This window comes from Amblyomma mixtum, chromosome 6, assembly GCF_055824585.1.
Source record: "Amblyomma mixtum isolate Tamu chromosome 6, ASM5582458v1, whole genome shotgun sequence".
NCBI lineage: Eukaryota > Metazoa > Arthropoda > Arachnida > Ixodida > Ixodidae > Amblyomma > Amblyomma mixtum.
Genome location: NC_143017.1, coordinates 150305370 through 150377458, shown reverse-complemented (window position 1 = coordinate 150377458; position 72089 = coordinate 150305370). Strand labels below are relative to the sequence as shown.

General features: G+C 47.3%; 2 protein-coding genes across 3 annotated transcripts in view; one reads left to right on the top strand and one right to left on the bottom strand.

Moving 5' to 3' along the window:
• Positions 1-2951, top strand: part of TBC1D23 (TBC1 domain family member 23) — a 39732-nt gene extending 36781 nt beyond the window's left edge. For both annotated transcript variants that reach the window (XM_089549608.1, XM_089549609.1), the window contains exon 17: positions 1-2951. This exon is cut by the window's left edge and continues 2780 nt beyond it. The gene's annotated coding sequence lies outside the window, so the exon portion shown is untranslated.
• A 14093-nt stretch (positions 2952-17044) lies between these two features.
• On the bottom strand, positions 17045-53257 carry LOC149340757 (uncharacterized). Its single transcript, XM_089549606.1, has 5 exons — positions 53038-53257; positions 50093-51167; positions 25515-25677; positions 24665-24818; positions 17045-21531 (listed from the first exon to the last, which is right to left on the bottom strand). The coding sequence occupies exons 1-5, from the start codon at positions 53122-53124 to the stop codon at positions 21307-21309; spliced, it is 1704 nt and encodes a 567-aa protein (XP_089405732.1). The 5' UTR covers positions 53125-53257; the 3' UTR covers positions 17045-21306.
• Between the last annotated feature and the right edge of the window lie 18832 nt (positions 53258-72089).

Genomic DNA, 72089 nt, shown 5'->3' with positions numbered 1-72089 from the left:
GCCTAGCAGTGTCCTAATGCAATCGATCCATACGATGAACTCCGGAGATGAAAGTAAAGAAGACGCATTCGTATTGTTTTCGTGGCACTTTGAACTCGATCGTCGATAACTTACCTAGGAATTGTGGTTTTTCTGCGGTCAAATTCATAAGAGTCGGTGCTGAATACAATCGCTGGCGAACATTAGAAAATTTTTTAATGTCTGGAAATTCTCTAATATCAATTTATCAGATGCGAATATGAACCCAATATCAAACTTAGTCGATTCGTATTCGACGTTTCAAATATTCGCACATCCCTTCATATTTGTCTTGATAAAAAATAGGGTGTTTACATGGGGTGCAAATTTTGACAGTATTTGTGGTCATTTATTAAAGGAACTAATCATGGGAAGAATTCTGTTCAAGCAGATTTGTAGCTCATTCACCTGGCTTTACATAGTTTGTGAGAGAAATGCATTTGATCACTAATGCCATTTTTTTTTAACCGTGCGAAAAGGACATTAAACTGGCCACTACGAATCCACAATGTATAACATGACTTAAATTATAACTACAGCTATGGTGCTCAGCCTTGCGCTGTGAAGGTGGGTGCAAATTTTAAATAGTAAGTGGCAAGTTGTGGACAAAACTATGCCGGGGAATCTTTCTCATCTCATTTGATTCTAAATTTATTAAAATGCTCGCTCTATATGTAGTAGCAAACAGGACTTCAGAGTCCTTGGAGCAGTTCTTCAAATAATAAAACAGGCTGGTACAATCTTATGGAGTAGCCAATATGTAGCACTGCCCAACCATCTCCATGTGCTCCCTGGTAATTCCCACTGGTTGCATATAGTATATGTATACCTGGATGTGTTCAATCATTAGTCGTGTTCAGCTTGGAAGTGCTCAGTCTGGACTTTTAATGCACTAGTTCTATTGCTATCTTCCCAGCAGGCACTGTTTTCTTGTAAATTAAGACATTGTACAAACTGCAGATATTAAACTTGATTTCACAGTACTGCTGTGCATGGATTGCAGTTAACAAGTGTAAATGTTGGGGAAAAAAATCCTTCAGTGTGTCCCACATACAGTTTAAAGCTGGATTTCTTTTGCAAAGCAAGCCCAATTTAATGGCCTAAAATCGTATCATCTTTTCTTGGCATTGATTGCAGAGTTTTATTTGCATACTGGAATTCTCCTAGCTTTTTCCATCAAATATGGTGCCATCTTTCGCAACGTCAAACAAGGAGAATTAATTTCCTAGCTAGTAGTGGTGGTGCTGTCTTGTGCTAGGAAGACAAAGTGTTTGCCTGACACCTTTAGCTGCGTTTTGATGAAAACTGTACTTTCTGGTGACAAAGACACTGCCAACAAGCTGCGAAGTTTTGCACTTGGAACAATTGTCGATTTTATTTATTCTAGACAAAATTTACAAGACAAGTGACCGCGGTGATAAAGACAAAAGAAACAGCAAATTCCACTTATGTGTGAAGTAGGAGTACAAATTCACCGGCAGTTCAGACGAAAGAACTGTTTATACTGGTCTTTGAAACTGTTGCAGTAACCAGCTTAATGTCTGCGTGGTCTGCCTTTAATTCCTCAGGAGGTGCAGCATTTGAAGGAAAGGTAGTGCAAGTTGTTTTGGCAGTGCAAGACCAGTGCTGATGCAGACATGTACCAGTGGATTGAATGGTAACTATATGGATTGAGCCATGCTAAGCCTCTTCCACTGTTCAGCAAGCTTTTAGTCTTGGATATTATTCAGATAGGTCACTTCTTGGTTTTGACTTTGTGGCATGTAAAGTCACTGAAGCACTAAACAGAGGCTTAAAATGAAAATGAGATTCTGTGTGTGTGTGTGTGTAACATTCGTTGCTGTCGTTGTAGTAAAATGTATATGTGCTAAACCCACACCCTTGGTAGCCTTGCTCCTTTACTGTTTTGTACAATGTGTTCTGTCATCTTTTGTGTGAAATGGATGTAATTATTTTTATTTGCATAGTTTGTTTGCAAGAGATAGGTGATTCAAGCATTTGTGGATGCAGTTCTGTCGATGCTCACCTGAAATGACCAATGAACACATTCCTGTGGTGTTAACTTGCTCGTTAATATATTATCTTTGTTTTCATATAGCTGCAAGAAAACTGACTGTTTCTACAAGTCTTGGTGATGACTTGAGGTGTTCTATCTTGTTTTTTATAAATGACTCTACAAAGATATGTTTACACATTCTGGTGCTTCTTGTGAGTGTGGTGCAATTTCCAGAATGCCGCGGTGTGGCATGTGCAGTGTGCGTGGATGGCCAGTTCTTAGAAGTTCGTAAGCGGTTTTGCGCCATGCCTAAACTATGGTAATTTATCATCTGCAAGTGTGCATGACTTTCCTTTGCTCTCGTTTAGGGGGAATTGGCGAAATGCTGTTTCACATCTTCCGTCCTTTTGACAGCCTTGAAATTCTTTTCAGGCAGTTTTGGCACTTTGTGCATAGACTTATGAGGGTGATTGCGATGTGCTTGTAGATTGACCAAAGTACCATAACTGAACGTTTGTAGATGGCATGTGCAGGTGTGGATAGAAGTGAACAGAGTATGCTTCCTTGTTCTAAGTGCATTCACTCCTGGCCTAGGGGAAAACAAGAAACACTGAGTGTCAACGTGCACCCAGAGCATCCATAATAGTGATGATACCTATCCACAGCTGCATACCATACCTTCCAGTTTCCACTAAACAATGTGAAAGTGCTGTTAGGGGGATGCAGTATGCCCTGTTTACTTCTGCCCGCACCCATGCATAATTGTTGGTAAATTAACAAGCCTCTCTGGTGCCAGATTTCACTTTTGCTTTAGATGTTTTGTTGGTAAGATGTAAATAGTATTTTATATATGTTAATATAGTGTTAGATGGGCTATGTGTTCTGCTGTACAATCTATGGCCTTCTTGTACATTCAATAAAATGTCCATGAAAATTGCTTTGTAGTTGCCTCCATTCAAATAGATAAACATCTGACATCTACTGTTACTGGGTTGCAAGCCATCGAACAGCTGCTTTTCCGCTGCTCGCAGCTGCTGTGTTGGGGCGCTGAGCAAACGGGATCCTAAAGGGTGCCTGGATGCCAGCAGCAGTGCGCTACATCAAGGCACCCTAGGGTCCTAGGATGCCTAGCGTCACTAAGGTTGCCTTGATGCCATCGTCGGCATGAAGGATGGTGACACTTAGGGTGCCCCAATGCTCCTGCTCTCTCTACGCTCTGTGGAGGGTGGTGCCATTCTTTGAAGAGGTCATTGCCGCTTCCGTGGGTGCAGCTAAATATTTGTGCCCACTCTGTGCCTAGTCTGCGGCAGCTGCACATGCGAGGTGAAGCGTCCACTCCGGCCGCAGGACTGTTAAGATTCCGAAGTGTCGCATGCCACTGTGCACGAACACACCAACACCGGAGCCGTGGGAGGCTGCGCTGTCCAGCTTGAAGCCTGAAGAGCAGCTCAAGCTGATCGACAGGGCTCGCAAGACTGCAAAGGCCGCTGGGGCTCTGGACTGAGGGCTCCACCTACGCTGAGAGAACCCTTGTAACAATAAAGTTTTTCATTCATTCATTCATTCATTCATTCATTCATTCATTCATTCATTCATTCATTCATTCATTCATTCATTCATTCCAGAAATGGCTGGAGAACGATCGCTTTACCAAATGGTGTAAAACAATACTCATCTTGACTGAAGGCAAACCGTTACAGCTGCAGAATACTTGGTGCAAATGCAGTGTTAGTAATGCTGTCTTTAATGGCATTTATCGCAATTTCTGTGTAGTTATGCCTGCCTACCACTGCAGACTAATACTCAATGTTTGTGCAAGAAGTTGCATTAGTGTCTGGTTTATGGGGACCCGGGCTAAGAGGGATGCTGCAATGAAGGGGTCTGGAAATTTCGACCACCTGGGGTCCTGAAAGAGTTAATTAACCTGCACTGACATCACACAGTGCTAGGGGCTCTAGAATTTCGCCTCCATTGAAATTCAACTGCTGCAGTCGGGATCGAACCTGTGTCTTTTGGGTCCGCAGCCGAGCACCATAACCACTGAGCCACCACAGTGGCTTGCATTAGTGTGTCTATAGACATTTCACTCATGCTGCTACATATAACCTTCCATGAATCATATTAGTCAGGGTCGTGTGTGGTTTTATAGATGGTGATTGAAGGATGATTTTGTATAACAGGCAGGTGTGGACGTATATCATATTTTGTCTAGAGACTGGTGCAAGACACCTTGATCTGAACTGGGTAAGAAATGAAATATAAGAATGTGTTGGCTGCAGCGCCCGGGCGTTTAAGTGCTAGGGCACTGCTGTTTGTATTTGGTTTGTCTAGTGTTGAAAGTGTCGTTATTAATCATTAAAATGGACATGAAAGGAAGCTCGTCAGTGCCACTGCGCATTGTTTTGGGAGTCAGTTTTGTCTAAAACAATTTTTATGTGGGCGAAACTGTGTGACGATTAAGTAAGTAGTTGTACTTTCTTTTAACTTCTGTTGATGTGAGCTTAGGTATAGTGGATATAGTAGACTTTGCACTTGTGGAATATATTGTTTATGTCCTGATTCAGTTTGGCATTTCTGGTGTTAGTGCTCTAGATTTTCACGGTCCGTTATATTAGCAGCCAGTCATGATCGTTTGTCTTTCAGTTGGTTATTTTCTCCTTGCAACAATTCTCGATCTTTTTTCATCATGTCATCCCAGGACTGGAATGGTCTACCACAATACAACATACATCATATCAATGCCATCCATTTCAAGAACACTATCAAGACCACTGTTGTTTAACTGCTCCGCCCATCCCTCATGTAATGCCCTATATCAGTGGCCTCTGAGGTATGAACAGAAAAAAAAAATTCTTAGTAATTTCGACTCTCTGAGCTGACAAAATGGAGCCAAGGTGCGCAGCTTCTCAGAATCTCGAGGAAGCGCGAGCTGATGTACATGAATGTAATATGAGAGGGGCTGCTCTGATTCCCTTTTCTTTTCACACTGAGAGCCTACAGTTTATTTTTTGAACATGTAGGCCAATAGTTGAGGATTCGACGGAAACCCGTCCGGCGAGGGAAATTCAGCATATAGAAGAAAACGGCACTCGCTGAGGTCACAGAGGAAAAGAATAACATACAAAACATAAACACATTGATGTTTCGGCACCGCTATGGTTGCCTTGTTCACAATGGAAATGAAACGAGATCGGCTGTTGCTTATGAAGTTAAGGTGTTGCGTACAAAGTGCATGTACTTGTCAACTTGTCAAACTTTGTCAAAAGTTTGGAGCCCAGGGGGTTTGCTTCTGAAGCACACTGTCTGGTTCGTAATGCATCTCCAGCCCTCCAAATTTGCTGAAGGTAAGAAGATTTCTGGTCCTGCCTCCTATAATGGGTAGGATCACCACGAATGTTACAGGAGTCCCACTGCGAGGCTTAGAAACTAACCCCCTGGGTTCTAAACTTTTGACAAAGACTGTACATCTCGACTAGATTTCCTGTGTCCTGTTTATCGCTTCGCTTGTCATTCGGATGTGTAATGATTCCTTCAGTAGGCGGGTAGATAAGTTTTTCCCTTTCCAGTATCCGTGTGGAATCCCAGTCAGTCAGGTGGCCCATGTCTTGACTGTGCTCTGCTAGAGCGTTAGAAGTGACTTTTTTGTTCTTTACGTCACGTTGGTGTTCCTTCAGTCGTCTTCTGAAATCGCCAGTTTCGCCTATGTAGGAAGCGCTGCAATCTTTGCAAGGAATTTTGTAGACGACGCCAGGGTAGCTTGTTTTCTCTAAAGGGTCTTTCACCCGTACCAGATGATTTCGGACCTTGCTGGATGGTATATGGGACACTTGGACGTTGTAGGCAGCGAATATCCTGCATAAGGTTTCGCTGACACCCTGGGCGTAAAGAATGACAGCACGCTTTTTCTTTTCTCTTTCTCCGGTTGGAGGGGCTGCAGCGTGTAGTTCTTGCGAACGGAGGACTTGGGATGGGTATCCATTTTCTTTAATTCTTGAGCTTGAGCAAATCCTGAAGGCCCAATTAAAAAGCGCCGAGGCAACCGATCGTTTGTCCCCTATTGGGTGCGCTGAATGAAAATTCAGATATTTACCCGTGTCGGTAGGCTTCCTGTATACACTCGTTGCAAAACTGTTTCTTGTTCTTTCAATAAGGACGTCAAGGAAGGGGAGGCGCCCGTTGACTTTGGAAGCTTTCCTGAAGTGAGTTAAGGTGTTGCAGGAATCTTTCGGCGTCCTCTTGACGGATGAGGCAGAAACAATCATCTACGTACTGAAGAAACAGCCTTGCTGGAAGGTCGAATGACGTGAGCGCACGGTTTTCAATCGTTTCTACGGCCAGGTTGGCACAAACCACGGAGATGGAAGCACCCATTGCTGTCCCGAAGTCCTGCCTGTAGAATGTCTTATTGAGCGTAAAGTACGTGTTGGACAGGCGAAATTTGAGAAGCTGGCATAGATCGTCTGTTTCAATGGGTGTACGTTCTAGTAGAGACAAGTCGTTGTTCATCGCTGCTCTGTAACATTCGACAGCGAAGTCCACCGGCACACATGCAAACATGGACCTCACGTCGAAAGACACCATGGCGTAGTCGTCGTGAAACGTTATTGTCTTTAGTTTTTCCACAAGCTGTGCTGAGTCTTTCACGTGCCTGCTGGTTCTTCCGGCCAAAGGAGCAAGTACCCGGTGTAGGTAGCCCGACAACTTGTACAACTTGTGACATGACAACTTGAGATGTAAAGAAAAAAAACGTTACTTCTAACGCTCGAGCAGAGCACAGTCAAGACACGGGCCACCTGATTGACCAGCTGGGATTCCGCATGGATACTGGAAAGGGAAAAACTGTTATCTACCCACCTACTGAACGAATCATTGCACATCCAAATGACAAGCGAAGCGATAAACAGGACACGGGGAAATCTGCCCGAGATGTACATGCACTTTGTACGCAACACCTTAACTTCATAAGCACCCCTTAGCGGTGCCGAAACGTCATTGTGTTTATGTTTTGTATGTTTTTTTTTCCTTTGTGACCTCGGCGAGTGCTGTTTTTTTTTTTTTTCAATATAATGTAGGTCATTGTCAAAGACAGCTGCTACGAGAACAACAACGCGGATGGGAGGCCGCTGCTGATGGAAAACGGGCGATACACCAGAGTTGAACTTGAAGGAAAAGAAGATGACCATGTTAGCAATTAAAACTCTAGACCCCACTGTATGTGCATGCCATCACATAGCGGCAATTAACAACAACAGAACGTGCTGGGGTCAGCTTGCGGTGAAGTGAAGACTTTGAAACACCCGCACTTATATTGCCATAGTTTGTCTAGGTTATGCTGTTTTTTTTTTTCTCAGTTGTTCCCGTATTTCTCTATAATTGGCTACTTTTAGAGGCGTCTGGCGGCAAAAATTTGAGGTTGGCGACTTGGTTACTTTTCGGCGACTTTTTCCACTAATAATTCGTATACTGCTGAGTTTTACCGACATGTTACAACTTTAAAGATAGAATTGGTTATGTACAGGTGCGGCCAGAATAATACGGAGCACAGGAAGGGTCGCGGAGCAGCGGAAACGTGCTTATGCGCGCTGCCTAGCAGTGACGACAGGAGCTATCTTAAAAGAAGAGTATCTCTGATACTCTTCTGATCGACTGATACTCTGCTGACAGCGCCATACGCTTCGTTGCCCCGTTTCTCGCATCGAGGAGCGGCGCGCGCTGTAAACGGGCGCAAGACGGCCGTTTTGGCAATACGTGTTATCTCGGCCCTTCAGTACGCGCGGCCACCGCTTTGCAGTTTAGTCGACACCGAGGCTGAAGGGAGCACGCCTGGATGAAGGCAGCACCTGACGGTGTTGCCCGAACCAGCTCAGCATCTTTCGAACAGTGATAACGGTACGGTTGCAGCAAAAAGTGGGGCTCGGCGGCAGGCACTCTCGCTGCGCGCTGACAGCCGGGGGTGTATTTGTTGTGCTGATAGGTGGCGCTTAGATGCAGTTTCTGTTAGAGTTCCTGTATATGCTCCCGCAGGGAGCATATACATAACTCTAGTAGCATAACTCTGGTAGCATATACAGTAACTCTAGTTTCTGTTAGATGATAGCCTGTTCGTGCTTACCCAATGCATAGAAATAGCTAAGGCGGAAAATAGACCTCTGTTTATAGCCTTTCTAGACATAAGCGGTGCATACGATAACGTGAACAGGGAACTCCTGTGGAGCATATTGAAAGATTTAGGTATTGGTGATGAGGTAATTGATTTTCTACAGGAAATCTACCGAGATAATGAAGTTGAAATTACATGGGAAGGAAAAAAAAAGTACCACAACGGTGGGGGTGCACAAAGGATTAAGGCAAGGTTGCCCTCTATCACCGCTGCTGTTCATGCTTTACGTGATAAATATGGAAAGAAGGCTAGAAGAAAGTAATCTGGGTTATAATCTATCGTACAGATTAGGCGGAAATGTAGTTGGGCAGCGACTCCCGGGTTTAATGTATGCGGACCATATTGTACTGTTAGCAGATAGCCAGGAAGATTTACAAACTTTGGTTAATTGCTGTGGAGACGAAGGAGACGCTCTAGGATTCAGTTTTAGCGCAACTAAATCAGGGGTGATGATTTTTAACGATACAACTGATCAGGTGCTTACAATACAAGGCCACGAAATACCCAAAGTGGCCGAATACAAATACCTCGGGATATGGCTAAACGAAGGGCAGATATACACGGAAAAGCATGAACAGGCCCTTAGGGCAAAAGGACGAAGAGACGCCGGGATAATGAAACATAGGGCATTATGGGGGTACAACAAATATGAAGTACTAAGAGGTATTTGGAAAGGAATAATGGTGCCGGGACTTACTTTCGGCAATGCGGTTCTGTGCTTAAGGGCAGAAGTTCAGTCGAGATTAGACGTAAATCAGAGAGCTGTTGGAAGATTAGCACTAGGTGCCCACGGCAAAACCACAAACGAGGCAGTACAAGGGGATATGGGCTGGGCATCGTTCGAGGCACGGGAAGCTAAGAGTAAAATACTATATGAAGAACGCCTGAGGAAATTGGACGATAACAGATGGGCAGCTAAGGTATTTAAATATTTATACAGAAAGAACGTTGACTCACAGTGGCGGAAAAGAACTAGAAAACTAACCAGTAAGTATGCCGGTCATGAGGACGGAGAAAGAAAGAGCATTAAACGACAGGTTAAAAACGCGGAAGTTAAAAATTGGATGAATTCAATGGAAAAGAAACATAGTGTAGAACTATATCGATTCTGGAAAAGGCAGATCAGGAAAGAATTTTTCTATGATAACTCAAGAGGCAGTGCCCTACTTTTTGAAGCTAGATCAGGGTGTCTTAGAACGCGCAGCTACAAAAAGAAATTTAACGAAGAAGATGACACATGTGCAGTGTGTGGTAGATCTGTGGAAACAATTGAACACCTCGTACTAAAATGTGATGGTATCCATCCGGATGTCGATGCAGGCACAGTCACTCTTTCTGAGGCCCTAGGGTTTAAAGATAACAATGGTCATGTAAATAAATCTGCAGTGGAAGTCAGCAAAAAGCGATTGGAGGATTGGTGGCTGAAAAGCAGAGATGTGGCATAAGGTTAGAATAGTAGGAAACCGTAGGCAAAGGTGATGGAGAATCTTAATGAGAATTGCCAACACAGTAAACAAAAAAAAATAATAAATAAAGAAAAGCTGAGCATGGTGGCAATTGCCACCACCCCGTTCCAAAGGGGGCGCTCCTATCCATCCATCCATCCATGCTAGAGTTCCTGTAACCTTTGGTAGCATCTCTATGGGTAGCATATACAGTAACTCTAGTTTCTGCTAGAGTTACTGCATATGCAGTAACTCTAGCAGAAACTAGAGTTACTGTATGCAGTAACTCTAGTCATAGCCTGTGCTCTAGCATATGCAGTAACTCTAGTTTCTGCTAGCTTGGCCGCCTTTCGCGGAGTTCTGGCCGCACCTGTACTACATGACACACGCGATTTTTGGCGGGAGCACCGAGGAAGAAAAATCCGGAGGCAAGTGACTGTGGTCCAGCGGGTGCGAAAGAACGGTGCGCTGAGGTTTCGCTATGGGGAAATTTACACGCAAGTGCCCGCCGGGTATTCCGGAAACAGTGGATGGACGACCCGAAGCTGAAAGGTAAGGATGTCTTCCAAATGATTAATGATTACCACCAGAGCACTGCACGGGCCTGAATCTGAGGCCCGAGACCTGAAGCCCGGGCCCGGCCCAGGCCCGCTAAATTATCGCTCTAGCGAGCCCGGCCCGGCCCGTGAATCCCGGAGTGAAGCCCAGCCCGGGCCCGGTCCGTTTCACAGTATCGCTTGAGGTATACTGCTCACTCGGAGCAAGTAGACTGCTACTAGACCGATAAGAAACTGGCTGACAAAGGTTCTGAAACCACAGTTTGGCTTGCAGAAGGTTGGTTCTTTTTAACCCAGAAGGAAGTGATTAAAAGTAGTGCTCGCCAGGCCCATCTTTTAGACAGTGATCTCGTGTAGGTGCGCAAAGATAAACTCGGAAGTTCCGAGAGCCAAATAAAAAGGGCTGCATACGCGCGTAATAGACTACTTTGCATTCCCCCATCATTTTAATCAGTTATATTTTGCCGCCCGCGAAGTATAAACATTAAAGCTGCCTATCAAGCAGTGGGATGATATTTTTTTAGTGAACGCGATCTCACAGGTTGAACTCATAGCCGAACTGGTCGCCTTTCAGCAGAAACGAGAAACTAAAAGGCTTGAGTATTTCACGGTGTGTGTTTGAAGACATGCTCTTCCCGAATGCATTTCTAATAGTGTATTAGTATGTTTTGGGATGACGAACGATCAATGGCCAATTAAGACCGGTTGAATTTTACTCTCTGGTGGAGCAGAAGATAACGCGCGAACCACGTGATAACCTACAGGGCGACACTTGACATGACAACCAGGCTGAAGAACCGAGGAGGGATAGAACTGGTTATGAGATGAGACTTGCAAATTTTCTCGAGCTTTTGTGGCTATTTCATTTACGAGACGTTCCGGTCAGCCGATCAAAAAGAAAACCCAACGCGCTTTAGTTCGGGAATTTTTCCACATCAGAAAAATATAGCTATAAAATGAAAGCTATTTTTTTGGGGCTTAATGGCCCAAGGGGAGTCAGGCTGTGAGAGACACCGAAGCAGAGGGCTCCGGATTATTTCGAACATCGGGGTTTCTTCAACGAGCAATGATACTGCAAAGTACATTGCTGTCATTCTTACCGCCTAAATAATAATGCGACCGCCGAGGCTAGGAGCAAACCTTGGTTCCCCGGCTCAGTAATCAAGCGCCTTGACCACTAAGCCACCGCGGCATGGAAACAAGGAAATATATAAGTCAATGAATAAAGCTTAGTTTTTTTCTCAGCGCGTACTATAGCCCATAGCTCATCCGTGTCGCTGCTCCAATGCCGCAGTTGTGTACTTCACTTTGCAATAGTGAATGAATAGTCGGACACCAGCCGTTTCTGTACACACCCAAGCCCGGCTTGGGTACGCAGCTTTTAAGCCCGAGCCCGGCCCGGGCCCGCAACTTCAGGCCCGGCCCAGGCCCGGCAAAACAGGTCATGTCCCGGCCCGGCGGCTTTCGGGCCGGCCCGAGCCCGTGCAGTGCACTAATTACCACACTTCCTATAGTTTTCAAATGGTGACATGTTGCGCGCGCTAGTCTCACATATGCGTCTCTCTTAATGTGTTTCAGATAGGATCGCGCCTGTTCAGGGCAACGACACATCTGCAAGGTGCAAGCTTTGCAACTGTGAAATGAGAGCCCACTACGCCGATCTCGCAAAACGTGCTGAGACAGGTTGGCGAAAATCTTTCCCAACCCAAATGGTTTATGGAACAATTTCCAGTTGGTTCCAGTTGGAACCATTTGGGTTCCAGTTGGTTCCAACTGGAACCAACTGAAAATTGTTCCATAAACCAGTTGGGCTGGGAAAGATTTTCGCCCGTATGGCACCAAGTTACCAGCAAATGCTGCAGGATGCGATCGCGCCGGCTGTGACGGCTGATGCAGACGAAAAATGGTGCGCTCTCAAGATTGCTATCATCCGCTTGCCATATACCCATCAATTGTGTGGATGAGCTTACCAAACTTCTCAGGGGTGAGCTGCGATGTAACCTCGTAACGCAAAGAACGAAGTGCACAGCGCTGATAACAAAGGTTATCGCGCCATATTTTTCTGGAATACTGAAGGACGACATTGCAGGGAAGCCTTACTCCCTTTTGGTGGACGAGTCAACCGACGTTTCAGGGAAAAAAGTTGTGTGCGTTTCAGTTCGCTTTTGCAGCGATATTGCGAGCAGAATCACTACCACTTTTTTTTATTTGAAGGAAGCAAAGGACAGAAAAGCGGATACCATATATGATGCAGTGCAAGCAATCCTTCGCGAGAATTCACTCAAGCTAAGCGACTGCGTTGGTTTAGCTACTGACGGGGCAAACGTGATGTGCGGCCGCAACAATTCTTTGCGGCCGCAAGAATTCTTTGCGGAGGAGACTGAAGGACGAAAACCCATCGATTACACTTGTAAAGTGTGCTTGCCATTCTCTGGACCTTGTCGCGTCAAAGGCGATGGAGGCAATGCCAGCAAGCCTTGAATTCATGGTTAAAGAGACTCACAACTACTTTGCTCACAGCAGCACGAGGCAAAGCGCCTACAGGAGTCTCTGCTGTGAGAGCAGGGCAGACCAAGAGAGGGTTGAGCCCCTAAAGATCATTTCCCCTTCAGGCACAAGATGGTTGGCGATAGCAGACTGCATTGAACGCATTCTGTCGCAATATGGCCCTGTCAAGACACACTTCCTAGGTGTTTCATGAAAAACCTACACTGTCCGCTTTCTTAAGGAAATGTATGTTGATGAGAGGAACTATATGCATACTTTCTGTTTCTGGAACCGATCCTTGCTGATTTGAGAAGAGTTAACCAGCTCTTTCAAGGGGAAGACGTTGATCCACTGGGAATCTTCGAAGAGCTGCATAGACTTTTCAAGCGGCTTCTGTCCAGGATCCTGAAGCCGTGTGGGCTGCGAGAGCATGACGACTGCAGCCTTTGCTATCTGGATCTAACAAACCTGGAATCCATTTACCTGGGCCTGAACGACGCCGATTTAGGCAGCAGTTTTCTTGACTACGTCCCTGCAATGAACCTCAGCACCGAGGAACAACAGTCCTTGAAACGGCGATGCTTTGCTTTTATTAAAGCTTGCTCGTCCGACTTGCAGAAGCGCCTCCCGAACTCTTCGTCGCTGCTGCGCAAACTGAGAGTTATCTCTTCTCAGTCAGTTCTGAGCCCGCATGCTATGCAGGGACTTAAAACATTGCCACGCGATCTATTCTTTTGCCCGGAGCACCGGATTGAGGTGCAAGTCAGGTACCTGGTTGAGAGTGTCAATGCAGATATGCCTGCCATCGAGTTCTGGAGTACGATTCATAAGTATTGGGACCCATCGGGTCAGAATCCCATGAAAGACATCGCAGAAGGGGTTATGAAGCTGCTCGTCCTACCCTTGTCTAACGCAGAGGCAGAACGGGTGTTTTCTGCTGTGACACTGACCAAGAGTGACTTACGAAACAGAATGTCCAACGAACTTCTTGTTGCTATCCTGAAGATAGTTTGGATTGCGCCTAAAGGGCGCCACCACCTCTACGTTTGAAGTGCCACGCGAAATGGTGGAAAAAGTTAACAACAGCAGATCTACACCCGAGTTTTGACAATGCTGACTTGGTGTTTGCATTGGCTTTAGTTAATTTGTGTGTTTTACAATGTGCCTCGCAATGTTGTATCTGGTCAAGTCTTTTTTGCTCGTCATTTTACATCCGTTAGCAGGATAAACTAGTCATTTTAAGCAATATTTACACAAGAATATGTGACAACATTTTTTTTATTTGTGGTTTATCTGCCTTGTTCCTTTTTTTTAGATAAAAATTACCTGTCTTATCGACTTCCCGTGTGGCGAAGAAGTGACAGGGAAAGTTGTACTTTGCTACGAGCGCCTTCCTCCGCATCCCTTCGCGCTGTCTAAGCACATACTCGATGATTTTCATATCACCGGAACAGCTGTTTTGACGGCGCGTGAAGGTAGGAGTTTTGAAAAAGCCAGCCAGTCTCAAATCCTGAATCGTCTTCACCGTAGTGGATAATACAATAAAGCACCTACTTCGTGAGCATCCGGAATGGAGGCATTTTTTCTTTCGGTCACCCATAATGAGCGTCTTTCTTCCTTACAGCCACCCGGAATGCGGGGGGTTTTCACTTATTGTTGACCTAAACAGCGGTAATTTCGGTTAACACATGTAAAATATCTTTTTGTCTGGAGAAATTCTTTAGCACATGTATCGATGTAAAAAAATAATAATTCTCGTTTTCTCCTATCTTGGCGACTTTTTTGGCTACTAAATGAAATGTTTGTCCCAGTTGGCGACTTTTATGGCTACTTTTCGGAAACTTTTGGCGCTTTTCTTCCCCGAGGACCTGGCAACCCTGCCTGTGATAGCGCTCTTTTACTTTTACGCTCTTTTACAATTCCCAACATTACGCTTTGCAGTACTTGAAAACTGACAGGTCGATGCGACACGCGCACTTTGCTAAAGCATGCTTTGTCGGTGGTTCATCACTGTCAGCCTTACTACGCCTATAGCAGGACAAAGGCGTCTCCCATATCTTTCAAATTAACCGTGCCCTGCGCCAGCTACGGCTACATATATCCCCGCAAACTTCTTTGTCTCGTCCGTCAGCCTAACTTTCTGCGGCACCCCCGCTATGCTTGCCTTCTTTTGGAATCCAACACGTTACCCTTAACAACCATCTGTTACCTTGCTTTCGCATTATATGGCCTGTCCAATAGATAATATTGGAATTTTCGCGAGCCTAAAAGGTGCATTCATTTTACTTTCGTAAAAACATAATACTGTGTTCGTCAGCAGCTGCGTGTTCCTCTTTATTTTTGCTCTCCACGAGCAAAACACTATATCTGCGAGGCAGCACGTTCAGCTCTAAAGCTCTAACGCGCCTGGACGAAGCGCGTTGAGAGGAGGGGTCACAAACATGGCGGGCGCCGTATCGCCGCCTTCTCCGCAGTCTCCATCTTGAGGCAAGTCGCTTTCGTGCCATGGTGCGGAGCGTGCGAAACTTGTGTTGTGCGCCGGATGATGGGCTACTGAACTGTGATATCGCGAAAATTAGTACGCCAGGCTGTTGTATTCCATTGCGTGCCGGATCGGCGCCCGATGTTTTCGTTTTCCACGGGATGAGACACGGACAAAAGGGTGGGAGGCGAAGGGGAAACGTGGAAACTGGAAGGTGAATGCGGAGACCTGCAAAGTAATTAAGCCACAATACCTGTTCTGCTTTTTATGCATGTCAAACGCAATTAAGTGCTTGCGGTAGCAATAACATTATTCCAATGCATGCGCTTCACCCATTCCCTTGCAAACACTTTGTGTGGTTTGAATATTTCTTTTTAGCTTGTTTACCAACCTCGCACTGTGCACAACAGATATTTTGACGTCCCTTCTTCAACGTTGAAGCAGGTCGAAGCATCACTACAAACGTGAATATCAAACGCGTTGCATTGAATTCTTTGGCATCGGGAATAGCGGTGTAACATCGAGGTGTAACATTTTGTGGTGTAACATTTTAATTCACAGGTGTGCGAAGGCTTATAAGCTAATATATGGACAATACCCTTGGCGCTGTGGCTGGACAAAATATGGCTTTTTTGACTAGTTACATGGACTGAAAAGGCTGCTTTGCCTGCATGCTTTTCGAAAGCGCATATGTATTTTGGCACGATGTAGCCAGATTTTGTCGAGCCACAGCGCCGAGGATAATCGCGTTTTCGAAATTGTAAAAACTGATATGGCTATTACTAACGACTGGCTACAAATCTCTAATTGCAACTAGGCGCCTAACTCTATTAGTTATAAAGTTAATTCTTAAAAATTAGTTAACCAGCTTACATTTTGAGATGATTCACCGGTTTTATGGCGTCCGCCAACACTAGTAATGCTATGCTGAAAATGCATATTTCTATTTCAAAAAGCCCACTTTTGAAAGTTTTTGAAAGTCTTTCCTGAAACGCCTTGGAGCTATCCGATACGGATTATTCGTAGCAGGGACATGAATCAGAGGTGTAATGCCTGAAAGGAAATGCTTGCACAAAAAGATGTTCAGAATTAACGACTCATTGCTTAACCAGCTTTGTAATACTTTTAGAACGGATATCTTTGTTCTTTTGAACACCCTCATCTTAAAAACGCTGCACGAATGCTGCCTGTAAAATACAGTTTTGCGGCAATAGCGGCCGTGATAGTGCTAGTTTGAACCACGGGATCTGAAAAGCTGTTTTGCCCAATTAGTGCGTCCTGTTTTTGCAAGGTCGGCCCGCTTTCAGACTGGCCGCAGTATTTGGTGGCAGAGTAACTGCTGGCTATCTAAAGACATTCCTAGAATGGATGCCACCACGATTAGCAAAAAAACTGCAGAGTGTGCATCGGAGCAGAGCTGTCGCTTTCGCTCCAGAGACTGGCTATTAAGTTTATGACTCACGACCCGCAGTGTTAATTTAGCCCGCAAAAAAAAAAAAAAATAGTAGAGCTAAGCTTAGCGGCTTAGAGCACTAATCAGCCAGAGCTGTTGACTAACGCACTTAAGAATGCAATTATGAGCGGCCGTGTCACATAGTCACCGAACGGTGACTAGAAATGTAAGTGGAGTTGAGGTCACGCGACTTCGTTCTCATTCAGGGCCCCAGGGCTGACTGGTGTAAGAGCTCTAAAGAATTAGGACGAAAATTGTACAGCTGCTTTCAAATGCTGTTTTGACAAAGCCGTGTCTGACCCCCGCAAGGATAAAGAAGTTCGAAAAAAAAAATGGTTTGAAATCCTGCAGTACTGCGAGGAGAAACGTTTGAGTTGGTTCAAGGTACAGATCCAGCGCGCCTTGGCATCGTGGTCTGTGCTTGAGTAACATCATAGTCTGTTACACACGAGGATTAAACATACTTTATTTGTCAAAGACGACAACGGTAATTTCGCGACAATGTCAACAATTTTTAATAATCAGGCACGACTTGGTAAGGCACCGGTGGTGTCACAAAAATGCTCAGCGGCAAAACAAGGCAGTTTCGTCATTTTTTTTTTTTGCTCGAGCCTCTGGCTGGTTCTGTATTACGACAACGACAATATCAATATAAAAGAAAGCAAACATAACCACCTCGCGAAGTAATGTCTTATCACGTCGCTCCGCCCAGTCTAGGTCCTGCATAGTTAGGCTCAGTCATTCCTCCATATTTATTTTGCGTCAGAGAAATACAATAGAAGCTAACATTGCTGTTTTTGTCGCTATTTATTGACAATAAAAAAAGTGGCATCATTCTGTTGCAAGCTTCGGCCAATATGGCTGCTAAAGAGATATAAATATCTTCAATTCCCTTGTTATCCCGCGTTAGACACAGAGGCAAACAGCCAGGTGTTGTAAAGACACCATGTTTGCCGCACAGATACTTAACGAGATCCCCGATTTAAAACTACAAGAGGAGCTTTCGGTGCATATATGCTAATGAGGACACGTACTACATACTCTCCCGGCCATTATTGCCGTTATCCTGCCTGCCTAAGTTGCACTAAACTGTAAATCTGGCTTCACCTTGTGCTCAGAAGTCCCAGGAGAAGCCTCCCTCGAGTTACCGAGTAGCAGTATTAGTGGTTTTAATGCATGAAGTATTATACGACGCGTGGCGCGAAGTCATGGTGTGCAACAGATGCGTGGAAAGGAGAAAACGGCAAGAACGACATGAAGAGTGAAAACGAAAAGCGGAAAAGGGGAAGGAGAGCAAAGGCGCGCGCGCTCTGGAAGCGGCCAATGGCAAGGCGAGCACGCTCTCCGGAAGCAGCCAATGAGAGGGCGTGCGTCGAAGAACCGAAGAGCGGGGAAAGAAGAGCTACGAGAGGTACGCGGCGACCTTGGCCACTTGGACGCAGCTCTTCGGAAGCTGCGTCCGATTGCATCGACCAAAAAGGAAGACTAGTCCGAAAAGTGTATGCGAACGCATTCCGCCGCGTCAATTACGTTGATCGCCTATCATGTGAAAAGACAAAAAAATGAAGGAAAAGGATAGATTCCGACCGCGGAAACTGCCACTTCCTCTTCGAGCACCTGATGTGCAGCTGGGGGAAATAAAAGGGTTAGTATAGAAGATAGGCAGAGGAAACAAAGATAGTAGGAATAGCCGTTGATCATGATGGTAGAAGCTTTCTCGTTCCGACTGTGAACTTTGTACGACAACGAACAGAAAATGGGTTCTAACACGGTCGTTCACGGCTGGTACAGGGAAAGGTTATGGTACAAATGGAAAAAAAAAAAATCTGCCAAAATTGTTGCGCTGCTGCTGCTCCTACACTCAAAGAGAAAGAAGCAATATTTAATGATCTTCTCTGCCCTTCTTATCAGAGTGGGAGGAGAATGTTGCTTAGTCACGCCGTAACGGCGAAAGGCTTCAGAGTTCGCCCATGAGTGCTATCGAACCTAAGAATCGAATTAAGGAGCGTAACGAAGTGCCACCATCCATTGTTTTCAGGAAGCTGAAGTTTTCAAGCGCGAAATGTCACAGATCACTGCCAATCAAACAAACAGCATTAGTAAGACGCAAAACAGGGATAACGAGACTCAAAAAAACAAACAAACTCGGAAGGCAATTATATGCGAAAGATTACAGAAAATTAAGGGCAAGGTTCAGGTCAGAGCACAGACACAAGCCCACAGAACCCACAGAAAACCTCCTCCCTTAAATGCAGATATGCAAAGCGCTGCAGTACAGCATAATAGCGTTTGAATAACTCAGCCGTATGTAGCATCCTCCTTGTTTCAGGTGCTCCGTGACGTTGTACATATTGCATACATTCATAAATGAACAAATAAATTAGTTACACAGATTAAATATCTAGCAGCCTTTCTTTGCCCTTCATCTATAGCAAGCAGGCAAATCTGAAGAAACGTCGCTTTTCAAATTGAAATTGTAAGCAGGCTTCTCCAAGTCGCACGTGCTGACAACTTTTGTTAAAGTGCACTTATGAATTCGTCACAAAAAATATTAATGTTTGTGCATAGCACAGGCAGGAACCATTAAGGTCAAAGAGAGTCTGGGTGCAAATGGCATTCCAGATAGTCGTTATCATATGATCAGCGCTACACTTGAGGCTGCTCCTAAACGTCGTGTCACCATGATGTAGGAAAACACTGCAGCATGAAGTCGCATGCGAACTTAAAAAAATATATAACAGCACAATGGTCTCTTAAACCGGCAGCAGCACCCATCAAAATGTTCTGTCGCCGCTGAAGAAGACTAAAAGTTTTGCCTAGTTGTCCTTGCTTATCCTACGAAGACTGTATGGGGAATTCTCAAAACCATCAGGACACAAACTCCTCTTCGCAACAAAAACGCGTGAATCTGTTCCCCATTTACAGCAATAACGCACGTTATCTGTTTTCGATACTCTTCATAGGTTGTTGTCAATGACTGCAAGCGACCCTATACGAACGTCGCGTAGCGTGGTCTGACTAGCGTATTTCTTTGAGTTGGACAACATATTAATATTATGTGCTGTCCCAATAGAGTTCGGAAGCTTACCTTATTAAGAACGGCGAATATTTAAGCGCATGGAATTCTGTACGTGTGGACTAGACTATTCTTACTTCCTTCCATGGAGTAAGAGAGAAGCGCCGTTTCTGTCAGATGACAACGATTTTACTGTTTCCTTGAAGCTGCAGCAAAGCTGTGATGCCACCGCGTTCCCAGCACACCCGCGTGCCTTCTGCGTTCATTTATTTCCCTTTCCACTTCGGGCTGTCACTTGTGATTTCTCTCTCCTTCACTTATACTAGCTGCTGGCACTAAAATAACGAAAAAAAAAAATAAGGCACTGGCATATGGTCCTTTCTCCGCTATTGTTCGCCGCAGTGGGAACCACAGAATGCCGAGCAGAGGCTGTTTTCCTCATTTCTGGTTTCTTTGGTTTGCACGCAGACGGTGGCGACACCTAGCCCGCTCCATTATACCCATCAGTGAGAGGCGGCTGGGGGGAAAAGGGGCAGAGGTTGGTGCGAGGAGAGACGGAAATGCAAAGGCAGCATTCTCTAAAGGATGTCGCTGCTTTTCATTTTTTTTAATTGGCTTTAACTGGCACTTTATCTGTCCTGAGAGACCTTTGCTGGAGCTAATTTGTGGCGCCCTCGCTCATCTTACTTGCCATCCTACTAAGCGATATGGATGACAACGAGCTTATGCTAAGTCGGCGCTCCTCTCTACCTTAGTTCTGCTTTCGCCCCTAGATGAAGAAACAAAGCTTATTTTCAAGCCTTGCGCGAGAGAGCAATTCATATAAACTTCTGCGTCTCATTTTTCTCTGTACTCACTCTTAATTCCTAAGACTCTTCTGAATTTGTTGACATGCAAATACATTTTTTGCAGTGCACGCCATTGGATTGCACTAGTTCTGTAATTAAATGAAACGATGTTATATAGTTCAATGTGAAATATATTTTTCAACTTTAAGGGCACTTTAACATCACTTACGTTACATAATACTGCGAACGCCATAAGACGTTCACACAATAGCATAGTGGGCTAATTGGTATTGCATCTTGAAAGAACGAAACGGTGCAACTAAAACGAAGTGCTTGTGCGTGTCTTCTCTTTCCCTGGTTCTTCGTTTTAGTTTATCTGTCTCGTTCGTTCAAAATGTTCGCACATTTAAAAAGCAATCACTTTTAAAAGCAGCGGTTATTTCCGTCCCACCGCATGTAAATTACAGAAACCGGTAGGCAGAGCCGGACTGGCGCAACGTCTGAGATAATAATAAAATATATAATAAATGACTTTCATCGCACGGCTGCGAATATGACACACGTCGTACTCTTTGACCAGAGTTAACGTCTGGGCTCTTGACCGAGAGGGGTACAGAAACAGGTGTTTGACGCCTCTGGTTCTGTCAAGGCAGGTCGGTTTGAATGAAACACTCGGTGATTGTCAACGAAAATATTCCGATTATCACGAGGTGGTGGGCAGTTTGAGTGGCAAGGAGAAAAAAAAAATCAAGCCAGAAAAGAAAAAGAAAGTCCAATAAGCAAGCCTGCTGCCCTCTCGTCAAGGGGCAAAGGCTGACTAGAAAGGTAATATACAGGTTTGTACATGTGGTCCGAGGCAGGGAAGGTGGGCGAAAAGGCAGTCGAGGGGGTCGTCCGCATCTTTCTACTGGTAGACGAATTGGGCCGCCTGCGCGCCCTCCCCGTGCCAGTAGCCACCGCCGGCCGCCGGGGCCTCTTCCTTGACCTTGTCGCAGTTGGCGAAGTACTTGGGACTGGGTGGGGAAAAGGCACTCGGATTGGCGCTGGCAGCGTCCATGCCCATGCCGTTGGTGGCCTGGCCTGTGCCGGCGGCGCCGGCTCCGCCGCTCGGTCCGCCATTCTCCACGTCCTGCAGTAGGTCGTGGAGAGAGAGAGAGAAAAGGAAAGGCGCGTAGGTTGGTCAGAAGAGGATTCCTGTTGGTTTCTCGGCACTGGAGAAATGGCTACTGCAGTGTAAAAGCAACCAGTGAATGAACGTATCTCAATGCCCCGAAAGGCATACAGCCGTCGCCCGTCGATATGGGAGAGTATGGTTGTTCATTCATTCGAAGGGTCCTTCAGTTTACTCTAGGAGAGTCAAAGAGAGAGAGAGAGAGGTAGAGAAGAAAGAAAATGGGGTAACCTGAAAAGAATTTCTGTTGATTACCCAACACTGGGAAAGGGCTATAGAATGCCAAGAGCATACGAGTGAATTAAAATATTTCACTCTTCCAGAAGTATACAGACCCCGATGTGATAGAGTGAAATGTGTTCATTCACTCGGAGAATTCTTTGCTTTATTATAGCAATAGGAGAGAGAGAGAGAGAGAGAGAGAAAGGAAAGAAAAACTCGGGAGGTTAACTAGGAGAGGATTTCGGTAGGTTATTCTGTACTCGTGGAAGCTCATTTGGAATTTAAATAACCTACGAGTGGGTGCACATATTTCGCCTCGCACGGTACACAGACTCGGCACACAGACTTCGATGTGGTAAAGAGATGTGGCTATTCACTCGTAGGTTTGTTTTACTATAGCCGTGGGAGAGAAAGAAGTGGGGGAGGTAACGAAAAGAGGATGGCGGTTGGCTATTGTGCACTGCGGGAAAGGATATTGCAATCTAAACAACCTGCGAGTAAAGTAATGCTTTCCTCTCCCACAAAGCATATGGGCTTCGACGTTGGCGAGTCTGATACCTTCATTCACTCGCGTCTTTGCCCAAGGCATTCATTCGCTGATTGTTCGATGCTGCAATCTTTCCGGTGGTCTGAATGTTAACTCAAAAATGTGTACTCTGCAAGACAGCACGATAACTACTGCTGCAAGCACTGCGGCAGTTAGTTGCCCTGTATGGTTGCCCTCAAAGCGCCTGGAACTGCTCACACTTCCGAACAGCCCGTATTCAGTCCTTATCTCACATCCCACACAAAAACCCACCCACTTTTGTCAAAACTAGCTCATACCACCACTTCTGCCCCTGCGCACATACAGAAAAGCCTTGACATTAATCAAGTCATATCAACACTGGGCCTACCATCTCTCTCTCGGTTAACTAGTTAGTTGCGTCTGAGGCCCTAAAGGTCATTCTAGGGCCCCCAAATCATTAAAAATAAAAAAGGCTTGTGGCTAAATGTGGTGCTGTATGGAAATCAAGTGTGATGTTTCGCATTGGACACCAGTGAAGATGTAGTGCTTGGTTATTTCTTTTCCCTTACCGATTTTTTTTAGCAGCCTCACTGGAGCACTTACTTTCATGCGTACTGTCTTCGTTAGTTCAATAGAGCATGCTGCCGGGCTCCTTGGTGCTGCGTGATGTGAAGAAGTCAGCGCAAAAACTAGAAGAGTGAGAGCTTACGAATGTCTTCTCTGTGTCTTTTTTCTTCCGTCCGTCGTCTAGTTTCTGTGCTGAATTCTTCACGCCATGCCCTCTTTAGGTTCCATAACCTCAACACCAGCGATAATTGAGGCTTCACCAAGAGTATCGTCCATTAGGCTACGTGCAGTTCTCAAACGCCATCGCTGTCTTGATGTCTCACTTCCAAGTCACGTGTCACGTAGGTCAAGAATTTCTGCTGGTAGAGATGTATTTTGTACTTTTTGGTTGACCTTGATGTGTAAGCTTATAGCTTATAAAGCTATAAGCGTGTTAGATGGTGATAATTAGAAGTCGTCTCTTATGTTCAACAGAACTTGCAGACTGGCAAGATGGTTCATAGTTCCAGGAAGTCGTTTAGACACTCGCAAGGCAAACACAAACGAGACGAAGGAAATATATTTGCTGACATGGACCGCAAATAAAGTCAGAAGAAAGTTAAAGCTTGCCTGTGTCCTTCTCTTCATTTGTGTCTGTCTTGCATAAGCGCGATACTACGTACTTCCTGAAACTATGTCATATATCAGCTGTATCATTGCACGAGCTTTTTTTTTTGCATGTATTGCCGCGTGCCAGAAGACATAAGTATCGCACATAACTTGTGACACGACGCATACTCACTCTCTCATTGTTCTTATCTATAGTTACGTTTCATGGACAGCCAGCTGCGCACCAATCTTCGTGGTATGTGCACACGTTGTCCATATAATACATGTTGTGCATATTTTTGTACAAAGTTAATTTGTTGCATGGAAGTGTGCTGCTCTGCACTCGCTCTTTCCAACTTTTTCTTTAGTATCCCTACTAAACCTACTTTTCTTTACCTACTTTTTCTTTAGTATCAGCCTGCCCAGCACACACTCAACCTGAAGCTCACATTACAGTACCTCATTTCCACTTTAAAACGCGCAAAATAAACTTGAACGATTGGTTTTATCACCAACTTCACGTTTTCAACAGAATCACCAGTTTTACGAAAGAGAGAACACAAAATTTCACTGCTGTTATAATTACTCCGAGAATGACTTTTCTTTTTCGTCAAGGTGGCACTCTAGTTGCTCAGCACTCTAACAGTGCATTAACGCTATGACGATAAACCCGTTACCGATGCACTGTAGATTATGGGCACACACTTTGTATGTGCGATGTGTATGAGCCATGTCCTGACGCACAGTATAGCTATCCAACCCCCCGCGTTGGACCACTGATCCGGGCGTCTTGCTAGCGACCTTGTGGTGGCCGGTTCGAATCCACCCAACGGCGCTGCTTGCGGATGGCGACGAATTCTAAGAACGCCCGCATTCGCACGTATCTATACAATCTGTTGCAACCACACCCCTTGCCACAAGGTTTCATCTGACCCGTGCATGGACACCGAACCGACTACTGGCCGAAGCTCGTTCTGCTCTGCCTCGCGGAAAGACGGGTACGGCGAAAGTATCGGTAGGGCGCACATCGGGACGGTAGGGAGTCAGGTCGGTGGATAAAGTGATTACGCTTGCAGGAATAAGGTGGGGGCAGCTTGCAGAGGACAAAGTTAATTTGAGATCAGTGAGAGAGACCTTTGTCATACACTGGGCGCAGTCTGGACGGATGCAGGTGATGATGGCGATGATGATGATGATGCACCTCACCTGTCGTATCCAGCTGTAGTAGTTTGGCGCCGATGCCCACACCGAAGAGGAGAAGAAGGAGGGGTCGTAGTGCTGCCCGCTGGCCGCACCTGTCGCCGGCGACGACTGGGAGGACAACACCGACTCCAGCTGCGCGATGTACTTGATGGCCATCCTGCGCCACAAAGATCCTGTCACGCGCTGCGCTTTTGTTGCGCGCATCGGAGTCCACAGTACGGAGGCCGCGGCCTCGTTTCTCTTTCCTTTCTTTTTGTTTGTGTGTTTGCTGCTCCTTCATACTTAGCGTGCCGTGTTGCCCAATGCGCCACCGCGTCTTCCTTCTCTGAGGACTTTAGGCGCCAGTCATGAAGAATGGTGAGTGGCTGCGCACCGCAGGCTCTTGACGCCGAAGCAATAGTTTATATCCCTTATAAAAAGGGTCTATTGACTTTCTATAGCTTTCTTGCAGACTCTTTTGTCTTTATATAGATGCTTTCTTTTGCCTATTCATAGTCTATGACAGTCTACAGACAAGTCTACTGAAAGTGCATGGCCATAAATCTATATGTTGTCTATAGACCTTATAGACAAAAATATATGGACAGTCTAGACTATGTAAAGAAATTTTTTTAAAGATATATATGGGTTGCATGTTTCCCTACACGTCCGCTGCGACTAGGCAACAGAGCAGCGTCTGCTTCGTGGCGTCTCAGAGGTCGCGGAACAGTGACCACAGTCCAACGGCGGCGTTATGGGACAGCAAATATCCTTAGCTTAGACGAACTCGGTCAACGCAAAACGTAGGATATGAGCGGGGTACGAGTACAGACACACACGCGTAAAAGAACAGATCCATGCGCGGTGTACTTGCCTGAGCGATTCGATCTTGGAGAACTTTTTGCCTGGAGGCTTGCAGAAGGGCAGCTTCTCCCTGAGCAGGTCGAAGGCACGGTTCATGTCACGCATACGGCTCCGCTCGCGGTCGCAAGCGTTGCGCTTCTGCTCCTCGCGGCTCAGGGTGCTCGAACTGCGAGCTGCATTCATCAGGGGTGGGGGTTAAAGAGGAGGAGGGCAAGCGCTTCGTGAGATACATACTCAAGCGACGAAGGGGCATATACGCTGCTGCAGTCTGCCGTCCGAACGGCCGCCGAAACATACCTTAGCTCAGAGGTTACGAGATTAATTTGTACAAAAAGGCCTTTGTGGGGCAACTCAAAGGATAGCTAGTCTTCATGTGAATTTTTGAACCGTACTTCACTGTCCTTCGGATAGTTGTCTGTAATGTAACTGTGTCCCTATGGCTTAGTTACCAGCGACCATCTGAACTTATGTTCCTTTGTCATGCCATGTGTCGCGGCCCAAGAGTACGCTAGTCACTTCAACAAAGAAGGGGGTGCAAGTAGTCTGGAGGTAGCGCCGTCTTGTTTTTTTGTTTTTTTTTTTCAAAATAAAAAAAGTTTGCATCCCTGTCGCAGGCCTATTGATGGCCATGCCTTGCTTTTCAAGGCCCGAAACACACGCACACTGTTCGTCATGACAGCCGAACATGGTTGACCTGTTAATTCAACTACGGTATGACAGAAACAACAAGACCTGAACAGATCATAGAGAAATAAAGCAGTGCATACCAGCTGTAAGGACAAATACGACATGGAGACGTCGTCGCTGAATGCATTTTATTGTGTAGCTAGTCATCTATGTAAAATGAGGGGTCAAAAGTTCGCAGCACGCTGCAGCAGCAACCAAAGTGCATGACTTTGTTATCGTCCGATGGTTGTTGATGATGGTTACCATTTTTTATGGCGCAAGGGCAGCTTTTGCCCAAAGGGCGCCTTGGCACTAGGTATTTTCGGCTACGCAAGGTAGGGTCAAAGACCCATTTCTCAAGCATTTCACGCATATCAGGTGAGCACCAGAGCAGGCGAAAGCCTGCACCCATCGTACTTTCGGTGGGTGCCTGGCGGAACCGAGGATCCCACCCCGCGCCTACCCCATGCCTTGGCCGCACTTGAAGAGTTGAAAGTTAGACTTCGGATCTCATATATGTGCTAGCCGAAGGAGGCTATCGTTCGCATGTATTACACCTAAACACCAAGAACACCATTCGGACGTGCTCGAGACCTTTACCCCCTGCACGGTGACATGCTCTACCGGCATCACGCCACTCGCCCAATAACTGCGTCAGAGAAGCAGTCTCAACGCCAGCTGTGTTCCAGAGCTTACCGAGGTTCTTCCGAGCACATAAAAAGCCACATCCGCTGCCCAGCATCATTTTATGGTGATTGAGTAGTCGCTCGTGTGCGGTAAATGACGAATGGCATGAAGTATATACTCATAGTTCTTTACCAGCGCGAACTGATTACCGCGGGTTCAAAAGATAAAGAGTCCGTCGACCATTAGAGGAGCCTGTGTGACATTAGTGTCATTGTGCTCGTGGGTACGTGTAAATAGCAGGGGATAAAACTAACAATGAACCATTGGACAAATTAAAAATACGAATAAGTACCAAATTTAGTGGACCAGTGAGACGTGTATAATTGCACAATGCTTTGTGTACTGCTGCTCGAGACAGCCTTCGTTCATAATTAACGATGCGTTGAAAATAACTGATAAAACGTACAGTGCTTACAAAAACCAGTACTAGAGACGACAAAAAATGAGGCATCGCCAGTTTCGATTTACGTGCCTGTGTATTGAGTTTTGGAGCCAGGGGATGATGAGTACTTACATATGTACTACAGTGATTCTAAAGAGCACGTTATTTTGAAATGTGCTTTCGAGCAAGTGTGTCTAGAGGCGCATTGAATGAGTTCAGCAGCAGGAAAGCAGACTTGAGAAACAGGCTTCGTGGGCAAGTCTACGTAGCACCACGTGGTCCACTTCACTATGCGTGGCACCAGCTTGCTCACGTGTGCACTATGTGAGCCCGTGGCGCCACCTGTTTTCACGCGATAGAGGTGAGACACGCGGGTGGGCAGCCTCATGAAGGTTGCACTACCTGACATCGCCGTCACTTCTATGCCGGGGAATGGCAAAAAGCGCGGCAATCAAGAGAGTACGCGTCAGGCACTCGATTTACGACTGATCAGAACAAGATCAAGTACGTACAAATCACCCGGCTAAGCTGGGAGAGCTTTTATTCATAATACCACTGTTGCCCGCTGGTCGGAGCCTGTGGGCTGTCTAAACATGAAAGCTACAACAACCCGAAGTTCTCTGGGCCTAGCCAATAAGGAACCGTTCTTACTGGTAAACAACGTTTTGTAGTTCACTTCTCCGCCAGTTGGCACCAGGGGTCGTACTTTTTCCGAAACGTTCTCTTTTTCTCTGCCATTGGTCATCCCGTCGTAAATATCAGAGTTACATTTCTTGCTGGCTATCAGCCGCTACATCACAGGGAAGTCACCAGAAATAAAAGGACAGGAAAATTAAAAATAATAAAAAGAATCTTTACGAGAGGACTGCAGAGGCCGTATTTATTTAAGGATTCTTATCGCTCTTTACTCTTCTGTCTCTATGCCACTCGTCTACCCTGGCTTTTATAGTAGAGGCAGAGACTGACGTTGATCACCAGGTATCGACTCTCAATACAGGACAAAAAAAAAATGAATCGCAAAAAATTATCTTAAAAAAATACTACTCAAGGACCAGTATAATGTCACGATTCTATTCCAATTATATATCTTTTCGTCCTTTGTCATTGGCTGAGGCACATCTATATATACGTCATCGCCGGGCTCAGCCATTCGGCGCGGCGGATGGTGCCAGTGGAAGAGAACCAAACGAAAGGAATAGTTGCACTATGCCGGCCCAGGTCTATTTTTCACTACGCCGCACGGTTTCAGTGCAGTAGAGTGGATCTAATTCTGGTCCGAAGCTCCGTACAGATGTTTGTTTCTGTAATGGAACGGCCGTGCGCATGCATTTCTCCCATCACTCTAAGCGAGAGAGACCTAGTTTAATCATACAGGCAGTTGTAGCAGACTCTGAACATGGGCGAGTAGACGCGCTTCGGCAAGCCACACCACACTTCGTCTTACACTCCTCACGGATCCGTGTTGTCCCACACGTGTGGGCAACTCGGTTACGCGAGACACATGCCCTGACCTGACTCTCGTTACGAACACCAGAGATGCTACCTGGGAGAACCTGGGAGAGACTCTTGGTAGCGATCACTGCCTTCTCCGGGTTACTCTTCTGGCGAAGGCGGCTCGCAAAAAGTGGGGCCACACTAAATTGACCGATTGGCATAAGTTTCGAACAAAAGAGATACCTCCCGTGCTCTTTTCCGGCGGATATGCGGAGTGGGCAAAGCAATTAGACACAATACAAAGACAACATGTCACGACACTTCAGACCACTGAAGAGATCCCTGCAGTGGACAATCACCTCCTGCACTTGTGGGAGGCTCGCCGGAGTCTTACCAAACGGTGGAAGAAGCAAAAGCTGAATCGCAAACTTAAGGCTCGCATTGTCGACCTCACGGAGCAGGCTGCGGCGTATGCTGCCCAGCTCACCGATTCAAACTGGATAGAGAAGTGTAATTCGGCAGCGCGTCAGATGAGCTCGAGAGGAACATGGCGCTTCTTTCGCAGTCTCATCGACCCCGCTCAAACGAGAGGGGAGACGCAAAGACTGCTCCGGCGGGCTTTGCACGGGTACCAAGGTACGACGGCTCAACTCGCGGACACCCTGTGCGACAGATATCTCTGCCGTATAGAGGACCCAGTTGGGCCCGAGTACGAGTACGCGGGAAAGCCGAATCCCGACATTGATGCCCCTTTTGAGTTACACGACCTTAAGGCGGCTTTAGCTAAAATGCGGCGAGGTACGGCTCCGGGTCGGGATCGCATAACAGTCAATCTGTTGGCCAACCTCCCAGATTCGGCCTACCTCCACCTGCTAGGGTACATTAACCAGATTTGGGACGGGCGTCCACTCCCTCCCGAATGGAAGACCTCCTTGGTCACTTTCATCCCTAAGCCAGGCAAGCCAGTGAATACCGACAACCTGAGGCCCATCTCACTAACCTCTTGTGTGGGCAAGCTTATGGAGACGATGGTTAGGGATCGCCTCTCTCCACACATAGAGACCAAGGGCCTCTTTGCAGACACTATGTTCGGGTTCCGACCGCATATGTCTGCGCAGGACGTCCTCCTCCAGTTACACCGCTACATAATACGACCCACTGCCATGCGCCACAACGACAAGGCCATCCTTGCCCTTGATCTTAAGGGGGCCTTTGACAACGTTCGTCATAGCAGCATCTTGGCTAACTTGAGTACCATTGATTGTGGGCGCAAGGCATTCACATATGTAAGAGACTTTCTCTCGAAGCGTCAGGCCTTCCTCAAGATTGAGGATGACGAATACGGACCATACACGATGGGTACACGGGGTACACCCCAAGGGGCGGTCTTGTCGCCGCTTCTTTTCAACATTGCCATGATGCAGCTTCCCCACCAATTGGCCCGGGTGGAAGGCATTCATCACGCACTATACGCGGACGACATAACAATTTGGACTACCGAAGGGAGCCTTGGGGAAATGGAGGACCGCCTTCAGCGGGCCGCCACCATAACCGATAGCTACGCTATCGGCTGTGGTCTCCAATGTGCTCCCGCAAAATCGGAACTTCTGCACATCAGATCCGATCCTAAGGACAACACGAGTTTGCAAATCTCTCTGACGGGAGGCCCTATCAAAGAGGTCGGGGAGCTCCGCATACTAGGTCTGTTCATCCATAACAGGCTCAGCCCGGAATCCACTATTGCCAAACTCAAGCGCGTAGGCGAACAGGTCGGACGCATGATCCATCGCGTTTCTAACAAGCGCGGCGGGTTGCGAGGCACGGACGCGCTTCGGCTCGCCCATGCCTTCGTGACCAGCAGGATCCTCTACTCCGCTCCCTACCTTCGCACTACGAAACAACAAGAAATAAGAATCGACACCATCGTTAGAAAGGCTACAAAGCGAGCACTGGGCCTCCCAGTGGCCACCTCCAATGCTAAGTTGTCGGCGTTGGGGGTGATCAACTCCTACCAGGAGTTACGAGAGGCCCACCTCGTGAACCAATATACGCGACTCTCGCAGACGGCATCCGGGCGCCGCCTGCTAGACCGCTTGCACATCAAACACGAGTGCACTCCAGAGGAGACGTGTCGGATTCCGGAGCTATGGCGTCACAAGCTCTGGGTCCCTCCACTCCCGCGCAACATGGACACACATACACACGAAGGCAGACGAGAGGCGCGCGCTCGGGCCCTCGAACACCAACACGGATCCAAACAGGGTGTATACTACGTTGACGTGGCAGGGCCGTCGCCCAATGGATTCTACACGGCCACAGTAGTTCACCAGGATCAATGCGTTAACGGGCTCTCCTTTCGGGCTCGAAATTCAGCACAGGCTGAGGAAGTAGCCATTGCGCTTGCCGCCTCGGACTTGAATTCGAAGGTAATCGTGACAGATTCGCGTCGAGCCTGTCAACACTACCTGGCTGGCGAGATTTCACCTTTAGCCTGGAGTATATTAAAGCGCGCAGTGAGGGAATCGGACCCTTCGCCCAAACGCATAGTTTGGACTCCAGGCCATCAGGGCGTTAGAGGTAATGAGGCTGCGGACGCGGCTGCCCGAGCGCTTACCTACCGGGCACCTCACCCAGGCTCTTCCGGCTCGGAGATTGTGCAACCGCTTCTGCGGTTCAGAGAAATTCTGGACGACTATTGCGAACGCCATCGTCTTTTCCCGGTCCCTGCTAAGGGCCTGAGTAAAGCTGATGAGCGAACTCTGAGGCGCTTGCAGACCAACACTCTGTTGTGTCCTGCAATAGTGCAACATTTCGACCCCAAAATTGATGGGCGCTGCCCTCACTGTGGGGAAGTTTCCGATACCTTCCACATGGTTTGGGCCTGTCAAAAGAATCCTTCCCTTCCCCCCAATCCTTCCCCTTCCCGAGAGGCATGGGAGGCAGCCCTGCTCAACTGCTCGGGGCTGGAGTCTCAAAGGGCTCTAGTCCAACGGGCGCGAGTAGCGGCCTCGTCCAGCGGGGTCCCGGACTAAGAACTCCACCTATGTAAAGGGCCATTTTTGGTCTGCAAACTCTCCTGTTGTTTATTAAAAAGTTTTCACCACCACCACCTCGAAGAGAATCCACAAAGCACTTCGTGCGCGGCGTCACACGCCGAACAGCCATCTCCTTTTAGCTTTGCTTCATAACTACTATTTTGTCTTATTGCCATTGTTCCCTGCAAGCTGCAACGAAAGAACTGAGAGTTAGCGAACCGTAAATGTCGTCGGCTGAAATTCACAACGCTGTGCTGAGGCAATGGAAAAGAAGTAAAATGAAAAAAAAAATTACATAATGCAACCCTCAGTTATTCCATTAGCCGCTGTGACTAAGCCAAACAGCACAGGTGCAAAAAAAAACAAACAAAATAAATTTACAGTCGGCATCAAAAGTTTACGAGCCATGTGAGCGATGAAGCATCTAAACTTCCTGGAATCTGGACCGCGCAGTTCCAACATCGAACAAAGCTCAGGATGCGAGCCCAGAATTCAAGCTTACTCCCTCCTTTATCCAACTTCCTTACGGCGCGGTTCGGGTGTCCACCGAGATATATGAGACAGTTACTGCGTCATTTCCTTTCCTGAAAAACCAATTTTTTATTTTCGACCTTTAGACTGCTAAAAAAAGGTTCATTCTTTTTGCACTCCGCATGGTCTGCAAAAGTTAGTGAGGCCGTGCGCACGTGTGAACTGAGATTCCGAATCCGGATGCCAGTTGGAACGGAACAGCGCGAACAACTAGAGCTCCAGCATGTCACGCGTGGGTCTCCGTCCTCTTTCACTCAAGGCTGAAACGTGGTACAGAGAAAGGGAGTGAAGTTGAGATCAAAGATAAATGATACCCCGACTAAACGAAACAAGCTAAAAACAAAGAGAAGCTGAAACGAGAATACTCGGGGACCGGACGGACGTCAATCCGGTCCAGTTGTGGGGAAAACAAGGCTTAGCTGAGCAGGGGCCCCCACGTTTCCTCTTCTATCGCTCACTGCCTGGCTCCCCTGTTTTGATTCTTTTCCCGTCGTGCACAGCTTTTCTTTTTTCTTTTTTTTTCCCCCGTATACCTGCACGGCGTCAGCCGAAACGTTGGCAGTGCGCTAGGCGAAGAGAAGTTGAGAGGAAGGAAGTGAGGGAAGGGAAGAGAACAGGTAAGCGGCCCCGTCGAGCCGTGAGCGAGCGCGACTCGAGCGCTCAACACAGCTGCGTGGGAGGAGCCTCGTGGTCTCGGCTGCTCTCGAGCGCGGCGTCGGCCTACGCTGGAGAAAAACATAGTCCGCTTGCCTGAGTGTGTGTGCCTGCAGCGAGACATCTATACATTTATGGTTCAGCGTTTCGAAAGCATTAGCCGAACTTGAGATACCGTGTCGGTATCGTTGCGGTTCGGTGAATGACCTCCAAAGATGAACTGGGCTAGAGCGCGAAATCTGGCGTGAGAATAAGAATACTGAGCAATTTCCATCCAAGGCTCGAGTTGGTAGTTACTGAGCAAAAAAAAAAAAAAAATAATAAAGTAAACGTCGCGAACGACGGCCTGCATGTTATCTTTTCTTTCTGCTTATCGCTCCACAGCAGCTTAACCTGAAAAGCCTATCTTATTTGAGAGTCGGCATGAAGCGCATTGGCCTTTAATTTCACGCAGTTTGTTCATATGCGCTGATGGACTATGTATTCAAAAATGGGCCGATCGAACAGCAAGTGCTCGTGGGTGGATAGCTGCTCCTTCTGTGCGTGTTCATCCAAAGATAGCAGTCGTTGTTGTTGATTGCATTAATAACTTTTTTGTTAATAACCAACAAATTAATACTCTAAATACGCTAAAGAATGTACAAACTCTAATTTAGAGTGTGAGCCATTATATACAGCTTCCACATTGTCCAACGAAGAGGAAAAAAAGGGGGTTGGGGGCAATCACATTTGCGGCATATTGCTTAAAAGCCGGCAAAACATCGATAAAATCATCCCTGTACTCACCGCACTCATTTAGCGCACTGCATGCAGCATATGACATTTGCACAGAAGGTAATCACGTGACTACCTTCTGAGCTTTGGGCTATAATGCTCATCTGTACAGCTTTTCTGGCTATGTTGCAGGGGTTATTTTCACAGCTCAGTTTCAGTACTCACTTGAACGAGGAGCTAAGGTCACTGCACCGTCGAGTTATATATACGAACGGCAAAAAAGGCTTCATGTTGAATAATAAACCGGTGGTGGGTGGAGGAACGGGAGCCTCGATCGTCACCAAGCAAAAAGAGCGCTCATTTAAAAAGGCCAGAAACCTCAAACCCGGGCGAGAGAGCGGGTGAACGATATTTGTTACTTTTTATTTCATACTTAGACCAGGGCAGGGGCAATATTTAATAGAGAGATTTAGCATAGCGGAGACATATCAGCGTAGATGTATCGGCCGGTTTACCAGACACCTGGTACGCATGCGCAGTTGCGTGGGTGAGACCAGGCGGGGCTATTGCGCGTGCGTAGCAGGTGTCTGGTAAACCGGTATATGTCTACGCTAATACGTCGGCGCTATGCTAAATCTCTCTATCACAACTAGTTTACTCCAGTTCTAATGTCCACATTTGTGGACAAAATTTATGAATATTGGAAAAGTGGAAGGTACTGTTATAGAAATATTGAAGGTAATGGTCCATTTTTTCGATGTATGGAAAAATATTTCTTTTAAAGTTTTGCACCGCTCGCATAGAGCAGCTAAGACGGCCATAGAAAACCCCGGGAGCGCTTTTTACGATCGCAAAAACAATAATAGCAAGAAGTGCAAGCCTCTGGACGGGAGATCTGCGGATATATTGATCGTCATAGTGAAATCTTCCATTATATGAAAAAAAAAAAAAATGCGTACGTTAACTCTCTCCCGTTAAAAAATGCTCTTGTTCAGAATTGTTGGGTACGTCCCCCCATTTTTTTTTGTCCTACGCCATTACATCAGGGACGGCACGGATGTGCCTGCTTTTGCAGGGTCTGCAAATCGACGCAACGAATGCTACAATCGAATACAATCGGATACAATCGAATCTAAATGAGAATTGTAATTTTATAGCGGACCAGGACTTGTACGTACAGGTGCATTCTTCGTCGAAGGTTTAATCGGGTCATCAGGGCCGCGCCATCGGTTCGCCCAGTAGGGCTACAGTGATCCTCTCAGCAGAGGGGGGCAATACTGCTCACTCCTCGGAGCACTGTAGATTTATCGACTAATTAGGGGCTCCGCTATGCTGTTGAGAGTAAGCTTATGTAGTCACATGACAGACACGCAATTTCGACAAAAGGCATATGCTTGAAAAGAAAAAATGCTTTGTAAAGGCAGCTCAGGAAAAAAGACGGACAAAGCAAAGCACCTGGATCTGGCGATGCGCCATCTACGGTTGAAAGTGGCAACCAGCATCGCTCCAGAAAACCTACAGCTGGCTGATCCAAAATCCCATGTCAAGAGGATATCGCCGAGAAAAAAGAAACAAAACCTAAAAAGAGTAACGTCTACCACCATGCTTAATATTCGGAACTATACACGGATAAGAGCCTCTCCGAGAAAAAAGCCAGCAAAAGCGAACTTTCGCCTTTGTATCTCTGCAGAGCATCTGGTGTCAGTGTTTTAAGGCCATTGCATGCCTTGCGTCAACCAGAAAAGACTGCACGCTTTATACACAACAGACGTTCTAGCACAGGCGGCTAAGCGTCTGACGGCTGCTATAAACCACTCTGCGAGTCCAGGATTTTGCTGAGCTTAATTATAATCGATGTGCAGTCCCTGCGGTGTGTAAACTAACTCAGTATCTAAACATAGGCGACGCAATTCTTGCGCCCTCTTTACGCAATTTTTGACTGTCATTCTCCTTGACTATGTTCTCAACGCCCGTTCGCGAGAGAGAGTGTCTGACCGTAGCACAGCAACAATGACGACTGAGGTGAACAGACTCATGTTGCTTGATTAGCTTTAGAGGATGACCTTCAAAGGGAAGCCCATTATCTAGCCGACCTGACAACTGCTGTGTCACGTGACGGGGTTTAGACCGACCTAGTTCAGTGTTATGTGCGGGCGGCTTAGAGCGTTTCGCAATGCCTTCTGACAATGGCGCTCTGCCTTTGAGTTTGTCTTTACTCTGAAAGCCTGCACTTTTGTCGCAATGAAAAAAACAGAAGAAACTGTCTTCCATTCGCGCCACAATTTGTCACCGTGAGACCTTGTCGGCTGCGCCGTTCTGGTCTTCATATGACACCCGAGTTTATTACTTCCTCTCAGTCATTGTTATAACTCACAAAAAAAAAATGTTATGACGCGTATGACTAGAAACGAATGAAATGGTACACAGCAAAAAGAGAGTAAGCTGTATTCTAACTCCCTTTTATAAAAGAGTGCGCGCCGGGGGACACTGTACTCCCTTTTAACTCCCACATAGGCGTATGCGTGTTTAGAGTGTACAAAATCCGCGCAGTGTTGGCACATGTTCAGGCGGTTCTTCATGTGCTCCAGTTCTGAAACATTCTTTTACGCGCCATTTACTTCCTGTGGACGTGTGATTATTGTTTATCGACTGTTTATTGAACTAGCTTGAGTTTTCATTCCAGTGTAAAACTAAATTCTCTTCGTGGCTCTGTACGCAGCACTTAATAAACCTGAGCTCATGGTCTGCTGTTGCTGTTACCATTTAACCTACTAAGATAACCAAGCTGTTTAGGCGCCGTGTTCAAATCTGCCGCGTTCGCTGCTGTCTCTTCTGCATCGTTTCGCAGTCGCCAGAGACACAACGAACGTTTTCTACCTTCAGATTTTCACATTCAGAGGTGCTCTGAAATATTGTTCTTGGTCCGCTGCCTTGTTCTTTCGAAAAGTTCGTTAAACATCGAACAACTTCCGCTGCATTGGCGTGACCTACGTTGCATCATGAAGAATGCAACCGCCATCGCTGATGTTGCATTTTTATTTCTTGTACGGGATTTAAAGGGACTGCGCTCATGAGCGTACCTACAACACAGTGATGAGACGTGTAGAACAAATACGTCGTACATTAAACGTAAGATTATACCAGGATTGTGCGTGCTACCGACGTGATGTCTGGCCTGCGCCTGCAGCTTCTTAGCACTGCATCAGTGTTGAGTGGCCAAGGAACATCTGAGACAGACTCCAACGGCGTAAATGATGCGTCACGGATCCCTCACAAAAAGCATTGTCTCGGTTATTAGTTACGAACGTTACGTTTTTTTTTTTATTTTTGAGTTTCAAAAATAATTTCAAGCTCGCTCCCAGGGAGGTTTGCGCGGATCGCACGTTTAGCGCAGCCGCTCTGCGACGAACGGCACACAGGTGGTGGTGCTCGCCGGCATAGCTTCGTAGCCGGGCCTCGCTTTCTTTATTTCTTCTTCTCTTGCGTGGAATTGATGGCACTTAACAGCACGCACCTGCGGCGCGAAACTGCAAGAGCGCTCGTGACGTCACGAGGTTGCTGCAAACAGCGGCGCTCGCAATTTCTGCCTGGTCCTCGCAGCTTTCGAGTTCGCTCTCCAGCTTTTTGTTTCATTTCAAATGCCTTCGAATAAGGTGAACCGAAAAAAAACAAACTTGGCGCCATTTTGTCAGGGTTAGCAGCTCTGCCATTATGCGCAGTGCGCAGTTACACTTATTTTTTCGTTATGGACCTGGTACTTGCGCATGGTGGAAATAAGTAAAGATACCATCAGACCAGAGAACGCTGTTGATTAGAATTTACCTGGAGTAGAAAAATTAGGCGCGAGTAATACACTCGTGGCACTGTACAGTGTGTTCAGAAATGAATAACTCGCCGCGTTAACGAAATGTCTCCGTTTCAACTCTTTACTTTCTTTTAGTTGGGCTTCTTCATGGCGTGATGGGAGCCCCCTAATTCCTTAATCTCTTGCTGTTTCCTGTTATGAACAGACCGGTGTAGAAGCCTTGTAGTATCATTTTTTCCTGATTAGCCCTAATAAATATATAGGCCTACAAAATGCACTGGTACTGCGTGCGTAGTCAAATCTACACCAAGTTTCCATCTATATACAGACATAACGTCGCTCTATATATGTATGCTGCCGTTTTAACACGTAAAGAAGAACAATGATACTTCAACAATTCCACTTTCCTTTGCTTCACTTCCGTACTGCATAATTTTTAAGCAAGAAAGAGAGACCTTATCATTCGTACAGTTGGCAGTGTAGATTTACACGGATATATCTATTTACCAGTCTCATTTTTCTCCACTATCAATAGCACGTTGCACCTTCAGTCATTACTTTACACACAGTAGCTTCTTTCCGCATATGGGGACTTTGTTACAATAGATTTTTTGACGAATTAAATGTGGATGTCGGTGCTCACATTCCATCGGAATGATTTTGTATTTGTTTGAAAACTGGCATGAGCCACATCTTTAGTACGCTTCAGGAGCAAGGCACTCTCGCGGAACGCTTCATTGAAGACGATTTCTCGTTACGTGTCCAGCAGCGTTTATACTGCAATGGATGGATAAAGCTATTTTCATTCAAGTACCATCTTTGACTGCACAGCAGCTATGAAATGCTTGGCTAGATAGCAAACCTGCACAGCACCACAGGATCGGAACAACCTTCTCGCTCAGGCCACGTTTCAAAGTCCGCTCACCCACGCAACCCTAAACAGGCAGCTCATCCCCAAAGCGCGAAATATTTGTCCGGTTGAGTGCCTGAGCTCTGCGTTGCAGAAAAAAAAAAAGGAATTGTATGGGCCATGAGGTAAGCCGTTGTGCAGGACTCTGGACTAATTTCGGCCACCTGCGATTCTTTAACTCTGACCGCGTGGATGTTTTTGTATTTTGCCTTCACAGGAATTCGGCATTCGTGCCGCAATCGAATCTCGGAGCTTGTGCTCAGCAGCAAAATGCCTCTGAGTCTCCCCGGCCGGAGGTTGTGCCAAAAGATTTGCCCCAGTGACTCAAGACTTCCCACAACTAAGAATATGCTTATTAGATGCAGAAGTGCAATGCAAAACCCACTCGTGCCTGTCTCCCTCCGAGCGTGCAGTGCTTTCTCTCTACTCGTATGGTGTGGAGGTAGATACAGAGAGTGAGTGAGAGAGAACGGAAGCGAGAGTGAAGGCATGCCACGGAACTGGGCGCGTTCCATATCGCCGCGCGTTGCCGAGGTGGTGGTGTACGTACGGAGGCGAGCCACGGTCGTCCTTCGCCTGGTTCTGCGGCCGGGACCCGTGGAGCCCCGCGAGGCCTGACGGCTGGTCTGGGCGACCACCATGGTCCGAGAAGACCGAATCGCCGGAAGACGAGAGGGCGGCTATCTCTATACTGGGCGACGCTTTCGCCGACGCTGTAGCAGCAGCAGCGGACGCGGCGTGTGGGGCCCGGGGTAGGGGACGAGTAGTCAGGGGCCGGCAACTCGGGCAGAGCACACGTCGGGGCACACACACAGTGTGAGAGATCTCCGAGCTGCTACAGGGCGCTCTCGCTCGTTGTCCCTCGACAAGGACTGCTGACAAAGGGTGTTCGTGGGGATCGGCGAGATCCCAGGCGGCACAAGTGCACAGGCACCTGCAGCACAGATGTCCGGCCACGTGCGTTGGCTGCTGCCATGTCTGTGTGTGTGCCGCAGCCGCTGCCGCCGCTGCACGCCAGCAGTGAGTGTTGTGTGTGTGTGCTCGCGCCTGCCTGCCTGCCCGCCTGCTCAAGCGCCTCGCTCGTTGTCCCGAACTGCTGCTGCCTGCCGGCTGCGTTCGTGCATGTAAGCGTGCTGCTGCTCTTGCTGCCGCGCGGCTGATTTCTCCGGAGAAATATATAGGCCGAGCGTCTGCAGCGAGCGCCCAGAGAGCGACGCACGCACAGCGCAGCCACCGCGCGAGCGCGCCTCACGCTTTCCTGCTCAAAGCGGCGACGGCAGCGCGCGAGGAGATGAGAAAAGCGACAGTTCGCGTTTATTGCTCCCCACTCGCAATCTTTCTCAAAAGCAGAGAGAACTCTTTTAGCACGTTCTTTTGCATCTTTTTTGGTTATTCCTTCCGTCGGGAGCGAGCGGCGCAGCCGCTTCGGGTTTCGTGATGCGGCGGCGCGCCAACTCACGACGACGACGGGTCGACTAATAGCTGCGTGCGCGCGCGTCGCTCTCATCACGTGACGTGCCTCTCCCGCGACAAGTGTTCTGCCGCGGCTACGGAACGCGGCTGCAGCCTGGTTGTCGTCGTCAGCATCTTGAACCTCATCATGCATGCTTATTTGTTTTGTTTTGCTTTCCCCGACAGCGGCGAAGCGCACGCCCCGTCTCGGGAGTTGGAGAAACGCTCAGATGCTCAACCTTTCGTCCTCCATCCTTTCCCCCCTTCCTTCCGTCCCTAATCTTAATACACCTTGGAGGCGAAAATGATTCGCAGGAACACTATAGTGCAGCTTCCATGCCCGCTTCACGGTTAGCTGCCCTGAAACCGAGCAACGTTATCTGGTTACAGCGTCAAACAATGTCCTTCCTTGGCAATAACAGCGCGCCAGAGAAGATGCCCAGGTCCTACCGGACAATATTCGCACCAGCTAGCAAAGAAAAGACTTGTCACTTGCGACATATAATACGACACTGACGGGGACACGACAGAGTTTATCCCTAGAGAAAAGCTTTTTACCCCAATCGCTACAAAGTTGACCTCGATATCGCGAAATTATAAACTGCTTGCTTGCCTGTATAAGAGGGGTAGCACAGAGAAGTTCTCAGGATTAACTTTGATCGTCTCAGGTTCTTTATTTTTCGCCGAAATCTCTATAAATGAGTACTTTTACGGCGAAGGCCCTGTGCGGAAAATTGTCCGGGTTAAGCGGCGTCGCATAATTTAAACGAAAACTTTCTAGTTCACCTGACGACTAGTGGAAAATGTCATCTATGTTCTGTGGTTGGAGGTGCCCTACATGGCCATGGGATGCAGGCGGCCCTACAGTGGGCACTGTCAGGTACCTTGGAGTGCGAATGTGGTGGCGGGCATGCCGACTGTCGCTTTATTTTTTCATCATAAGGTGGGTGAAAATTAATTCTTGGAGTTTGCGTAAAACATCGCCTTATGGTACAGCTGTACCAAGAGAATTGCGTGGTATTCACATGTCGTCCAGGCCGCCGCGGTGGCTCAGTGGTTATCATGCTCGGCTGCTGACCCGAAAGACATGGGTTCGATCCCGGCCGCGGCGGTCGCATTTCGATGGGGGCGAAATTCCAGAGGCCCGTGCACTGTGCGATGTCAGTGCACGTTAAAGAACCCCAGGTGGTCGAAATTTCCGGAGCCCTTCACTACGGCGTCTCTCATAGCCTGAGTCGATTTGGGACGTTAAACCCCATAAACCAAACCAAACCAAACCAACATGTCGTCCATGCTGTTCTTGCAGCGATAAATACAGCTATGTAATGAATTTTATTTATTTTATTTATTTATTTATGAATACTGAGATCTTGTACACAAGATCATAGCAGGTGGGAAACAATGTATTAAGATACAAAAATACAGACACGTACTAACAAAACATAATTGCACATAGACAAATCAGAATTGCACATCGAATTGCACATAGAACAAAACAGAATTTCACATAGAAAAATCAGGAAGAAAAATACCGCGGCAAGGTCATAAACAAACAATTATTTCAAATGCTCTTCAAACAAATGCAATGATCTCTGCCTGACAACATCATCCGTAAGGTTATTCCAATCAGTGATGGTCCTTGGAAAAAAAGAATATTTAAAACAATTAACTCGAAAATTTAATGGCGTTATGGAAAGAGAATGGCGATTTCTAGTTTGGTACCCCGAATAATAAGCAAGGATATTAGAGGTGTCAAATTTGAAATTATTATGAATTAATTGAAAGAAAAATTTTAAGCGACATATGCTCCTCCGGATACTACGGTGGAACTTTAATGTGTCATTGCAGAAGCCCCAGTGGTCTCATCCTGGCCAAAGGGAAAGTCATGCAGGTAGGCGTGAGACATCAGGAACATGTGCACCATTAACCAATAATAATAAGAAAAAACTAAACGTGACTAAAACGGAGACTAACAACAGATGGCCCGAATCACTCGCCGTCACTTGTTTCACGAACCAATCAATGCTTTTGATCATTGTGCTTGTGAATAACGATTAATCTAGGTCAAACGCCTCTAAACCGCGTGTTTGCTATTGAGATACGTAGTGGGGCACTCAAGACAGCACCAAATATCTTCGCGGCCTGAAACCTTGTGGTCCGGGTCCTCTTTACCAAGACCAGTGATAGCCTTTCCAGGGTAATGAGAAATAAATTTGGCGAAAATGAAAATTTTACGCAGTTTCGGAAAATTTTGAGAACCGAAAGTATGTCGTTTTTTTCTGAACTGGGCAGTTTTCAAGTTTGTGTAGGGAATTTGGAGTCTAACTTATGGAATTTTTGGTTACGACATGAAGCATCCCCGACCAAGACTACACGTAGGGGCGGATTTGGGCCACACCTTGAGGGGGCGGTCTGCAAGGTGGTGCCGAATGCTCAGTTCCTATTTTTTTTTTAATTTCTTCGTCGAGAAAAATGAGAGTAAATATGGCTTTACCATCAAATATGGTTTTCCCAGGTTGCTCCCTTGCTTATGTGAGCATTCACTCGGAATACACTTTTGCAGCTGTTTCACGTAGTTTTCGTGAAGGCAATTTCTTTTTCGTCACAGCGCACCAAATTCGGCTTTCGGGCCACATTCGTCACAAAAACTTCAGGGAATAGCTAGATCTCGAGTGCTGATGGTGACAATGACGACAGCAGTAACGACGGAGCTTTGCAAGCTCACAGAACTCATCAGACATCCGCTTCTCCAATCGGCCAGAGCGTGAGATATCGGGGCCTAGTACCTTTTCGCATAGGTTATGCTGTAAGTCCTTCTGCATGTTCAGAGTGTGGCTCCGATTTGAGGAATTCTGAGTCGGATTTCGACGCATTGAACTTCTGAAATTGGCAGATGTCCACTCGAGTAAGGTCTGCTTTTAAAACTCTGAGTTGAACCGCATAAAAAGGGCGCAATTAAAAAAAATAGCTTAATTTGTGCAATCTAAGTAAAAAGGAGTAAAATGGGAGTAAGCTTTCTTCCAGCTCACTCCCTTGTATAAAAGGGAGTTGTCTAAAGGACAGCTCACTCCCTTTGTGCTGCCATACAGGCGTATTCGTGTTTCGAGTGTGTGCTAGAACTATTTAGCGAGCTCTGAAGAGCACTAACTACCTGAATTTCCTCTCTTTCCCTTAAACGAAACGATCAACAAATTCGTCGGAGCGGTTTTCTTACGCGAGTTTTCTCATTTCGCTAATTACTGTATTCGCAGAAGTGTGAGAACAACACAATTCGCTCAGTCGAAGCATAGCAGGGAAGACAGGGTCGGGCTCTCATGTTCTGCAGGTTGAGGTAATCAAGAAATGTGAATGAGAACTTTTTTTTTAATTTTTCCACTTTATTACAAAATTTCACGCTGACACTCCGGCTTTTAATCTTGTGATAAGGCTCTTAAAATTTCATCGAGAAAGTACTGCGGCGCTTACGTGCCTTTCTGTACGCGGTGGAAATGTACCTACGACATATGCTATCCCATATTTGGCACGTCGCTTGCACAACGTACAAAACTCGGAGAAAATGGCAGTCTCAGAGAATCGCGCTACTGATGGAAAGTGACACCTTCGGCCACGCTTCGAGCGTGTAATGTCTTTTTTTTTTTTTTTGCGAAGGATTTCGGGTTGTGCGACTGTTGAAAATGTCTTGTCGGTGCATTGTCCTTTCGAGCCCCCTTTGCCTCAAAACTTATTTATACACACGAGTCTGACCCGACGGATAAAACATGCACGTCTCGAGGAGCAAACAGCGCACGGACGTATCTGTGTGAGCGGTTTTTGATATATAAAACGTGACAGACGTTACCGTTTCAGCTCTCTACACCTTCAAGAGTTGCTGAATAATTTGCGGTCGGTTTCGTGTTCATTTCTTGATCTGCTTTTAGCATAAAAGCGGTCTGTTTCCGAAAATTTCATTATAAATAAAATCGGAATCATGGTTACACACAAGTTCCCGTCTTTACCTGCAGATATTCTGCAGAACAGAGGCTCTGATTACACTCTTCTTTCTTTATATTTATGAATGGTATGTGGGGTTTAACATCCCAGGGAGGTACATGGACTCTGAGCGATACCGTAGTGGATAGCTGCGGAGTACTTTTGACCACCTGAGGTTTTTCACCGTGCACTGACATAACACAGTACACGGGCGCATTGCATTTCACCTCCATCGAAACGCGACTGCAGCAGCCGGAATCGAACCTGCGTCCTCTTGTTCAGCAGGCGAGCGTCCAAGCCACTGAGCCGCCGCGGCGGGTCTTTCTTGCTATTTATGTTTTGTCGCTCGAATAAATACGTTTAAAAGCGTTTCGCTTCTTTATTACATAGTAGTGATGTAGTAGTTACTTATTTATTTCCTGCACCCTTAACCCTGTAATGGCTCACTTATCTCCTGTGATACAGCGTGTAAAAAAACAAAATAGTTTGCATTTTTCTGCTGGCAGAATTAAATGAATTGCTAAAATAGTTGCATAAATGATCGCTGCGACAATTATTAAAGCAGGGTCAAAGTATATGTTGCCAGGTGCGCTGAAGGCCTGCTGAACGATAAATTCATGTAAAATCTCAACCTAACAAAAAAAAAGCCTATATTTTATGTGGTCGTAAAGCCTCATTGGCAGGTGATGGAACATTTTTGAATTGTAGTCCTGATTGACTGTATAAGCCTGTGTATTTTCCTGCACTTATATCACCCTTAGATATTTAGAAATAATCGACATTGGTTAAATCTAGTTATGCTCTATTGATCTCTCTCTTTTTAAAGCGCTCTGTTTCTTTTTTACACTTTTGAAATGAAGGGAGCATTATTGATGGTATCCTTGAAGTTAAGTTCATAACATTTTTCAGAAGTTAACGTTGCCCAGGAATTACCGGAGTAAATTAAAAATACATTGTTTTACATAACCCTGACAGCCTGAAGTGAAAAAGAAGGTACAAACAAACTTGTAGACAAACGATCTATACACAAGCACGTCACCACAGACGACGAACATTATGTGAATAAATCGAATGATAATATAAAATACAGAAATAAAGAAAAATCAAGATCTAAAAGGAGCAGTGCAAAAAGTGTCAGCACACGAACGAAAGAAAAGAGCCACCAAATTATAACATCAGCGAAAAGATAAAATTCAGCATTTAATTAGAAGTTAAACACGTGTCAAGGTGGATTTTCGTAGCAGTACTTGCATGTTTCTGAAATCTACTTTCTGAAAAGAAGAGGAGCCAGTGATTTTAGACAATGATCAGGTAGCCGTCTCCAGTCATTGCACATCATCCTATTCAGCTTGCGAATGTAAACTTTGGTTAGAATGGGGCACACGCACTTGTGGATGTAGCAGAAATTGAAGATGAATGTTATGAAGTTGGTCATTATTGAAAGAAATATCGATGTGCTGGGTGGTGATATAATCAGCCGAAGTGGTCCAAACGCGAGTGCTTGCTGCTACTCAGGAATGCAAGTTCAGAAAAGGCACCAACGCCAAGTTGTCTTTATGAAGATCATTGCGTATTATGAGAGAGAGAGAGAGAGAGAACAAGCATTTATTGTGTAAAAGGAGGCAGGAGCGTAGCGTCACAGCTGACTTTCGGTCGGGCGGACAGGATTCGCGCTTGTAATATGTTACCGCTAGGTAGCTGGGTCGTCGCCAAAGGGAAGGGGGGGCTCTTGAGGCTCGAGGCCCCACTCAAATAAAATCCACACTATTGCGCCTCTTTATGCCTGCTTGAAGTAATGCTCGTAATATTCGTCGGTCGGTTAGCGTTGATATTAAAGAAAAAAGAGTAGAGAAAAATCAGCGAAGAAAGTGAACGCCCATGGTATTGAAAACCTGTGGAGAGGAGGGGAGAGAAGGGTGCGCGAGGGAAGAAGAAAAAAGCTTGAGCCGGAGTGCTAAAGCAAACAAGAAGCCAAAAGCGACTGAAGGAGGAGCAGACAAGCGAGACGATGCCACCGACCATGACCGGCATGACCGGCACAATGTGCAACGAAGCGACCTGCTTGCCATATCCTATCCTATCCTATCCTATCCTATCCTATCCTATCCTATCCTATCCTATCCTATCCTATCCTATCCTATCCTATCCTATCCTGACCTGACCTGACCTGACCTGACCTGACCTGACCTGACCTGACCTGACCTGACCTGACCTGACCTAACCTAACCTAACCTAACCTAACCTAACCTAACCTAACCTAACCTAACCTAACCTAACCTAACCTAACCTAACCTATCCTATCCTATCCTATCCTATCCTATCATATCCTATCATATCATATCCTATCCTAAACTCCTAACCTCTTCCTAAGCCACTACTCGTAACCCCCATTTCATTAAAGTTTACCAATAAACCAGATCGCCGTACCTGGGGGCGTGTGTGCATGAGCCATGGAAGCGTTTCTAAGGTAATCATGTGCAATAGAAATCTGTCTGGCCAGGGAAGACGAAGCAGTGTGAATGGTAAAGGCGATTACGTTCAATCTCTTCAAATCTTCAATGATTTAAGTGCTTTTGAACGGCACAAGCACTATCTTCTATGCAAGGGAAGACCGAAAGAGATAAAAAAAAACATAGTTAGGAAGTCAAGTGGAATGGCTAAACCCCCAATAAAACACCAAACTCGTCGGAACTGAAGCTGCGCGTGGCTATTCTCACTGTACATGATAAAGGGATTAGCAAACAGTTCCAGAGTGTGCTTAAAAACCGGGATATTCAACTAAACCAGAAGCCATTTTCAGTGCTCGGACATTCAATCCCATGTTTCGAAAACTGACCCCGATTGAGAGTGGTATATATTGGTTATCAGGTTTCATGCGCCGAGTGCCCTTACGTCGGCTGTACAAAAAGCTTCCTTCGAAGACTTCGACAACACAAAAATGATGCTCGAAAATGCGAAATCGTGCGTAGAGCTGGAACGAACGCTGCGCAAAAACACGTTTTTTTAAAAAATTGAGGCGCATACAAGCTACACGTGAAATCATCAACAAGCGCGCACATCCGTGGCCTATGCCACGTGACCGAAAGCAACAAAGTATCGCCATGCTAGTGCGGCGGTGGACGCCGAACCAATATCGAAACCTTGAAAATTTTTGTGAGCCTACTTCACGGATAACGTATTGTAGAACTTGCGACTGACGTAGTCTGGCTTAGCTGAAAAAAATAAAATTGTTTGCTGGCTGCATGGTGCTCTGAATTACTCTTAATTTGCGACAATTAGCCATACGTTTTCTTGAGTTGTTACGAAACAGAATGCATTGACTGCACGCTGGAAAGCAGCGACCTCAGTTTCTTCTGCTTTTTGAAGCATGAAAAAGGGTTAACGCTGTTTTTACAAGCCGTACGGTGACGAATGCGGGAGACGGGAAGCTCTGACAGCGTCTGCAACGCGCACTTCATTGATGGTGAGCACATAACTTTTGCCCCGTCTTCTAGCGTACAGACGCATTTTTTTTTCTTAGTGGACAGGAATTGTTCTATCGTTATGCTGAACGAATCCGGCTGCAATCACGCCGATCACAGGCCTGGAAATCGACATTTCTCTAAGTACCACTAATACGCTATTTCAGGCAGTAAATGCTGATCACCGGAGAGCTGAGTGCTGTTTCGCTCCGCAGAGCAGGAAAGGGCTTTGCTGACTAAGCCGCATTTTCGGTCCACTCACTACGCCCCTGGCGTCAGAGTTCGTAAAAAGGGAGCGGTAGCCGCTTTCTCCCTCGCCCCAAAGCGCCCATAACTATTTATTTGTTAGGGGAGAGACACCTGCGTACTGCTCCTTCCGTTGTATCTCGCTTTCGCGCCTTCGCTCCGGGAGTGCCAGCCGAAGGGAAGATTGCCACTGATGCCCAATGATAAAACGAAAAGTGACTTTTAAGGCTATGCTCCTCACAATGGCTGTGCTCTGAGTCAGAGTTGTATGCAAAGGTGTATGAGTTGTACGCATATCACAGCAAACAAACAACTGAAAATAGCTTTCGAAAAAAGAAACAGCGGAAAAATAAACCATTATTACCACCGCAACGTTCAATACATCGCACCGGACTGAATTGGCACATCACTGTATACTTCGGCCGCGAAGAAAAAAAATTGAAGGTATTGGAAATCCAGCCATAATCTCCAAGGGGAACGTGTGCCGTGCATAGCTTGTAAAATATGTAGCCATTCTGCCCCGGTGAGCTATCCGTTAAAGTTCAGTTATCGAGAAGTTTGCGCACTCTATGTATCGCAATTATTCTTAGCGTTATTCCTTATAATCTTCAGCTAAACCGAAAGTTTTGTTAATAGCCAACATTCGTGATGATTTGGACATTGCGGTCTGGCATTAGTGCTTTTGATTTTATGAACACAATAGCCCAGTGTGCTTCAGGCCTCACCAAAAACAAATAAGAACGAGATTTACCAAATGTTCTTGCACTTACTAATGCACTTCCTTAATAGGAGCTCTTCAAAGTGCCATGCCATGTGTGCTTAAAGTCGCAGTATAATTTACTCATTAGAATTCCCCAAGCGCAGCGATATGGCTACAAAGGAAAGCTATTTAGCTTCCACAGAAATTTTGTATTTGAAGGAAAAGTCGTCCTGGTCCGGGGCTCGAACTCGGCACCATCGTCTGACCGTAGCAATCACTCTACCAGCTGAGCTAACCGTGACGGCAAGCATAGCACACACGCACACAATGAGTAATTACTCTCTTATTACAAACTTACTTCACCTTGGGGGATTCTCTTAGATTGGACCAATACCGTTCCCGCTCGAGTTGATCAAATCACTCTCGCCCTACCGCTTGGTAGTCGTCCCGATTAGTTCAGCTGGCAGCGTGACTGCTCCGATGAGGCGGTGGTTCCGGGTTCGAACCCGGGACCAGGACGTATTTTTCTTGAACTACGAAGTTCCTGCGGAAGCTGTAGAACTTTTTTTTTGTATCCATATGGTTGCGCTTGGGTAGATATTAATAAGTAATTACTACCTCATTACGAATCTACGCCACCTTGGGGGATTCCCCTAAACATTGGGCCAAAAGAGTCGCAGTGCTCTGCACACAACAACGTGATAAAATTTTATACTTTTACTGTTACCGTTATCAGCAGCATATCTATGTTCCCGCAAATTACTGCCAGAGCAGTCATTTTGCTAAGCTTTTAAACAATCATCTCACATAGTTTATCTGAAAGCCATGTTGGTTTTGGGCCAGTGCCCCATAGCAGGGCTTCAGCGCAGCACGAATTTGGTTTCGACTCAACTTATCGGTAAACTTCAGAGGTTGGTACCTGCTATGTCAACGTGGAAAAAATTTCATGTTACTATAGGTTTTTGTTTCTTCTGGAACCAACGAGTGAAAACATGTCTTCTTGATTACTAAGCAGTTCGTTTCAGGCAGTTGCTTGGATTGCGCATCGTCTGAGCACTGGGTCATAGCATTGAGGCATTGGGTCAGATCGCCACCCATGCCACTCACGCACAGTTGGTGATACTGGGCCACAGGTGGATCTTTTTTGCCTAGATCGGAAGGATATATTTTCTTTACCTCTAACCCACCCTTCATTACACCTCAGTGTTCCGGGATTGGACGATTGACACTGGTGTATTTTGTAAAGATTAGGTGGCGACCGTGAAACAACTGGACTCTCGCCCTCTCTCTGAGGAAACTCTTCTGGGCGCCAGGACGAGACGTTCTGATTGGTGCCGTGTGACAAAGGCCCTGCTCAACTTTTTGTGTGAAACAGGCCTGGATACTCGTCTGTGACCGCCTGTGCACAACCTACATGGTTAATGACATGTGTCGGTGTTTGTGTTGCAGACACCAGTTTTATGAGTTTTATGTGCGTCTACTAACCGCGATGCGAGTGCCAGCCAGTGTGGTGTGTGTGGTGTGTGTGTGTGTAGACATCACCCGAGAAACTCATTGTATTATGCCATCATCAGCCTTCATTCGCACTTTCCTTTTCCTCCTCTTCCCTTTCCCCTGTGTGGAGTAGCAGGCCAGGGCCATGTTACCACCGGCCGACCTCTCCACCTTTCCCTCATTAAAATTCCTTTCTCTCTCTAGGTGCAAATGCCTGTGGAGCATCAGGTGTCACTGATAGCTACCGCATTGGTAAACGAAGTTTTAGAAAGCCTCGTGATAGTAGTCTGTTCAGAACAGACTACGTTGTGTTCCACGTAATTGTATTATTCCTATTTCCACTAAAATTTTTCTGCACGGGATCCCTCTGGTAGATTTCGTAAATGAGCGTTTCTTCAAGACTAACGAGAAATGCGCAATGTAACGAATGGAAGATGTGAATACTCACTCCTGTCTCTCGTCCGGCCGCTGCTCCTGGAACCCCTGGTCTGATGGGTCTGCTGGGGCTGCGTCTGGGGGGCCTGAGGCTGCTGCTGGGCCGACAGAATCCCTGCCGTGTGCGACTGCTGCTGCTGCGGTAGGCGCTGATGTTGTTGTTGCTGCTGCTGCTGCTGCTGTGGCGCCTGGGGAAGCACGTAGCTCACGTCCCTGGAGAGGAACGCCGGTCCGGCGGCGGTCGATGAGAGCACCGTGGTGACCGGTGCGGCGATCACACCGGCGTGGTGTCCGTACGTGGTCGTCCTCGGGACAACCTCCACACCCGATGGGATAAACACCTCGCCATGCACCACCTCACTGCCGCTGCTGTCCACGACGACCGCTCCACGGGCGCCGCCGCTCTTCACGAGCTTCACGTGTTGCGGCGGCTCCCCGTCGTCGGGCAGGATTCGCACCGAGTAGCCCCCGGGCGAGGTTAGGAGGTACGGCTGCGCCTGCCCGTGGTGGTGCGGAGGCAGGTCTTGGAACTCGTGTCCCGGAGAGCCCTGGTTGAGGGTCATCATGCGGTAGTCGCACGGCATGTGGTCGGGGCCGCCGACAACGGCCAGTTGCTCGGGCGTCGGCTGAGCCATTGGGTCGAGCGCGTACATCTCCGGCAGGGCCTCCGCGTGCGTTCCGCCCACGACCACGGCGGCCTGCGAAGGAGACACGGGCCACTCGACGCGAAGCTCGGCCAGCTCGGGCGAGCCGCTTGGCGTCGTCGCCGCGTCGTCGTCCTCGACCACAGCGACGGAGACAATGGTCGGAACGAGCGCGGGTGACGACGCGGCATTGTCCGAACCGTTTTCCTGCTGGTCGTCGTCGGCCGCGATACCGGGCAGGACGCTGGTCGCAGTGCACGATTCGTAAGGCACCACTTCTTCGACGACCTCGTACTTGACCTGCACTGGCTCGCCGTCGTCGTCTTCCTCCGCTGTTTGATGCACGACGACTTCGGTGATTCCCTGAGACGGCACTGGAGGCGGCGAGGCCGCCTGTTTAGGACTACCATTCCGGGTGTTCTCTGTCTCCCTTTTGATGTGGACCTGCGATAGTATCGAGAAACAAGGGATGTAGCCGGTGCTGGATGAAGAATACTTTCTGTGACAAGGAGCTTGATGCGGACGTGAAGGGAGTCAAGGAATGACCACATGAGAGGGACGTTTAAGGCAGTGTTTCACGAAGGAAGGGCGAGGTTTCTTCGCCACGTAATCCCAAGAAGCTTGAGCTAGAGTGCCAACGAGAAGCGGAGATTGAAGTGACACGTTTCGGAAAACAAGGTCGGCATAAGAAAAGGCATTAAGGCACAGAACATCAATATCTGAAAGCTGAGAGGCTGTGGAAATAATCGATAAGCAATGGGTAAGAATTAACGATCCAAATACAGGAAAGGATGCAAAGCTGGTAGGACGAGCGAGCCTTTCTCATGACATGTTATATTTGCTGTCTAAACCTTCACGCGCTTTGTAACTTGAGAAACCGCCACTTTTATTGAAGGTCTGTGGGTAGCACAGAAGAAAGGAAACAGAATAGGCCCCTGCTTTCGTTAACATGGGTTCAAAAACCATGCAGTAATAAGTAATTTAAGGTACTATCATGGCTTAAAAACGCGGGGTGTTATGCTTTACTGATCATGGAAATCTTAACACGATCTAAAAAAAAAGATCTTTTTTTTACTCGATAGCTAAACAAGCATTTATAAGCTTTTTGAATTCGTTCATTGTCGTGATCGTAGCAATAACCTGAAAATAGTGTAGATGCGTCACGATATAGGCGTTAACAGCCTAACGATTTAAGTCATGCTGTTCGAGCTCGGCTTCAATTACAACAGAACAATGTGAGATACAGCATTCTGATGTTAAAGCGCTGAGGCAGTTTTGAATACTGTCACAGGACAATAGCGAAAGTGACGATTGTCGAAGCAAACAGTCGGAAGAACGTCCGAAGGAAATTTCGTGCGCTCTAATGTATGTATTTTATTTTTTGTAACGTCAAATTCTGTTTGAGTACCGCGCTAAAGAAAGCTGTTTTCGCAAGATATTCGTGCTTTTAACAGCGCCACCATCAGCAATACTATGGAAGCGTGTGCCCACATTTGAGGCCCAGTAGCATTTCGCAACCACTTATTCGGTGTTCCACTGTCATTGTTACGAGAAGCCCCAGCAAAATTTATTGAGCAGCGAGGACTGCAATCCATGCAGCGGCGACGGAGAGACTGATGCAGTTATTGCTGAGCGCGTGAAAAGCTGTACACGTAAGCGAGATATCAGTGGGCGCCGAAAAGTGGGCGTGTAGCGGCAGGCAGACAAACGCTTCAAGACCACATGGCGGCCTGTAGGCGAAACGTGCCACAGCTTCTTGACAGGAACAAACACACGCGTCGCGGCCTCACCTGCCGCTCTGTGTCTGCCACCTTTTCCAGTGAAGTGCCAAAGCCATCAAAACTACCCCTCACCCGACAAAAAGGAGAATAGTAAATGTAAGCAAAAAAACAGAGGGCGATGAAAAAAAAAAACGAAAAAAGTCGGAATTTGTTAAAACATGGACGGCATTCTTAGTGAGTAGATGCTCCACAATCTTCCCCATTTAGGCTTACATCCGCGTTTCCGGTATGACAGTGCTCTCGCGCTGTTTTCTTCGGGTCGCGCCAGTCCGAGAAGACCTGCTGCATCATGTCGGAACCCTCATGTCGCGTCTGGAAGCAACGGTAAGTTAGCCTTCAGCCACGTACTACGTAATCCGTGCCCGTTCGATCTACTCCGGCAAAACGATCATTGTCGGGCGGGAGGAGAGCTCGCTCGTGCGTGCCCTCGGCTCAAGCCGGCGGTCTTCGCGAAAGCAGGTTAGGCTTAGCGCGTGCCGCGAGCAGACAAGACCCAGCGGTGGGAGCAGCGCCCCATGACCCGTGGTCCTCACCTGGTCATCGGGCGCAGCGGCCGGTGTCTGCGGCGGTTCCAGGCGTCGTCTTTTTTTCGTTGGGGGTTCCGAGTTGCCCTCGTCCATGTTGGCACGAGCAGCCGTTAGACCAGTTGCGTGAATACCCGGGCCTGCCAATGCGTGACGTCGGCGGCAGACCTCGGGGCGGAGCGGCCGCGCGCGAGTCTCCGCCCCCGGCCGAGCCTGATAGGAGAGCGCGATGCCGGCCGTGTAGCGGAGAACGCTCCCGGCGCGCTGCGGCGCGCGCGCGAGGGAACGATACGCGGCCGCCGCCATTGTGTCCTGCCCTGGACGCGCATCCTTTCTCGCCCTGGAAATCGTACTCTGGCTGTGTTTCTTCTCGTTTTTTTTCCTATTATTTGATTCTTCTTCCTGGAGCTTTCAGCGAGCCCTTTGCGAGGAGAGCACGTTTTGGTGCTCGAGCGCGCGTCGTCCGCTTGTGAGGGTACGTAGGTGTGCTCGTGGGCTCGAGTCGCATCGCGGGACGGGGCGGGGGTGCGGATAATTCCTGTCTGCGTGGCACTCTTCCGAGCGGCTCTCAGAACACGGAGCTCGGGTTTGCTTCGGAGCCCGTTCAGGGGCAGCTTGTTGCTCGGCGCCGAGAGGCGAGCGTGGTTGTTTTGGAAAGGACGGTGGCCCGTTTTATGAAAAACAAAAAAGAAAGAAAGTATGCTTAAAGCGGGACGTACTGCCACTGTGAATGCGACTGAGAAGAATCAACAACATCGTGAACGGGTGGCATGCACTGTTTTGCACAGTGGTCAGCTGTGCAGGGAGTTTTTTTTTTTTTCTCTTTTTTTGGTGCCACTGTTTTCATCGCACCGAGAGCCGAGTGCGTTTTATACGACGGCAAGTTTCGCTTAGATCAACGTTATACTAAACAATCTATTTGCTAACTCCATGACTTTTCCCCTGTAAACGTGTTGTTATCACTAGCAGTGGCCTAAATACGCGTAAGCCTTGGCAAGAGCCTCGCCCCTCAGTGTTTTAACCCTAGTCCTGTGTAAAGCCCCTCCAGTTTAAACTTATATATTCTCTGTTACATCATCATTCCATGTGCTTCTCCGCAACATTCGAATGTACTTTCCTATCGCGGCACCTACTAAGTTACTTCAATAACCACATCTGCGCAGCATTATTACACTACATTACTACAGTGTGAGGCGATAGTCAGAATTGCCTTGTGTTCAGTGAAGGCGACGAATTTCTGTCTTTCCACCGTTATTGAAAACTACAGGGAAAACCCTGCGGTAATCTGATCAAGACTGGCGGTGAAGTGTTCGATGTACCGTGTTTGGCGCTCAAAACAAGTCCGCTTCTTTATAACTTCGTTCATCGCGTATTCCGAAAACCGCTCCGCCTGTCGGATCGAGCGCGTTTCGCGCGCGGAATGGCTCGGCGACGCGCCGCAGCTGTTGCGGTCGTGAACAATCCCCGGGAATAAATTCACAAAGAGAGGAGCTATAGCTCTGCGGCTGGGTGAGCCGTGGCTTCGGGCGTGATGCGACAGCCTCACGTTTCTCGTCTGCTTTGTTTTTTTTTTACATCTTGTCACTCATCGTTGATAAACGAGTGATTATTAACTTTGCAATAAATATGAAGAGAACGAGACGTGCAGTATTACTGATGAAGGCAGTGAGCGCGGTTTTATTTGCACTCGTACGTTTTAGGGCAGCTTAACTGTTCCGCTACGGCTTCCATCCGGCCTACCACGACGTGAGGCAACTTTGCTGTGTCGCCTGTGGCTTGGTGTCGCATTCACAAACCCTTACTCTACTGTGATCGGCATAGCTGATAGCTCTGCACGTGACATCTGTGGCCGCGATGAGACCATATCTCATATTCTTTGTGAATGTCCAGCGTACAGTTGTGCAAGACATTCTCTCCGCCTTGCGCTGGAACACATCGATTTCCGCCCGCTAACGGAGTTCCAGATTCTTGGACACTGGAGGGCCTGCCAGGCCCACCTGCGGTTCTTGAGAGTGTCGGGCCTGCACGCGGAAATGGCGAGCGCAATCTGTCAAAGGTGGCCCCCATGCCACGATGGGCAGATGGCAACCTGCCCAGCGGGCTACGAACGATCTTAGTATACTACCTATACGAATTTAGTATACTGCTTCAGATATAACGGCCATTCTAATGTTAACCTCGGATATACCGAGCCTTAGTATGCCACCTCGGATATAACGAGTCTAAGTATGCAGCCTCGGACATAACGAACTTTCATGTCTGGACCTCAGATGTAACGAACTTAGTGTGTTGACCTCGGATATAACAAACCTAAATCTACCACCTCGGATATAATGAAATGTAGTGTGTCAACCTCGGATATAACAAATGTTTGGTTGCTAACGCATTCAAACGATCCACCAAGAATCACCTGAGAGTGAATAATAGAAGTAACTTTCTTGTAAATAATCTATCTCATCATGTCACTAATCCACTGAGAATTATTTTTCTGCCCCAACCCCATCTCGCAGAGCAGGCAGAACCTGCTTGCGAGTACAATCAGGTTGTTCTGTTGCGTGAGCCTCCACGCAGCAGATGTGGAAGCATGCGACGAAGTATAAGCTATGAGCGCCCTCGTCGACCAAGAGGGTCGCATTCAGTCTGCGAGCTTCGTATCATCAGCATACCGCCATTCTTCCAACGTTCTAAACTTCCATATTATTGTACTATATAGCAGGTAGGCTATGAGGGATGACCAGTCGCGGTCGTTATGGTCTCCCAGCAGAAAGCTAAAAGAATTACAGAATCGCACTAAGTCTGCTTGTTTTTATTTATTGTTTTTATTTTTTTCTGTTGTTCATTTTGGTCTTTTCCCTCTCCATTTGTTTTTATTTTTTGGTTTTCATTTGTTTTTGTGTGTATTCTTTAATTTTTGTTCGTTTTATTTCTATTTTTAATTTTTTTTACAAGATCACTGCGGCGACCCGCATTGGAGCATTTTGAAAGCAAAACGTTAACATACTATATGAACGTCATGGCTATTCTGACGTCAAAGTGCTATGGCCACGCCCATGGCTGTTGCGACGTCAAAGTGTGTTTTTGGCATTTAATTAATTAACTATTTACTCCACATCAACCAAATTTAGAATTTAGAGAGGTTTTTTCAACAACTACCTAATGCAATCAAACTTCTCTTCATATATCTTTATGGAACGACATGAACGTGCGGAGAAAATTCGCGGACACTTTTTGATGACGCGTACATACCCATATAATTCTCTGGCATTAATAAACCTCGTTGCGCCCCTCTAAAATGCTGAAACTGGGCATGGCAGACAAAAGTTTACTGCAAAACAATATTTACCAGGCGCAGTGCGAGATGTGAGCAGGCTCTAGTGGACCTGGCAGAAATGCTGCGAATTGGAACCATTAACTTATAGTCCCTTATTGTTTAGCCTAGACGAGCAAAGATGCCACTTGTCAGCTCTGGCGAATCCGCCCGCTCAGAATATAAACCGTCATAATTTCTTGAAACGGGTCCGCGGCCAATTCACCAGGAGTGGATGAGGCGACCAAAATTAGCCGCCCCCAGCAGCTGGCCAGTCTACTATTCAAGCATCATTACATGAGTGCTTGGAATTCTGTCTTCCCTGATATTCGGCTGCCACTCGTCTGACGGGGTCTGCGTCATGTACGAGTGTACAGTCTTTGTCAAAAATATACAGCCCAATGAGTTTGTTTTCAAGCCCTGAAGGGCGGCTCTTTAGCACAATTGACAGTCCCAAGCCTTAGAGAGCTGAGGACTGAAGTTAATTCTACCTTCGTGAGATTAGGGTCCCCGAGTATGCAAGAGTAGCCGCACTGCAGGGCTCAAAAGCAGACCCCTTGGGCTGAATACTTTTGACAAAGACTGTACATGTAGGGGGCTCGTTGCATGTGCCCTCGTGTGCCCTCGAGTTGCTGCACGGCCACGCACCTGTCCATGTGCGTATACGAAGTATACGCTTCGTTAAAGGAAACATATTTATTCTACTCGACGTTTCGATCGGAAGACCGATCTTCTTCAGGAGTGATTTTACATTGTTAATGCATCCCCTTTTATAGGGGTGGGTACAGAACAGGTAAGTGGGAAACACAAAGCACATAGCAGAAAAATACACATAAAAAATTATTAGAGGCAGCGCGACCCACACCAAAAAAAGAAAAAAAAAGGCAGGGGGGGGGGGGGGGGGGGCGCGAGTGTGAGGAACAGGCAGAAAATACAATGTCCAGATGCGGCCTCTACTTTGTTAAGCAAAACAGGCTTGCTTGTTGACAGGCGTGTCCCACTCGGAGATGCTCGACAGGTGCGTGGCCGTGCAGCAACTCGAGGGCAGGAAAAAAAAATAAAAATCTGACCCTTAACAAAGGGAAACTTAGGAAAAAAAAAAGAGGGAAAAGAAAACCTTTGAAGCAGTGCTTTTTCTTCCCACCCAGGAATAATGCACCCATGCCCGGAAGTATCACAAGGAATGTAAAAAATGTAAGCTTACATTGTGAAAGAAAAAAAAATTGTGAACGAAAAACATAATATAATGTGGCGTTCGCGGGACCACAAAGTGAGCAGACCCAGGGGGGGGGGAAGAAGGCAAGGCACACATGTGGCATGCAGAAAGGGGTATGACCTCAGACGACAGGGTCAGTTTTGCTCTGTTTAATTTCGTAGGCCTCTGACCTCGGAAGAGAGGTGAGGGTGCCGTAAGTTTCATTAATGCCATTTTATACTGTGTTAAATTTAAAAATAAAATATGATTCTCGTTGCTCGCGCTCACGAGTGTTTTTGAAGCCACTTTGTAGTATTGTTACTTTAAGTTTGTCAAACTCGTGGCCTTTCTCGCGGAGGTGTTTCGAAAGGGGGAGGTTGGGGAGGGATTGGGTATGTGAGCGGTGGTTATTAAATCTGAATCGGAAGGAATTGTCTGTTTGGCCTATGTATTGCATTCGACAGTCGCCACACTCGAGCATGTAAACCACGTTGCTGGAATCGCAGTTTAGATCTTCCCGGATAGAATGCTTGAAATTTGAATGGGTGCTTTTTGCCAGTGCCATGGTTCCATGTGTTTGACTGTGGTTTGACTGTATTGACTGTCGAACAGTCAATAAACCGAGAGCTGTGGGTTGCACACCATGCGAAAAAAGTCGATGCCAAGTCTGCAAACACATGGAAACCACGGCACTGGCAAAAAGCACCCATTCAAATTTCAAGCATTCTATCCGGGAAGATCTAAACTGCGATTCCAGCAACGTGGTTTACATGCTCGAGTGTGGCGACTGTCGAATGCAATACATCGGCCAAACAGACAATTCCTTCCGATTCAGATTTAATAACCACCGCTCACATACCCAATCCCTCCCCAACCTCCCCCTTTCGAAACACCTCCGCGAGAAAGGCCACGAGTTTGACAAACTTAAAGTAACAATACTACAAAGTGGCTTCAAAAACACTCGTGAGCGCGAGCAACGATAATCATATTTTATTTTTAAATTTAACACAGTACAAAATGGCATTAATGAAACTTACGGCACCCTCACCTCTCTTCCGAGGTCAGAGGCCTACGAAATTAAACAAAGCAACACTGACCCTGTCGTCTGAGGTCATACCCCTTTCTGCATGCCACGTGTGTGCCTTGCCTTCTTCCCCCCCCCCCCCCCCCCCCCCCCCCTGGGTCTGTTCACTTTGTGGTCCCGCGAACGCCACATTATATTAATTTTTTCTTTCACAATTTTTTTTTCTTTCACAATGTAAGCTTACATTTTTTACATTCCTTCTGATACTTCCGGGCATGGGTGCATTATTCCTGGGTGGGAAGAAAAAGCACTGCTTCAAAGGTTTTCTTTTCCCTCTTTTTTTTTTTACCTAAGTTTCTCTTTGTTAAGGGTCAGATTTTTATTTTTTTTTCCTGCCCTCGAGTTGCTGCACGGCCACGCACCTGTCGAGCATCTCCGAGTGGGACACGCCTGTCAACAAGCAAGCCTGTTTTGCTTAACAAAGCAGAGGCCGCATCTGGACATTGTATTTTCTGCCTGTTCCTCACACTCGCCCCCCCCCCCCCCCCTCCCTTTCTTTTTTTTTTGGTGTGGGTCGCGCTGCCTCTAATAATTTTTTATGTGTATTTTTCTGCTATGTGCTTTGTGTTTCCCACTTACCTGTTCTGTACCCACCCCTATAAAAGGGGATGCATTAACAATGTAAAATCACTCCTGAAGAAGATCGGTCTTCCGATCGAAACGTCGAGTAGAATAAATATGTTTCCTTTAACGAAGCGTATACTTCGCTATATACTCTTGTAAGCAGTCAAGTACTCCATGCTTTCGCAACCTATATATATATATATATATATATATATATGACAGAAGCCAACAGCCACAGAAACCAAGGGGCACAGGGGATTTTTAATTTTTTATTTATTCATTTTGTGGTGTTGATCAATTTAGAATATTCCTGAATATGTTATCGCTTAAAGCTAATTGATTAGAAAAGCAGAAGAAAAAACAACCACATGCCGCCGGTGGGATCCGAACCCACGACCTCCGAATTACGCGTCCGGTGCTCTACCTCTGAGCTACGGCGACGGCTGTCAAATCTTCTACTTTCGGGGATATTTATGTTTACAAGTAACCTAACCTTGAGAGTGTTCATCAGCGTCACCCCCGTTCATAGGCGGCGGACGTAGCACGTCCTGATTTACCGCATGTGTGACGTAGAACGTCATCGAACGGAGAGGGTGGAAGCTGCGTGAGAGTAATTGTGCGCAGTGGCCGCTCGCGCGCACTTATTTTCGGACAATGCTTGGACATTAGCGCGCGAGCGGCGCGAACTTGATTACTTTTGTATTTTGTAAATAGTGTACAAAGCTCTCCCCTGTCCTTTCTTGCTGTCGCTCCCCTCTATACTTCTCCTCACTATCCTCTCCCTTTCATTTCCGCCGGCTGCAGCTCGGGTGCTTAAGATATTAGATAGCAATTGCCGCGGCCGGCAACACTCTTTTGCTTCAATTTTTATTTATTTATTTATTTATTTTTATTTTTTTAATAAACCACTACCAACCCTCTTATGCTTCCTATGGCGTCAAGGCTGCCAGAACCGAGGCCCTCGCTAAGCAATTAAGAAAACAAGGGAAGGGGAATGAGGGGCTCGTTATAAATATGACAGAAGCCAACAGCCACAGAAACCAAGGGGCACAGGGGATTTTTAATTTTTTATTTATTCATTTTGCGGTGTTGATCAATTTAGAATATTCCTGAATACGTTATCGCTTAAAGCTTATTGATTAGAAAAGCAGAAAAAAAACAACCACATGCCGCCGGTGGGATCCGAACCCACTATATATATATATATATATATAGTTGCCGCCTGATACGGTGGACAGGTTGCTAGGTGTGTGTGTGTGTGTGTGTGTGTGCGTGCGTGCGTGCGTGCGTGTGTGTGTGTGTGTGTGTGTGTGTGTGTGTGTGTGTGTGTGTGTGTGTGTGTGTGCGTGTGCGTGTGTGCGTGCGTGCGTGTGCGTGCGCGCGCGCACCTAGCAACTTGTCTACCGTATCAAGCGGCATCTCATTTTATCATGAGAGGCTGCTCGGGAACTCGGGAAGAGCAATCCGGGTCGCAACCCAAACCAAGTCTCACCAATGGCAGCACTTGCCATAGAAGAGCAGTGGCGCGTCTTAACTTGACCGCTGCCCCACTGCACCAGGAATGGCAGGTAGACTCCCAGGGATCTATGAATGTAGAGAATGGCCAATTCTGCATATACGGACATTAACCCATTATTCGCTATCCGAACCATTGCCATCCTTGAACACTGGATCTGAAGACCGGAACCGGAATGCTAGCTCACCTAATTCACATTTTTCTTAACTATGCAAATCGACCACCATTTTTTTTTTCCGACGAAGGGGTTTCAAGAAATGCGTTCCCCTTAAGGCCACGACCCATTCTGAAGCCCCGCTCTCCTCCACTTTGTACCACCCCTTCAAGTTGCCCAAAAATCGCTCCTAGACCAGCACCCCAACCGTTTCTTGCGAACCTCGCCAGAGGATCAATGCTTCCTGCATACATTAACCTGAAAAACAGTGGACGGAATGAGGATCCGAAACGTCACCCCCAATCGTGCGCGCTTTTCTGCCCACACGCCTCCTTTGAGCATATTTGACTTACTAGCCCAATCAGCTGCCCACGCTACTGACCACCACAAACGCCGGAACAAGCCCAATCGTCACTTCCTCCTTAAACCCTCTATTGAGGCTTAAAACTGTGTGCCTCATTACAGCTCGCCACCTTGTCACCACCGTGCTCCGTGTTCGTCGCACGCTCGGGAGAGCTCATTAATAGCGGGAACGCCGAGGCACTGTTTTCGGGCACTTCCGATTTCCGCGCTCCTCCGGCCGTTCCGGTGGTGTGCCGCACCGAGAAGACGCCACGTGTCTGTCGCCGGACGCCACGTGCCACGCCGTCACGCGCTGCCGCCACAAGGCGCGCGCGCGCGCCCACTGGTGCCGTACCCGAGTGGCGTCACAGTCGGTTGCGGCTGCGCGGGCGCAGCCTGTCGCCCGCCCTTAGACGGAGCACTGCGCAGGCGGTACCCGGTGTGGGTGACTGTGGTCCGTCACGGCCTGAGCGTCCTGCCACCTGGATCCTGTGTATCCTTCCTTTGAATCATCAGCGATGGCGAGGTTCAGTTAACCGGCATCGGAGTCCAGTCGACAGTACAGTTGCCGCATAAGAGGCAGAAAATGTCAGTTTTATGTGTATGCGCCGTCCCCTTGCCAGAAAGGCCGATTCACACGACGGACCGTTCGTCCGCGGCCCGCGCAGTACGTGTGCATACGTCAGCACTTTGAGAGGCGCGCTGTCGGCCGCCATCCATCCATGCATCTAGCGCGCCTCTCAAAGTGCTGACGTATGCACACGTACTGCGCGGGCCGCGGACGAACGGTCCGTCGTGTGAATCGGCCTTAAGAAACGCTGGCGTTTGTGCGTACAGGAGCGTGCCCTGTAAAGTGTGCAATGACTCTGCAAGTGCTTAACGCCTATTCTCCACTGCGCTGTATTTCACGTTCCCGTAATGCTTTCTCTCTAGTAACTAGTTAACGAGAAAGTGGCAAAGCCTGAGGAAGTCAACGCATTTCATATAGGTTGATAAAATAGCGACACAGTCATAAGTATTGTTACGAGTCTCTTCATACGTACGCGCGCCTTTGAACGCTTTGGTCGTGATGGCTCATATTCCGCCGACGCTCCTTTTGACGTTGGTGTATAAAAAAAAAGTCAGGTAAAAAATTAATCACTGTTTTTGTGCACGCCACTTCCTGACTTCCTGCGAGAACACCTGCTGGTGCCTGCCGCTTTAGCATTTCAGGCTCAGCGCTTATTGCTCAGCTCTAGCTGTACGAGGTTGAAGGGGCGAAGCGGGCGCACTTCCCTCGTTTGAGACCGCTTTTTTTTTTTTTAATCGCGATAACTGTGTATAGGGGTTTCTCCGAGTCATGGCGTCGGTGTTGTTTTGGGTTTATGGGGGTTTAAGGTCCCACAGCGGCTCGGGCTATGAGGGACGCCATAGTGGGAAGCTCCGGAAATTTGGATCATTTGGGGTTCCTTAACGAGCGCTGCCATAGTACAGTACATGGGCCTCTTGAATTTCGCCTCCATCGCAATTCAAGCGCCGCGGCTGGGATGGTGTTATATGTAAAATACTCCAGCGCTCACATCCTGGCGAAAGGAGTTGCTATTAACGTCGTCTTGGGAGCGGGTGCTGTGGATATTATCATGGGATCCTATCATGTAATCTAGAGTCCTGATTCCGCTAGGTGGCGCCGCCCTGGTTAGCTGGCTGCCTATCGTGTCTGTGCACAGGACATGTTTCTGATTCTCCAGCACACCTTCGTGTCACCTACTCCCACTCAAGTTCACGCACTTGTGACCGTCGATTTTCGCAAGACCTTGGACGGTGTTTGCCACGACCACATCCTTTCTCAACTCGCCTCCTTGTACCGTGGCTCCCGCATGTACTCTAATATCCGTTCGTTCTTCTCTAAACGTGTGGGTCGCTTTCGAGTAGACACCCGTCTGTCCGACCCACACCACCTCACCCGTGGCACTCCTCAAGGTGCTGTTCTCTCTCCTACCCTTTTCAATCTCTCTATGGCCCCTCTCACCTCTCAGCTAGCTGAAATTCCCAACCTGTATCATATATTTTACGCCGACGACATCACTCTCTGGTGTTCGTCTGACTCTCTCGGTCACGTACAGGACACCCTGCAACGTGGCCTAGATCTCATCTACTCCTTTCTCACCACCGATGGCCTCTCTCCTGCTCCTGAGAAATCCGAGCTTCGCCTTCTAAACCATTCCTCCTACCAGCGCTCACACAACCGCTTCGTCTCTCTCCACATTTCTGGCTCTCCCATTCCTGTCGTCACACAGTGCAAAGTTCTTGGCTTCCCTTTGCATGCGGCCAAGAATGTGCAAGCCCTCCACCACGCTGTCACCACCTGCCACTCGGTAACTCACCTCCTGCGGCGCGTGGTCACTCGACGCTCAGGTCTCCACGAGGCTCATGCGTGCCTAGTTGCACACGCGCTGGCCCTCAACAAGGTCTTGTACTTTGCACTAAGCTTCCTTCACTCAGACTCAACGCTCTCGAGACTGCCCTTGTGGGCCTCTACAAGGCAGCTCTCAACCTCCCTATCACCACCTCTACCGCTAAGCTCTTTTCCACAGGCCTCTTCCATCCTCTCCGTTCTCATCTCACTCTCCACCGTGACTCACAGCTTGCCCGGCTTTCCCTTACATGTCAGGGCCAGTGGTTATTGACTCAAGCGGGTATCTCGCCCATTCCAATCTCCCCGTTCACCTCTACTATTCCCACCCGGCTCCCAATCTTCGTATCCCTCCCCCTCCCGGCCAACATGTCTCCCGTCCTGCACGCCGGCCGTCGTCATGCGGCCGCGCATCACCATTCCCCTCTCTCTATGGTACCCAGGGTGTAGCCTACACGGATGCCTCCTTCTGTACACCCAGTACCATCACCACCTCCCCGCTCCTGAAACCCACACCAGCGGGCTGTATCTACGCCCTCCGGACGCATATTCCCTCGAGGTCCTCGCCATTGCGCATGCCCTCCAGTCATTTGCCCTCCTTCCCTCTCTCCAAGAGTACACAGTCCATTCAGACTCACAAGTCGCTATACACAACATACAGAAACGCACCCTAACCCCTTCTTTCCAACAAAAGGTCGAACGAGCGTTTCCGCACTGCAGCCTTCCATCGTTTTCCTCCGCTGGGTCCCTGGGAATTCAGGGATTGGCGGCAATGAGCTGCCCCATCAGCTCGCCCACGACACACTTTTCCTGGAACCGTTGATCCCCTGGCCTAAGCCCTAGGAGGAAGATGGGAAACTCACCCTTCGCCGCACCATAGAAGAGGTCTACCTCGAGCTCCGCCTCGACAAATGCCTTTACTTTCCCCCTCATCCATCACTCACGGTGCCGGAGGCTCGCCTTCTTCGGCACATCCAGACGAATGCAGTCATCACCCCGTCCCGCCTCCTTCTCTATCGCTATCGATCGGACCGTTCCTGTCGCAACTGCTCCTGTATCTATGGGGACCTGGCCCATCGCCTCTTCTATTGACCGGTTGCTCAGCAGTCGGGTTCCTGCCCCCAACCTTCTCTAGCCATCACAACCTGGCTCGACTGGCTTGGCGCTGAAGGGGAGGAAGAGCAGCGACTTCTGGTCGCCCAGGCGGTCCACATGCTCGGCCTGTAAATTATGGTCGAATAAAGGTCTACTACTACTACTACTACTACTACTACTACTACTACTACTACTACTACTACTACTACTACTACTACTACTACTACTACTACTACTGGAGTCCTTACCCACGGGAGGGGGGAGGGGGGGTGGTACAGTTTTGCTGTCATTTTTTCAAATAGGAACAGGGTGGAGCATGGTTTTTTTTAGTGCAGTAGCACTTGAGGCGCATTTTCCCATTTTGGGCATACGTACGTACTTCCGTGAAGCCTGCTTCGTGGCAGGAGGCTCCCTTTCCTGCCGGGTAATGCGCAACCTGCCAGGTGTGCACACCAGCATCCTTTACGGTAAATGCCTTCAGAGTAAAGGCCTTATGGTAAAGGCCAAGGCCTTATGGCAAAGACCTTCTGGGTAAAGGCCGTTGGGTAGAAGGTCTTTAAGCCAAATGACATTGTTGTATAGGCCTTTCGGTCAAATTCCTTTAGCACATAAGGACCTTCAGTGCCCACCGTAACTATAGTGCTACTGCACGATATTCGGCGCTTAGCCATGCTAAACTGTCTACGAATCTTTTTATTCTGAAGATTGTCATGTTCAAAGAAACCAGTACATGCGCGCAGGAATATTAGAGCAGCCTATAAGTCATCCTGTTTTACCCTAGAGAAACCCAGCGCGCTTCATATAAAAATTACTACATTTAGATCATTTAGAAAATTTAGAACAGTCGGCATTGAGACTTCCTGCACTGTCAGAAAAGCATACTGGCTATGGCAGCCTTGGTACTGTGCCTATTATCAGCAGAAAAAGCAAACTGACAATATAAGTTACTTTTGCAGTACAGCTTCAAAAGGCCGTCGGAAAATAACGGCCGCATAAGCGCGATCGGTCATACTAGGCATCTACCATTAGAGGAAACTTTGCTGCAATACCGTTTCAAGAAATAAAATTTTGACTGCGTTTAGTTGCTTTATTTATACTTTCTTCTGTCAGTGTCATGTAAGAGGAAGGTAATGTAAAAACCACCTGTAGATACCTCGCCAAGAGATACTGTAAATATTTTAACTAGCCGGAGAAAAAAATATTCATATTTGCTGGCAGGAATGTTTGCCTTGGGCCCAAATGGCCAGATTTAGCACCGATTGGGAAGAATGAAAGAAATTGCCAGGTTAATGAGCTGGATGGAAGTGTAAAAAGTGGAAGGGCTAAACAATGCTCAAGAGTCGCGCTATCCCGATGTGTCACTGTGTGCGTTTTTTCTGTTCCCGGTTGAGGCTTATCTTGCGTTGTTTCACATTTAAAATGTTTGAATTGACTTCTAAGTACAAGGGCTTGATTCTAGTGCATAAAAAATTGTTTTGACATTTTGTCGCTCGCTACAATCAAACGCTGGCATTACAGGCGCGACCATAACACCTAATGACGTTGCTGTGGGGTAATGCTCGTGTGGAGCATTAATGACGGCTAACAGCGCGAGTGTAATGGGACACAGGAGCACACGGTAGAGAACACAGGTGCCGAGGTGCAGCTGAGAATATATTGTGCGCGTGCGAGTATGCACTGGCATTATTCATAAGTGAAATAGACACGAATGGAAGAATAATAATAAGAAAACACGATAAAAAAGAAGAAAATAAAGTTGACAGAGCACTAACTCATTTAAGCTGAGCACTCCAAAGCACCAGGCTGCGCACATAGAGGCGGAAATAGCGTTTGCGAGTAGTTCTCCCCTTTCTCTTCTTTCTTTTGTTATAGCGCTTACTTCGTTGTCGCGAGTAAACAGGATGCGGCATTCCAGCAGCGTACTCCTTTTATTTCTAGCACTCTCACACGCTTTCATTTGGCCTACCTATGCGTTGCGTTGCTGATGCGTACCCGACTGATCGATTTCAGTCCGCACGTGTTTGCATTGTCGTTACGCCCGCTATTTTAGCTTGCAGCGCACATGTGCACCAAAAGCTTGATGCAATGCCTAGGTTGTCACGAACTGTTTTTTTAGTTGGCAAAGCACTCGTAGAAGGTGGCGCTAATTTTCTGAGAGAGAGAGAGCGCGCACTTTAATGAAAAACAAGCCAGCGTGAATATTCGCTGACATGCTACTCTGCGTAAGGGAGGGAATACGGGAATAAAAATGGAAGATGGATGTTAGAAAACAGTTAGGTGATTGAAGAGGGTAGTAACGCAATAGTTCACTACTTCTTCTGGCTTCTTATCTGAAAACGTCACGTCTTCACTGGCTTCTTATCTGAAAACGTCAGTGTGTCGTCTCACTCCGTTCACTTTAGGAGAACATCATCATCATCGTCAGCCTGACTACGCCCACTGCAGAGCAAAGGCCTCTTTCATGTCTCTCCAATTGACCCTGTACTTTGCCAGCTGCAGCCACTGTATCCCCGCAAACTTCTTAATCTGATCAGCCCACCTCACTTCCTGTCGCCCCATTCTAGGCTTGCCTTCACTTGGAATCCACTCCGTTACCCTTAAGGACCAGCGGTTATCCTGCCTTCGCATTATATGCCCTGCCCACACCCATTTCTTTCTCTTGATTTCTATTAGGATGTCATTAACCCGCGTTTGTTCTCTCACCCACTCTGCCCGCTTCTAGCCTCTTAGCGTTACACCTATCATTTTTCTTTTCCATAGCTCACTGCTTTGTCTGTAACTTGAGCTGGACCCTTTTCGTTAGCCTCCACATTTCTGCCCCATAGGTGAGTACCAGTAAGATACAGTTCTTCTACACTTTTCTCTTGAGGGATTTTGATAAACTTCTATTCATGATCTGAGAGAACATGCCATATGCGCTCCACCCCAGGAGAACGTACGGTATGTTAACGGAAAACACATACGTTACTCAATTTGCCTGCTCGTTTCTCACAACGGCTTGCACATGGTTCGTGTACATCGTATTCCCCGGCACCTTGGCTCTTATCGAAGTTAAGTTGAAGTTTTCGGTGGGATCAAGTCTTCATTACAATTTGCTATCACCCTTCTTATCTACTTGAACAAAATTGAAGGTATATTCACTTGGTGCGGGCTTCAGCGTCAGCTGTGCGTGTTAGGAAGATGCTAAATAAAGTATACGTCTGGAGAATACAAAATAGTAAATTGTGGGGCCTAATGTTCCGAAGCGACACATGGGTTATATGAGGAACACCGTACTAGAGGGCTTCGGGCTAATTTAAACCACCTGGGGTTCTTTAAGGCGCGATGACGTTGCACAGAAAACGGGTGTTTTGGAATTTCGCCTCCATCGAAATACGGCCGCCGTGGACAGGAGAATGCGTTCCGGCCACTTGGACCATTGCTGTGCCCCATTTAAATGGGTCATATTTGACCCACGGGTTACGTGACCAATCACAAGTCATCTGAACTTATGTGACGACGTCATTTCATGCGCGAAATGCTAGATTCACTAGGTTCACTGAATGTGACCTGCAGCTTTAGAACGGGGTCGGAACAGTACGCTAAGAGCGCAGCGCGCACCTCTTTTTGATGCGACGACACTAAAAGCCACATCAGGAAAAAAGATGTGTCGTAGGTCATAAAATTCGCCCATTGGCTGGAGGGAAGTGGCGTCACTAGACCGGATAATCTTATTGGGTAGAGGGAAGTGGCCTCATCAGAACGGATAACTTCCATTGGTTGGAGGGAAATGACGTCACACGAGCGGAAGTGATGTCACTTCCGGTTAAGGCATCAACAGTTTCCAATACGTGTTGCCAGCGCACGGGCTAGTTAGGACTCTCTGCGGATATTTGTGACTAAACGCAGCAGGTAACAAACTTCGTTTCAGAATTAGCGCATTATGTTCCTCTTACGCTTTTCGTTCTTCTTTTTCTTGAACCCCCCCCCCCCCCCCCCCCCTTCTTTAGTCGGTATTTCGCGTGCTGTTGAAGAAGAGAACGTTGCAGGAAACAAAGAAGGTCTTCGACATCGCGTTCTATTAATTGAGCGAGCATACAAAATCGACGAAAAAGAAAAGACTGGAAAAGAAAAATCAGAAAATCGAGAAGCTAGCAGCTACACGTGCATCTGTAAACAAACTCGCAGTAAGAGAGAGCGTCGTGCTTATCGCTTTCACCCTCTGGCATGGCGCGCGAGTGTCTGTCGCTAGCAGCGATCGTTTTCACGGTTCGCCGATTCGTGCCCAGGTCTTTACTCGTGCACTTTCGCTGCTGCCGTTGGTGTTATTTATGAGCACGAGCTTACATCCCTTCCTCCTCCTCCGCCATCCGCACCTCTGCTGCCGGCAGATGCCGGGGCCTACGCTGCACGCCGACCACGACCGGCTTGTCACGTGGTACCCGCCCGGGGGACGATCAACTAGTGGTGCGTATGTGCGTGTCTATAAACCGCGTAATGTCTCTGCTGAGGGATACACACCGCAGTCGCACCTGGGAGCCCCACGCTGCGTCGCCGTTTTGTACACAGCGGCGACAGGCCACGCCGTGGTGGTTACGGTGCCCTGCTGCCGCTGTTTTCTTTTATTCGATCGCTTCCTCCCGGCTGAGAGATCGGGCGTGAGAGAGAAATTTACACGCCCGGTCGAGCGTGGCGCGTCTGTGCGTTCAGAACGAGGCGTACGAAACCGGGTGAAATGCGAACAACGAACGAGTTGGTTTGGAGCTCCGGGTTCTCCCTAATGAGGTATCTGCAAAGCGAGCCTCGGGAGAAGCCCATCTGAGGTTAAACTGAGAGATTGTCGGTGGCCCCTGTTTACTAATATGAGAGGGGAAAAAATATAGCTTTCGCTCGCGTTTAGTCACCAACCGTCTAGGCTGAGCGTGAAATGTTTGGTTTCGGAACCACAGTGAGCCCCGTTTTCTTCGGCTAATAAAGCTACAAAAAATGAACTGAGCCCCCGAAAAAAAAAAACATCCCAAACATCCCTCCAAGAGTTGCCCACATATCTTCCTCGGAACATTTGGGAGCAGTTATAGATAGTGTAGTGTAGTGTAGTGTAGTGTAGTGTAGCGTAGTATAGTATAGTATAGTATAGTATAGTATAGTATAGTATAGTATAGTATAGTATAGTATAGTATAGTATAGTGTAGTATAGTATAGTATAGTATAGTATAGTATAGTATAGTATAGTATAGTATAGTATAGTATAGTATAGTATAGCGTGGTATAGTGCATTATAGTTTAGCATAGTATAGCGTAGTGTAATTTAGTTTGGAATAGTTTAGTATAGTATGGCGTAGTGTAGTTTAGTACAGTGTAGTGTAGTATAGAAGTTTCACGTTTCTCTCACTACTTTGCCATCACTGAAATTTGTGATTCACTGAGGTGATACTGACATCTTAACCACGCGTTTACACGCTTTTGAAGCATGCGAAACGGTGCACACGGCCCTAACTAAGCATAAGTGGTAAGAATGAGTGACCCTGTGGAGCTTTGATGTAAACGACCGACACGCGCTGTAAGTGCTGAGAAGAAGCTGCACCAACAGCGACGTCGCGAGCTTCGTATATCAAATGCAAGACGCATCCCATGAAGTATTTACGATCCGTCCATCCTAACTGCTGTATGCGGGACTTCGATCGTACTATCCAATCAAACCGCTACAATAATGGCGTCGGGCGCGAGCTCGCGCGGAGCTGTGTCATTACTACTTCGCAATTATGACAATCCTGCCTGCGCCTGTAGTGGCTAAACTGGCGGGAACTAAGCGTGCTGAGCGAATAAGGACGTTATGTTTAGACCGTATCTGTTCCCTTTAACTGGCTGCTGCCTCTGTAGTCGCCCCAATGCTAATAAACAAATCAAAAGTGACGAAATAACAGCAGGCAGCTCGTAAAAGTGCCTGCATTTCTTCTGATACAAAATAATTGAGATCACTCTTTTCCAAGCTCGTTTTCTTCGGGTCATGATGTCCAGCATCGGTGGCATTGTCCATTGTGTTGGAAGTTTCGCATTTTCGGCGTAGTATTGAAAGCAAAAACAAGGGCCGATGTGGGAAGCCATAGTAAAGGGATATATGGCTTATTTTCAAATGCCGTTTCATGATGACTGCATTAGGGTCAGAGCAACCTAGCCTTGCAAAGGCATGTTAGCAAGAGTTCTATTTGGACGTGGGATTGTGCACGTATCAGGGACATCCAGGACAACCTTAGATTTGTTGTGGGTCATTTCTCAGCAGCACCGCGCGAGAACACACTTGCGGTTAATATACGCAGAAACTTCAATGAGAAATAGTTCTGCATACTTGAGCAATCTCGATTCACTGTATGAGAGGGCGTTAAAAGGAGAGTCACAGATGCAGAGAGAGGTTACTGCAACAATGTTATGAAAATAAAGGCTTCTGTAGATCAGTATTGAAGGGCGAAGGTTGAAATTAGAAAGCAAATGTTTGTCAGTGTTTCTGATAGTGATTCTCACGCTCTTTGAAGCTAGATCAAGCTGTCTTTGTTCGCCAGGTCGTGTGAAGGAAAGCTCGCGAGAGGAGTTGCCTACATCAGTATACTTCGAAAGTGATGTACAGTCGGCGACAAAAGTCTTTGGACCGCGTGCTCCGTAAACGAAGCTGGTAACTTTGGTATTAGCCACCAGCTGGAGGCGATACTTGTGGAAGTGAAACTCAAAATCTTCTTTCCCCTCTACGAATGTGGCCTCCAGCCGGCGGTTAATAACAGATCTATCGGTTTCGCTTACGGAGCACGCGGTTCAAAGATTTTTGTCCCCGACTGTATTCCTGGGAAGAGCACATTTCACATTTTAGCCTGACAGTGATGTCTCTTAATGTCTTCAATGAATTAAAAACTTAGAACTTAAGGCAAAAATTACTGAACACGTACCCCTCACAGTTCAGTAAAAAAGCACGACTATTGAGAACAGCCTGACGCGGACAAGATAGCAACTCGAGCCGTTATTTCGGCCGCTGCGCCAACTACCTGAGCTGCACTGCTACCTTCAGCTTCCTCCTCCCGGCTCGCTATGGTACTAAGGTATAGTGACTATGGTATGGACTATAGACCATGTATGGTATGGTACTGGCCGCTTGGCCCGAGAGATAAGTCGGTTATTTTAACTGCCTGGTTATAATTTTATAACGAGAGATGGCGCCACGGTGCCTTGCTGTCCTGTCCTGTTTCGAGGTGACTGAAACGCCAGCTTACGTGTTTCTTGTCTGAACTATTGGTACATTCAGGCTAGGACACAGTAATTGCGACCGCCCGTTCCAAAGGCAAGAGCCATACCATCATCGTCGTCATCATCGTCATCGGGGGGGGGGGGGGGGGGGGGGGGGGGGTGAGCGGCCGGTCCGCATCTCCTTCGTCTCATCGTCCGGCGCG

What these genes read in the sequence shown, in the direction of transcription:
- LOC149340757 (XM_089549606.1), bottom strand. Translation starts at nt 53,124, where the DNA reads ATGGACGAGGGCAACTCGGAACCCCCAACGAAAAAAAGACGACGCCTG. An exon ending in CGGCCGGACGAGAGACAGGA is followed by an intron (nt 25,678 to 50,092) that starts GTGAGTATTCAC and finishes TGATGAATGCAG; the next exon opens with CTCGCAGTTCGAGCACCCTG. An exon ending in TCCAAGATCGAATCGCTCAG is followed by an intron (nt 24,819 to 25,514) that starts GCAAGTACACCG and finishes TTTGTGGCGCAG; the next exon opens with GATGGCCATCAAGTACATCG.